The 70,302-nt window shown below is 53.6% G+C and overlaps 2 protein-coding genes across 5 annotated transcripts in view; one reads left to right on the top strand and one right to left on the bottom strand.

Annotated features, from left to right (window-relative positions):
- LOC141248948 (uncharacterized) overlaps positions 1-4,034 on the bottom strand; it is a 15,033-nt gene extending 10,999 nt beyond the window's left edge. The window contains exons 1-3 of the mRNA XM_073669504.1: positions 3,909-4,034; positions 2,561-2,660; positions 2,254-2,486 (exon numbers count right to left, since the gene is read on the bottom strand). Of these exons, the coding sequence (XP_073525605.1) occupies positions 2,254-2,486; positions 2,561-2,630 (303 nt within the window). The 5' untranslated portion in view covers positions 2,631-2,660; positions 3,909-4,034. The remainder of the gene's footprint in view (positions 1-2,253; positions 2,487-2,560; positions 2,661-3,908) is intronic.
- A 13,020-nt stretch (positions 4,035-17,054) lies between these two features.
- On the top strand, positions 17,055-62,104 carry NUP98 (nucleoporin 98 and 96 precursor). Of its 4 annotated transcripts, none has more exons than XM_073661108.1 (33): positions 17,055-17,179; positions 19,172-19,267; positions 19,558-19,659; positions 19,748-19,930; positions 20,004-20,143; positions 20,909-21,016; positions 21,085-21,265; positions 21,661-21,824; positions 21,973-22,116; positions 23,103-23,187; positions 36,834-36,926; positions 37,256-37,393; positions 37,485-37,618; positions 37,727-37,914; positions 38,120-38,233; positions 38,332-38,576; positions 38,658-38,771; positions 39,977-40,115; positions 42,043-42,220; positions 42,617-42,784; positions 50,391-50,564; positions 50,686-50,833; positions 52,279-52,690; positions 53,690-53,904; positions 54,398-54,667; positions 54,821-54,978; positions 57,014-57,157; positions 57,233-57,378; positions 57,515-57,736; positions 58,057-58,298; positions 58,524-58,678; positions 59,716-59,827; positions 61,481-62,104. In XM_073661108.1, exons 2-33 carry the CDS (start codon positions 19,192-19,194, stop codon positions 61,687-61,689), a joined length of 5,301 nt encoding a protein of 1,766 aa, XP_073517209.1. In that variant the 5' UTR covers positions 17,055-17,179; positions 19,172-19,191; the 3' UTR covers positions 61,690-62,104. The 4 variants fall into 4 exon arrangements, with proteins under 4 accessions (XP_073517209.1, XP_073517212.1, XP_073517210.1 ...); XM_073661109.1 differs by lacking the exon at positions 17,055-17,179 and adding an exon at positions 17,199-17,233; XM_073661110.1 differs by lacking the exon at positions 17,055-17,179 and adding an exon at positions 17,511-17,660.
- Positions 62,105-70,302: the final 8,198 nt, after the last annotated feature.

Here is a 70,302-nt window from a genome sequence, read left to right as displayed (position 1 = left end):
TCTGCTAGATTTTGTGAGAGCAGGAGTTATACTTTATCTATCCTGACTCCATTTTGATTTTTGTACATGCATCTTCTGCTTACTAGAATAGACTTTGAGTCAGTATGTGGGTGTGACATAAGGGGTCCGAGATATGGGGTCCCTCAGGAATGTCTTTGTCAAAAGACTCAGAGAAAATATAAGGAAGAAACAATCTTCCTTCACTGGCTCCCCACTGCTCAGAGACTCCAGTTCAAAACTCTAACCATGGCATACTAAGCCATCCACAACCTGTCTCCTCCATACATCTGTGACCTAGTCTCCCGGTACATACCTGCACGCAGCCTCTGATCCTCACAAGATCTCCTTCTCTACTCCCCTCTTATCTCCTCCTCCCACAACCGTATACAAGATTTCTCCCGTGCTTCCCCCCTACTCTGGAACTCTCTACCCCAACACATCAGACTCTCGCCGACCGTGGAAACCTTCAAAAGGAGCCTGAAGACCCACCTCTTCCGACAAGCCTACAACCTGCAGTAACCACCGCTCCACCACACCGCTGCACGACCAGCTCTACCCTCACCTACTGTATCCTCACCCATCCCTTGTAGACTGTGAGCCCTCGCGGGCAGGGTCCTCGCTCCACCATACCGCAGCACGACCAGCTCTACCCTCACCTACTGTAGCCTCACCCTTCCCTTGTAGACTGTGAGCCCTCGCGGGCAGGGTCCTCGCTCCACCATACCGCTGCATGACCAGCTCTACCCTCACCTACTGTATCCTCACCCATCCCTTGTAGACTGTGAGCCCTCGCGGGCAGGGACCTCGCTCCACCATACCGCTGCACGACCAGCCCTACCCTCACCTACTGTATCCTCACCCATCCCCTGTAGACTGTGAGCCCTCGCGGGCAGGGTCCTCGCTCCACCATACCACTGCACGACCAGCTCTACCCTCACCTACTGTATCCTCACCCATCCCTTGTAGACTGTGAGCCCTCGCGGGCAGGGTCCTCTCTCCACCATACCACTGCACGACCAGCTCTACCCTCACCTACTGTATCCTCACACATCCTCTGTAGACTGTGAGCCCTCGCGGGCAGGGTCATCACTCCACCATACCGCTGCACGATCAGCTCTACCCTCACCTACTGTATCCTCACCCATCCCTTGTAGACTGTGAGCCCTCGCGGGCAGGGTCCTCGCTCCACCATACCGCTGCACGACCAGCTCTACCCTCACCTACTGTATCCTCACCCATCCCTTGTAGATTGTGAGCCCTCGCGGGCAGGGTCCTCGCTCCACCATACCACTGCACGACCAGCTCTACCCTCACCTACTGTACCCTCACCCATCCCCTGTAGACTGTGAGCCCTCGCGGGCAGGGTCCTCGCTCCACCATACCGCTGCACGACCAGCTCTACCCTCACCTACTGTATGCTCACCCATCCCCTGTAGACTGTGAGCCCTCGCGGGCAGGGTCATCGCTCCACCATACCGCTGCACGATCAGCTCTACCCTCACCTACTGTATCCTCCCCCATCCCTTGTAGACTGTGAGCCCTCGCGGGCAGGGTCATCGCTCCACCATACCGCTGCACGATCAGCTCTACCCTCACCTACTGTATCCTCACCCATCCCTTGTAGACTGTGAGCCCTCGCGGGCAGGGTCCTCGCTCCACCATACCACTGCACGACCAGCTCTACCCTCACCTACTGTATCCTCACCCATCCCTTGTAGACTGTGAGCCCTCGCGGGCAGGGTCCTCGCTCCACCATACCGCTCCATGACCAGCTCTACCCTCACCTACTGTATCCTCACCCATCCCTTGTAGACTGTGAGCCCTCGCGGGCAGGGTCCTCGCTCCACCATACCGCTGCACGACCAGCTCTACCCTCACCTACTGTATCCTCATCCATCCCTTGTAGACTGTGAGCCCTCGCGGGCAGGGTCCTCGCTCCACCATACCACTGCACGACCAGCTCTGCCCTCACCTACTGTATCCTCATCCATCCCCTGTAGATTGTGAGCCCTCGCGGGCAGGGTCCTCGCTCCACCATACCGCTGCACGACCAGCTCTACCCTCACCTACTGTATCCTCACCCATCCCTTGTAGATTGTGAGCCCTCGCGGGCAGGGTCCTCGCTCCTCCTGGACCAGTCGCTGTCACATTGTGTTCAAGATTATTGTAATTGTTTCTGCTATGTATACCCCTTTTTCACATGTAAAGCGTCATGGAATAAATGGCGCTATAATAATATTCGTGCTCTCTCACCTCATTCCTCCATTCCTGGAGACAGTGGAGGCCGTCCCGTCCTCGCAGATCCTCCATCACCTCCTGCACCGCCCTCGTCCGCTCCTGGGGGCAGCGCAGTCGGTCGCTCAGCTCCAGTCGGGCTCTAGAGTCTTTATACAGTGTGAACACGTCAGAACTCTGTGCCAGGATCTGAGCCACCGGCGGCGTCACCCACCCGACCCGCTGCCCGAGGACACAGAACGGGAGACAAGCTGCGGAATCAGAACAGGACGTCCGTGATCAGAGCCGCTCACAAAAGAGTTGTACACACAACATGCCACCCTACCTGCACGCTGCAAATTGTTCAGCTTCAGCACCAGCTCCAGAACCCGCTCAGACCACGCGACGGCCGCCATAACTGTGCAGGAGAAGACAGTCCACTCCACCTGCAGAAGGAGACCCCTGAATGACACACAGTCCACTCCACCTGCAGAAGGAGACCCCTGAATGACACACAGTCCACTCCACCTGCAGGAGGAGACCCCTGAATGACACACAGTCCACTCCACCTGCAGGAGGAGACCCCTGAATGACACACAGTCCACTCCACCTGCAGGAGGAGACCCCTGAATGACACACAGTCCACTCCACCTGCAGGAGGAGACCCCTGAATGACACACAGTCCACTCCACCTGCAGAAGGAGACCCCTGAATGACACACAGTCCACTCCACCTGCAGAAGGAGACCCCTGAATGACACACAGTCCACTCCACCTGCAGAAGGAGACCCCTGAATGACACACAGTCCACTCCACCTGCAGGAGGAGACCCCTGAATGACACACAGTCCACTCCACCTACAGGAGGAGACCCCTGAATGACACACAGTCCACTCCACCTGCAGGAGGAGACCCCTGAATGACACACAGTCCACTCCACCTGCAGGAGGAGACCCCTGAATGACACACAGTCCACTCCACCTGCAGGAGGAGACCCCTGAATGACACACAGTCCACTCCACCTGCAGGAGGAGACCCCTGAATGACACACAGTCCACTCCACCTGCAGGAGGAGACCCCTGAATGACACACAGTCCACTCCACCTGCAGGAGGAGACCCCTGAATGACACACAGTCCACTCCACCTGCAGGAGGAGACCCCTGAATGACACACAGTCCACTCCACCTGCAGAAGGAGACCCCTGAATGACACACAGTCCACTCCACCTGCAGAAGGAGACCCCTGAATGACACACAGTCCACTCCACCTACAGGAGGAGACCCCTGAATGACACACAGTCCACTCCACCTGCAGGAGGAGACCCCTGAATGACACACAGTCCACTCCACCTACAGGAGGAGACCCCTGAATGACACACAGTCCACTCCACCTGCAGGAGGAGACCCCTGAATAACACACAGTCCACTCCACCTGCAGGAGGAGACCCCTGAATGACACACAGTCCACTCCACCTGCAGGAGGAGACCCCTGAATGACACACAGTCCACTCCACCTGCAGGAGGAGACCCCTGAATGACACACAGTCCACTCCACCTGCAGGAGGAGACCCCTGAATAACACACAGTCCACTCCACCTGCAGGAGGAGACCCCTGAATAACACACAGTCCACTCCACCTGTACAAGTCACTGATAACTACAGTCTGTTGCAACTGATAATAAAGAAACAGCAGAACCTGGAGGAAGATGCAATACAGTCCGCTCCAACAGAAGGAAGAGGAGACACCGCAGCTCACTCCTCCTGTGGCTGCCCCAGAGTGACAGCTCAGAAGTCTCAGCAGCACATGGTCGTATGGGGCGAGTGTTATTATAAGTAGGAGGGAGGAGCTAATCACAGGGTGAAGGATGATTGGTGCAAATATCATAACCAGGAAACGTCTCCAGGACCCGGCAGCGGCCATCATTGTGGAGACCAAGATTAGCAATGGCAGAACACAGCCATCTCCAGCCTGTGTGATACTGACTGCTGAGCCGTGTATCTAATCCTATCCTGTGTGATACTGTCTGCTGAGCCGTGTATCTAATCTTATCCTGTGTGATACTGTCTGCTGAGCCGTGTATCTAATCCTATCCTGTGTGATACTGACTGCTGAGCCGTGTATCTAATCCTCTCCTGTGTGATACTGTCTGCTGAGCTGTGTATCTAATCCTATCCTGTGTGATACTGTCTGCAGAGATGTGTATCTAATCCTCTCCTGTGTGATACTGTCTGCTGAGCTGTGTATCTAATCCTCTCCTGTGTGATACTGTCTGCTGAGCTGTGTATCTAATCCTCTCCTGTGTGATACTGTCTGCTGAGCTGTGTATCTAATCCTCTCCTGTGTGATACTGACTGCTGAGCCGTGTATCTAATCCTCTCCTGTGTGATACTGTCTGCTGAGCTGTGTATCTAATCCTCTCCTGTGTGATACTGTCTGCTGAGCTGTGTATCTAATCCTCTCCTGTGTGATACTGTCTGCTGAGCCGTGTATCTAATCCTATCCTGTGTGATACTGTCTGCTGAGCCGTGTATCTAATCCTATCCTGTGTGATACTGTCTGCTGAGCCGTGTATCTAATCCTATCCTGTGTGATACTGTCTGCTGAACCGTGTATCTAATCCTCTCCTGTGTGATACTGACTGCTGAGCCGTGTATCTAATCCCATCCTGTGTGATACTGACTGCTGAGCCGTGTATCTAATCCCATCCTGTGTGATACTGTCTGCTGAGCTGTGTATCTAATCCTCTCCTGTGTGATACTGTCTGCTGAGCCGTGTATCTAATCCCATCCTGTGTGATACTGTTCGCTGAGCCATGTATCCAATCCTATCCTGTGTGATACTGACTGCTGAGCCGTGTGTCTAATCCTATCCTGTGTGATACTGTCTGCTGAGCTGTGTATCTAATCCTCTCCTGTGTGATACTGTCTGCTGAGCTGTGTATCTAATCCTCTCCTGTGTGATACTGTCTGCTGAGCTGTGTATCTAATCCTCTCCTGTGTGATACTGTCTGCTGAGCTGTGTATCTAATCCTCTCCTGTGTGATACTGTCTGCTGAGCTGTGTATCTAATCCTCTCCTGTGTGATACTGTCTGCTGAGCCGTGTATCTAATCCTATCCTGTGTGATACTGTCTGCTGAGCAGTGTATCTAATCCTATCCTGTGTGATACTCTCTGCTGAGCCGTGTATCTAATCCTATCCTGTGTGATACTATCTGCTGAGCCGTGTATCTAATCCTATCCTGTGTGATACTGACTGCTGAGCCGTGTATCTAATCCTATCCTGTGTGATACTGTCTGCTGAGCCGTGTATCTAATCCTATCCTGTGTGATACTGTCTGCTGAGCCGTGTATCTAATCCTCTCCTGTGTGATACTGTCTGCTGAACCATGTATCTAATCCTATCCTGTGTGATACTGTCTGCTGAGCCATGTATCTAATCCTCTCCTGTGATACTGTCTGCTGAGCCATGTATCTAATCCTATCCTGTGTGATACTGTCTGCTGTGCCATGTATCTAATCCTATCCTGTGTGATACTGACTGCTGAGCTACAGTATCTAATCCTATCCTGTGTGATACTGTCTGCTGAGCTATTGTATCTAATCCTATCATGTGATACTGTCTGCTGAGCCGTGTATCTAATCCTCTCCTGTGTGATACTGTCTGCTGAGCCGTGTATCTAATCCTCTCCTGTGTGATACTGTCTGCTGAGCCGTGTATCTAATCCTATCCTGTGTGATACTGTATGCTGAGCTACTGTATCTAATCCTATCCTGTGTGATACTGACTGCTGAGCTACTGTATCTAATCCTATCCTGTTATACTGTCTGCTGAGCCGTGTATCTAATCCTATCCAGTGTGATAGTCTGCTGAGCAGTGTATCTAATCCTATCCTGTGTGATACTGACTGCTGAGCTACTGTATCTAATCCTATCCTGTGTGATACTGTCTGCTGAGCTACTGTATCTAATCCTATCCCGTGTGATACTGTCTGCTGAGCGGTGTATCTAATCCTCTCCTGTGTGATACTGTCTGCTGAGCCGTGTATCTAATCCTATGATGTGTGATACTGTCAGCTGATCTGTGTATCTAATCCTCTCCTGTGTGATACTGTCTGCTGAGCAGTGTATCTAATCCTATCCTGTGTGATACTGTCTGCTGAGCCGTGTATCTAATACTCTCCTGTGTGATACTGTCTGCTGAGCCGTGTATCTAATCCTATCCAGTGTGATAGTCAGTCTGCTGAGCAGTGTATCTAATCCTATCCTGTGTGATACTGTCTGCTGAGCTACTGTATCTAATCCTATCCTGTGTGATACTGTCTGCTGAGCTACTGTATCTAATCCTATCCTGTGTGATACTGACTGCTGAGCTACAGTATCTAATCCTATCCTGTGTGATACTGTCTGCTGAGCTACTGTATCTAATCCTATCCTGTGTGATACTGTATGCTGAGCTACTGTATCTAATCCTATCCTGTGTGATACTGACTGCTGAGCTACTGTATCTAATCCTATCCTGTTATACTGTCTGCTGAGCCGTGTATCTAATCCTATCCAGTGTGATAGTCTGCTGAGCAGTGTATCTAATCCTATCCTGTGTGATACTGACTGCTGAGCCGTGTATCTAATCCTCTCCTGTGTGATACTGTCTGCTGAGCTGTGTATCTAATCCTATCCTGTGTGATACTGACTGCTGAGCTACTGTATCTAATCCTATCCTGTGTGATACTGTCTGCTGAGCTACTGTATCTAATCCTATCCTGTGTGATACTGTCTGCTGAGCAGTGTATCTAATCCTATCCTGTGTGATACTGACTGCTGAGCTGTGTATCTAATACTCTCCTGTGTGATACTGTCTGCTGAGCCGTGTATCTAATCCTATCCAGTGTGATACACTGCTCAGCAGACTATCTAATCCTATCCTGTGTGATACTGTCTGCTGAGCTACTGTATCTAATCCTATCCTGTGTGATACTGTCTGCTGAGCCATGTATCTAATCCTATCCTGTGTGATACTGTCTGCTGATCTGTGTATCTAATCCTATCCTGTGTGATACTGACTGCTGAGCCGTGAATCTAATCCTATCCTGTGTGATACTGTCTGCTGAGCCGTGTATCTAATCCTATCCTGTGTGATACTGTCTGCTGAGCCATGCATCTAATCCTATCCTGTGTGATACTGACTGCTGAGCCGTGAATCTAATCCTATCCTGTGTGATACTGTCTGCTGAGCTGTATCTAATCCTATCCTGTGTGATACTGTCTGCTGAGCCGTGTATCTAATCCTGTCCTGTGTGATACTGTCTGCTGAGCTACTGTATCTAATCCTCTCCTGTGTGATACTGTCTGCTGAGCTACTGTATCTAATCCTATCCTGTGTGATACTGTCTGCTGAGCCGTGTATCTAATCCTATCCTGTGTGATACTGTCTGCTGAGCCGTGTATCTAATCCTCTCCTGTGTGATACTGTCTGCTGAGCCATGTATCTAATCTTCTCCTGTGTGATACTGTCTGCTGAGCCGTGTATCTAATCCTCTCCTGTGTGATACTGTCTGCTGAGCCGTGTATCTAATCCTCTCCTGTGTGATACTGTCTGCTGAGCCGTGTATCTAATCCTATCCTGTGTGATACTGTCTGCTGAGCCGTGTATCTAATCCTCTCCTGTGTGATACTGTCTGCTGAGCTGTGTATCTAATCCTCTCTTGTGTGATATTGTCTGCTGAGCCGTGTATCTAATCCTATCCTGTGTGATACTGTCTGCTGAGCTACAGTATCTAATCCTCTCCTGTGTGATACTGTCTGCTGAGCCGTGTATCTAATCCTCTCCTGGGTGATACTGTCTGCTGAGCTACAGTATCTAATCCTCTCCTGTGTGATACAGTCTGCTGAGCTGTGTATCTAATCCTATCCTGTGTGATACTGTCTGCTGAGCCGTGTATCTAATCCTATCCTGTGTGATACTGTCTGCTGAGCCGTGTATCTAATCCTATCCTGTGTGATACTGTCTGCTGAGCCGTGTATCTAATCCTCTCCTGGGTGATACTGTCTGCTGAGCCGTGTATCTAATCCTATCCTGTGTGATACTGTCTGCTGAGCCGTGTATCTAATCCTATCCTGTGTGATACTGTCTGCTGAGCTACAGTATCTAATCCTCTCCTGTGTGATACTGTCTGCTGAGCCGTGTATCTAATCCTATCCTGTGTGATACTGTCTGCTGAGCCATGTATCTAATCCTATCCTGTGTGATACTGTCTGCTGAGCCATGTATCTAATCCTCTCCTGTGTGATACTGACTGCTGAGCTACAGTATCTAATCCTCTCCTGTGTGATACTGTCTGCTGAGCCGTGTATCTAATCCTCTCTTGTGTGATATTGTCTGTTGAGCCGTGTATCTAATCCTCTCCTGTGTGATACTGACTGCTGAGCTGTGTATCTAATCCTATCCTGTGTGATACTGACTGCTGAGCCGTGTATCTAATCCTCTCCTGTGTGATACTGTCTGCTGAGCCGTGTATCTAATCCTATCCTGTGTGATACTGTCTGCTGAGCCATGTATCTAATCCTCTCCTGTGTGATACTGTCTGCTGAGCCGTGTATCTAATCCTCTCCTGTGTGATACTGACTGCTGAGCCGTGTATCTAATCCTATCCTGTGTGATACTGACTGCTGAGCTACTGTATCTAATCCTATCCTGTGTGATACTGTCTGCTGAGCTACTGTATCTAATCCTATCCTGTGTGATAGTCTGCTGAGCAGTGTATCTAATCCTATCCTGTGTGATACTGACTGCTGAGCTACAGTATCTAATCCTATCCTGTGTGATACTGTCTGCTGAGCTACTGTATCTAATCCTATCCTGTGTGATACTGTATGCTGAGCAGTGTATCTTATCCTATCCTGTGTGATACTGACTGCTGAGCTATTGTATCTAATCCTATCCTGTGTGATACTGTCTGCTGAGCTACTGTATCTAATCCTATCCTGTGTGATACTGTCTGCTGAGCAGTGTATCTAATCCTATCCTGTGTGATACTGACTGCTGAGCTACTGTATCTAATCCTATCCTGTATGATACTGTCTGCTGAGCTACTGTATCTAATCCTATCCTGTGTGATACTGTCTGCTGAGCTACTGTATCTAATCCTATCATGTGATACTGTCTGCTGAGCTACTGTATCTAATCCTATCCTGTGTTACTGTCCGCTGAGCTACTGTATCTAATTCTATCCTGTGTGATACTGTCTCCTGAGCCGTGTATCTAATCCTCTCCTGTGTGATACTGTCTGCTGAGCCGTGTATCTAATCCTCTCCTGTGTGATACTGTCTGCTGAGCCGTGTATCTAATCGCATCCTGTGTGATACTGTCTGCTGAGCTGTGTATCTAATCCTCTCCTGTGTGATACTGTCTGCTGAGCCGTGTATCTAATCGCATCCTGTGTGATACTGTCTGCTGAGCCGTGTATCTAATCCTATCCTGTGTGATACTGACTGCTGAGCCGTGTATCTAATCCTCTCCTGTGTGATACTGTCTGCTGAGCCGTGTTTCTAATCTTCTCCTGTGTGATACTGTCTGCTGAGCCGTGTTTCTAATCCTCTCCTGTGTGATACTGTCTGCTGAGCCGTGTATCTAATCCTCTCCTGTGTGATACTGTCTGCTGAGCCGTGTTTCTAATCCTCTCCTGTGTGATACTGTCTGCTGAGCCGTGTATCTAATCCTATCCTGTGTGATACTGTCTGCTGAGCTGTGTATCTAATCCTCTCCTGTGTGATACTGTCTGCTGAGCTGTGTATCTAATCCTATCCTGTGTGATACTGCCTGGTGAGCTGTGTATCTAATCCTATCTTGTGTGATACTGTCTGCTGAGCTGTGTATCTAATCCTATCCTGTGTGATACTGTCTGCTGAGCCGTGTATCTAATCCTCTCCTGTGTGATACTGTCTGCTGAGCCGTGTATCTAATCCTATCCTGTGTGATACTGTTCGCTGAGCCATGTATCCAATCCTCTCCTGTGTGATACTGTCTGCTGAGCCGTGCGTGTATCTAATCCTCTCCTGTGTGATACTGTCTGCTGAGCTGTGTATCTAATCCTCTCCTGTGTGATACTGTCTGCTGAGCCGTGTATCTAATCCTATCCTGTGTGATACTGACTGCTGAGCTACAGTATCTAATCCTATCCTGTGTGATACTGTCTGCTGAGCTACTGTATCTAATCCTATCCTGTGTGATACTGTATGCTGAGCAGTGTATCTTATCCTATCCTGTGTGATACTGACTGCTGAGCTATTGTATCTAATCCTATCCTGTGTGATACTGTCTGCTGAGCTATTGTATCTAATCCTATCCTGTGTGATACTGTCTGCTGAGCAGTGTATCTAATCCTATCCTGTGTGATACTGACTGCTGAGCTACTGTATCTAATCCTATCCTGTATGATACTGTCTGCTGAGCTACTGTATCTAATCCTATCCTGTGTGATACTGTCTGCTGAGCTACTGTATCTAATCCTATCATGTGATACTGTCTGCTGAGCTACTGTATCTAATCCTATCCTGTGTTACTGTCCGCTGAGCTACTGTATCTAATCCTCTCCTGTGTGATACTGTCTCCTGAGCCGTGTATCTAATCCTCTCCTGTGTGATACTGTCTGCTGAGCCGTGTATCTAATCCTCTCCTGTGTGATACTGTCTGCTGAGCCGTGTATCTAATCGCATCCTGTGTGATACTGTCTGCTGAGCTGTGTATCTAATCCTCTCCTGTGTGATACTGTCTGCTGAGCCGTGTATCTAATCGCATCCTGTGTGATACTGTCTGCTGAGCCGTGTATCTAATCCTATCCTGTGTGATACTGACTGCTGAGCCGTGTATCTAATCCTCTCCTGTGTGATACTGTCTGCTGAGCCGTGTTTCTAATCTTCTCCTGTGTGATACTGTCTGCTGAGCCGTGTTTCTAATCCTCTCCTGTGTGATACTGTCTGCTGAGCCGTGTATCTAATCCTCTCCTGTGTGATACTGTCTGCTGAGCCGTGTTTCTAATCCTCTCCTGTGTGATACTGTCTGCTGAGCCGTGTATCTAATCCTATCCTGTGTGATACTGTCTGCTGAGCTGTGTATCTAATCCTCTCCTGTGTGATACTGTCTGCTGAGCTGTGTATCTAATCCTATCCTGTGTGATACTGCCTGGTGAGCTGTGTATCTAATCCTATCTTGTGTGATACTGTCTGCTGAGCTGTGTATCTAATCCTATCCTGTGTGATACTGTCTGCTGAGCCGTGTATCTAATCCTCTCCTGTGTGATACTGTCTGCTGAGCCGTGTATCTAATCCTATCCTGTGTGATACTGTTCGCTGAGCCATGTATCCAATCCTCTCCTGTGTGATACTGTCTGCTGAGCCGTGCGTGTATCTAATCCTCTCCTGTGTGATACTGTCTGCTGAGCTGTGTATCTAATCCTCTCCTGTGTGATACTGTCTGCTGAGCCGTGTATCTAATCCTCTCCTGTGTGATACTGTCTGCTGAGCCGTGTATCTAATCCTATCCTGTGTGATACTGTCTGCTGAGCCGTGTATATAATCCTATCCTGTGTGATACTGTCTGCTGAGCCGTGTATCTAATCCTCTCCTGTGTGATACTGTCTGCTGAGCCGTGTATCTAATCCTATCCTGTGTGATACTGTTCGCTGAGCCATGTATCCAATCCTCTCCTGTGTGATACTGTCTGCTGAGCTGTGTATCTAATCCTCTCCTGTGTGATACTGTCTGCTGAGCTGTGTATCTAATCCTATCCTGTGTGATACTGTTCGCTGAGCCATGTATCCAATCCTCTCCTGTGTGATACTGTCTGCCGGGACATCGGCCCCTCTGTGGACAGCGGGTGTCGCCTCTCCACTTTTTTAGTGACTTTCAGAAAACTTTTTTTTACTAATCACTCTAAGCAGATAGATTCCTGAAGGAGTATGCTGCTCACCCACATGGGGTATGCTATACACGTGTCCGATAATCAGGACCCCCACTCTGGGACCTGCTCCTATGATGAGGTTGGAGCCATCTACAGCTGTGGAGAGGTGAAGAGGGTCCCGCTTGTTTGGAATTTCCATAGAAGTGAATGGAGCGGAGGGTGCAACCTGGGGAGGAGTGGAGGGTGCAACCCAGGGTGAAAAGTGGAGTGGAGGGTGCAACTCGGGGAGGAGTGGAGTGGAGGGTGCAACCCGGGGAGGAGTGGAGTGGAGGGTACAACCTGGGGGGGGGGGGGGGAGTGAAGTGGAGGGTGCAACCCAGGGAGGAGTGGAGTGTACAACCCAGGGAGGAGTGGAGGGTGCAACCCGGGGGGAAAAGTAGAGTAGAGGGTGCAACCCAGGGAGGAGTAGAGGGTGCAACTCGGGGAAGAGTGGAGTGGAGGGTGCAACCCCTGTGCCGCAGCGAGGTCTGGAAGAGGCTTTACTCCGCAGTCTTCTCCTGTGCTCCAGCGAGGTCAGGATGAGGCTTTATCTGCAGTCTTCTCCTGTGCTGCAGCGAGGTCTGGATGAGGCTTTATCTGCAGTCTTCTCCTGTGCTGCAGCGAGGTCGGGATGAGGCTTTACTCCGCAGTCTTCTCCTGTGCTGCAGCGAGGTCTGGATGAGGCTTTATCTGCCGTCTTCTCCTGTGCTGCAGCGAGGTCTGGATGAGGCTTTACTCCGCAGTCTTCTCCTCTGATGCAGCGAGGTCTGGATGAGGCTTTACTCCGCAGTCTTCTCCTGTGCTGCAGCGAGGTCTGGATGAGGCTTTACTCCACAGTCTTCTCCTGTGCTGCAGCGAGGTCTGGATGAGGCTTTACCTGCAGTCTTCTCCTCTGATGCAGTGAGGTCTGGATGAGGCTTTATCTGCCGTCTTCTCCTGTGCTGCAGCGAGATCTGGATGAGGCTTTATCTGCCGTCTTCTCCTGTGCTGCAGTGAGGTCTGGATGAGGCTTTATCTGCAGTCTTCTCCTGTGCTGCAGCGAGGTCTGGATGAGGCTTTATCTGCAGTCTTCTCCTGTGCTGCAGCGAGGTCTGGATGAGGCTTTATCTGCAGTCTTCTCCTGTGCTGCAGCGAGGTCTGGATGAGGCTTTACCTGCAGTCTTCTCCTCTGATGCAGTGAGGTCTGGATGAGGCTTTATCTGCAGTCTTCTCCTGTGCTGCAGCGAGGTCTGGATGAGGCTTTACTCCGCAGTCTTCTCCTCTGATGCAGTGAGGTCAGGATGAGGCTTTACTCCGCAGTCTTCTGTGCTGCAGCGAGGTCTGGATGAGGCTTTACTCCGCAGTCTTCTCCTGTGCTGCAGCGAGGTTTGGATGAGGCTTTACCTGCAGTCTTCTCCTCTGATGCAGTGAGGTCTGGATGAGGCTTTATCTGCAGTCTTCTCCTGTGCTGCAGCGAGGTCTGGATGAGGCTTTATCTGCAGTCTTCTGTGATGCAGCGAGGTCTGGATGAGGCTTTACTCCGCAGTCTTCTCCTGTGCTGCAGCGAGGTCTGGATGAGGCTTTATCTGCAGCGAGGTCTGGATGAGGCTTTATCTGCAGTCTTCTCCTGTGCTTCAGAGAGGTCTGGACGAGGCTTTATCTGCAGCGAGGTCTGGATGAGGCTTTATCTGCAGCGAGGTCTGGATGAGGCTTTATCTGCAGCGAGGTCTGGATGAGGCTTTACTCCGCAGTCTTCTCCTCTGACGCAGCGAGGTCGGGATGAGGCTTTACTCCGCAGTCTTCTCCTGTGCTGCACCGAGGTCTGGATGAGGCTTTATCTGCCGTCTTCTCCTGTGCTGCAGCGAGGTCTGGATGAGGCTTTACTCCGCAGTCTTCTCCTCTGATGCAGCGAGGTCTGGATGAGGCTTTACTCCGCAGTCTTCTCCTGTGCTGCAGCGAGGTCTGGATGAGGCTTTACTTCACAGTCTTCTCCTGTGCTGCAGTGAGGTCTGGATGAGGCTTTATCTGCAGTCTTCTCCTGTGCTGCAGCGAGGTCTGGATGAGGCTTTACCTGCAGTCTTCTCCTCTGATGCAGTGAGGTCTGGATGAGGCTTAATCTGCCGTCTTCTCCTGTGCTGCAGCGAGGTCTGGATGAGGCTTTATCTGCCGTCTTCTCCTGTGCTGCAGTGAGGTCTGGATGAGGCTTTATCTGCAGTCTTCTCCTGTGCTGCAGCGAGGTCTGGATGAGGCTTTACTCCACAGTCTTCTCCTGTGCTGCAGTGAGGTCTGGATGAGGCTTTATCTGCAGTCTTCTCCTGTGCTGCAGCGAGGTCTGGATGAGGCTTTACTCCGCAGTCTTCTCCTCTGATGCAGCGAGGTCTGGATGAGGCTTTACTCCGCAGTCTTCTCCTGTGCTGCAGCGAGGTCTGGATGAGGCTTTACTCCACAGTCTTCTCCTGTGCTGCAGTGAGGTCTGGATGAGGCTTTATCTGCAGTCTTCTCCTGTGCTGCAGCGAGGTCTGGATGAGGCTTTACCTGCAGTCTTCTCCTCTGATGCAGTGAGGTCTGGATGAGGCTTTATCTGCCGTCTTCTCCTGTGCTGCAGCGAGGTCTGGATGAGGCTTTATCTGCCGTCTTCTCCTGTGCTGCAGTGTCTGGATGAGGCTTTATCTGCAGTCTTCTCCTGTGCTGCAGCGAGGTCTGGATGAGGCTTTATCTGCCGTCTTCTCCTGTGCTGCAGTGAGGTCTGGATGAGGCTTTACTCCGCAGTCTTCTCCTCTGATGCAGCGAGGTCTGGATGAGGCTTTACTCCGCAGTCTTCTCCTGTGCTGCAGCGAGGTCTGGATGAGGCTTTACTCCACAGTCTTCTCCTGTGCTGCAGTGAGGTCTGGATGAGGCTTTATCTGCAGTCTTCTCCTGTGCTGCAGCGAGGTCTGGATGAGGCTTTACCTGCAGTCTTCTCCTCTGATGCAGTGAGGTCTGGATGAGGCTTAATCTGCCGTCTTCTCCTGTGCTGCAGCGAGGTCTGGATGAGGCTTTATCTGCCGTCTTCTCCTGTGCTGCAGTGAGGTCTGGATGAGGCTTTATCTGCAGTCTTCTCCTGTGCTGCAGCGAGGTCTGGATGAGGCTTTACTCCACAGTCTTCTCCTGTGCTGCAGTGAGGTCTGGATGAGGCTTTATCTGCAGTCTTCTCCTGTGCTGCAGCGAGGTCTGGATGAGGCTTTACTCCGCAGTCTTCTCCTCTGATGCAGCGAGGTCTGGATGAGGCTTTACTCCGCAGTCTTCTCCTGTGCTGCAGCGAGGTCTGGATGAGGTTTTACTCCACAGTCTTCTCCTGTGCTGCAGTGAGGTCTGGATGAGGCTTTATCTGCAGTCTTCTCCTGTGCTGCAGCGAGGTCTGGATGAGGCTTTACCTGCAGTCTTCTCCTCTGATGCAGTGAGGTCTGGATGAGGCTTTATCTGCCGTCTTCTCCTGTGCTGCAGCGAGGTCTGGATGAGGCTTTATCTGCCATCTTCTCCTGTGCTGCAGTGTCTGGATGAGGCTTTATCTGCAGTCTTCTCCTGTGCTGCAGCGAGGTCTGGATGAGGCTTTATCTGCAGTCTTCTCCTGTGCTGCAGCGAGGTCTGGATGAGGCTTTATCTGCAGTCTTCTCCTGTGCTGCAGCGAGGTCTGGATGAGGCTTTACTCCGCAGTCTTCTCCTCTGATGCAGTGAGGTCAGGATGAGGCTTTACTCCGCAGTCTTCTCCTGTGCTGCAGCGAGGTCTGGATGAGGCTTTACTCCGCAGTCTTCTCCTGTGCTGCAGCGAGGTCTGGATGAGGCTTTACCTGCAGTCTTCTCCTCTGATGCAGTGAGGTCTGGATGAGGCTTTATCTGCAGTCTTCTCCTGTGCTGCAGCGAGGTCTGGATGAGGCTTTATCTGCAGTCTTCTGTGATGCAGCGAGGTCTGGATGAGGCTTTACTCCGCAGTCTTCTCCTGTGCTGCAGCGAGGTCTGGATGAGGCTTTATCTGCAGCGAGGTCTGGATGAGGCTTTATCTGCAGTCTTCTCCTGTGCTTCAGAGAGGTCTGGACGAGGCTTTATCTGCAGCGAGGTCTGGATGAGGCTTTATCTGCAGCGAGGTCTGGATGAGGCTTTATCTGCAGCGAGGTCTGGATGAGGCTTTATCTGCAGCGAGGTCTGGATGAGGCTTTATCTGCAGCGAGGTCTGGATGAGGCTTTATCTGCAGAGAGGTCTGGATGAGGCTTTATCTGCAGAGAGGTCTGGATGAGGCTTTACTCCGCAGTCTTCTCCTCTGACGCAGTGAGCTGCGCTCAGCGCCCGGACGCCTGCTCACAGGCCGGGTCTCTGGGATTAGTGGTACAATGTCCGGCCGCCGCTGCTCCTCTCGTGGACCGCCGGTCACCTCCTGTTGTAGTCTCAGCACCGCCCCCTCCCCCAGCTGTGGCCTGTATGGCCCGGGGCCCAGCGCACACCCAGGGGACCGCAGCCCTCATCTCCAGGAGCTGCTGTGTGTGCGACGTGTCCTGCTCTGATATTAAAACCAAAAAATCAAAATCCCCCCCAGTAGCAGCAGAAAAGTTTTCTATCAAACCAGTGACTGTTATTCTGCCTCTCACTAATGGTGTAACCAATCATTATTAATACAAACATAAATAATCGCCGCGCCTTCCCTCTAAGATGGAATTCCCCTTGAAGGGCTCGTCACCTGACAGGCGCCGGTGACGTCATCAACCGCCGCCGGACTCCGGCTGTCACGTGACCCGCGTAGCTAGATGACCACGCCCTTAACAGGATGATCATCAGCAGCTCTGAACATTCATAGACCAGCCAAGTGACGGCAACCAATCAGAAAAGAAGCTGCTGCGCAGGGCACGCCCACAGGAAACAGCGGCCTCTGACGCCACGCCCTCCTGCTGAGTGAGCCAATCACGACCTGATAACCGCTGTGACGCACGGAGCGTGATGACGTCAGCGCGCTCTCATCAGCGCCATATTGATAGATGACGCACTTGGTTCTCCCGCCTGCGACCGCAAGTTCTGAGAGGACCGGTAAGAGGCGGAGGCGGCGGCGGGGCGTCACTGCGGCGTCTGGAGCCGGTGCTGGTATGGAGGAGGGCGGCGGCGGGGCAGTAATGGGGGCGGCGGGGCAGGAGGCGCCCGCGGGTGTGTGAGGAGCCGGCGTGTCTGTATCTCCACCATTCTGCGCTCTCTCCACTCACAGCTTCACCCTCGTGACCTGCGCCAGGGTCACCCGCCTCCGCCAATCACATTCCAGCTTATATGTGTGAGGCAGGAGACCAGATGAAAGCTGCGCGCTGATTGGCTGCACTGAGACCCGTGTTTAATGGATGTGACGTCACTAAGGGAGGTAGTCACGTGACCATAATCCTCAGCTGCTGCACAACCTCTTCATGTGACCTGCGCTTATACTGTCTGGTGTAATAGTCACTGGTCAGTCACAGACGCACGCTGGAGATGGTGATCAGGTCTGTACAGTGGCCAGAAACAGAGCGGGCTCATGCTGGACTGGGTGAGGGGGTGTAGTCTGTCACCATGGAGACACACCGGCCTGTACTGGAGCTGAAGACTGTGAATGGGAGAAAGATTAGCCGGAGGCCGAGGAGTCTCTGTCCGTCAGCTGCACGGTGACCGTGTGGCTGCAGGCGATCACAGGGCGACTGTTCGTCCCCACTACCCGGAGGCCGATCGCTGGGCCGGGTGATGGCGGCCCCGTTATCTTGGGATTTGAGGCCACTATAAAAGGCTCCTACATCTTTCTTGTCTGTCAGCGGCAGGGCTGTGGAGTTGGTATAAAATGGACCGACTCCTAAAATATATAATACATTGGGTACAGTAGTTCAATGCAGTTGGTGGGGAATATTTTTTCATAAGAATTTGGGAAAGTTCTGAAATGTCCTATTCCTGATCTCAGGGTCTGGACTTTTAGCGGAGATGAATCTGTGCTGCAGTAAATTCATCACTTACATATGAGCCGCGTATGAGGGAGTCGTGGAGTCGAGGTCGGAGTTTGAGTCTGTGTCATGGAGATTGAGGAGTCAGAGGCTTGGCTTACTGACTCCACAGCCCTGGTCAGCAGGGTCCCCCACATCACGTGTTTGGGGTGATATCTAGTCCCGTGTCATCCCCTCGTGTCGTGCAGGTGACGGTTCTAGGCCTGTAGGTCTCTGCTGTGTCCTCGTGCGGCTCTGATGTATAATAAAAATATATATATATATATATATATATATATATATATATATATATATATATATATATATATATATATATATATATATATATATATATATATATAATATGCGTTGTGCTTCCGCCTCGTACATAGAGACCCCCGCTGCATGGAGAGGAGACGGGATCGGACTGGAGACAGTAGCGTCCTCTCTGGTCGGCTCAGTGTTTGCAGTTCTAGTATATCAGACCCTGATCCCTAACCACATCAGTGATTCATTGGTGATGACCAGAACTGCATCTTATGGACTGGCGGTGCCAGGGCCGCCCATTATAGGGAAGGATCTGACCGCCTGCCGGTACCAGACGTCTGTGGTAGGGGGGGACCCGACTGCCCGCCTGTGCCGGGACTTGTAGGAGCATATCTCTGCAGACAGAGCTTTCTTTCTGGGAAGGTATTTTGTGTTGCACATGAGATGCCGGCTGTGACCCCTGACTCCCACTTTACTGCATCTTCTGGCGGAGTCCAGGGAGGTCCTATATCTGCCTCCACCCATCAGATGGCAGCTCCTGCTGTACTCTCACTCTCTCTGATACTTTACACTGCAGCTCTGCTTGTTCATAGTTGCTTGTGTGTATAAATGGTGGGTGATCTGTGCCACTCTGCACACTGACTGATGGCAGCGAGTCCATGCTGTGGGGGGGGGGGGGCACAGGTCATTATCACGAGGGTGAGTGGTGGGAGGATCTGACGTCAGTCCGCTGCTCATCCTGCGGTCGCTCCGTCCTTAGAGTGTCAGCTCCTCTGCACGGCTCAGCGTCCTCATGTGAAGTAATGCCTCTTCTGTTTTCCAGGTCTATGAAGCTTTAGAAACATGTTCAATAAATCTTTCGGCACTCCTTTCGGAGGAGGCACTGGGGCTTTCGGAGCAACATCAACCTTTGGGCAAAGTAAGTATAATGGGACCACTGCCTCCACTCCTGTCGGCACGGTGGAGGGGTCTGTCCGCAGTTTACCCCCCTCCACATGTCTTGTAGATCACCGTGCACCGTGTAAGGCCAGTTACTGTTGGGTTTTGGGCTTTCTGATCCCTTCTGGGCTCCAGGGCCGGTATAGGGACGTAGTCAGTATAACGCGGACGACGTGGAGCTGCCACACTGGGGTCAGGAGAGCCGCCGGCCAGTCTGAGCATGGTGGGGGTTATGCTCTTGGTGACCATTAATGTTTCTTGGGTTCTCAGCTCCTGGTTTTGGAACCTCGACTGCCACCGGTTTTGGAAGTTCAACTTTCGGCACCAACACGAACACTGGCGGCCTTTTTGGGAACACGCAAAACAAACCAGGTAGGATCGCAGTGCTGAGGCCACGGGGCCCTTGTGTGGCTCTTGTGGTCGCGCTCCATGATGCTATGGCGGTCTTACCCCCTCTCAGGCGGACTCTTTGGCACAGGAACCTTCAATCAGACAGCGACCTCCTCCACTAGCACAGGTTTTGGCTTCGGGACGTCCACTGGCACCACAAACTCATTATTTGGGGCCACGAACACCGGAGGCGGCCTCTTCTCGTCTCAGAATAATGCCTTCGGCCAGACAAAGCCTTCCACCTTCAGCAGCAGTAAGTGGCCCCAGTCTGAGCGTTTTTTGGGGTCTCCGGGTATCCTCTTATCTCTGTGTCCTCTCACTTGTAGGTTTTGGGACAGGCACAAACAGCACCAGCCTCTTCGGAAACACAAACACCACCGCAAATCCATTTGGAGGAACGTCCAGCACCCTGTTTGGGGCCTCGACGTTCTCTGCAGCTCCCAGCGGGACCACCATCAAGTTCAATGTGAGTACAGGGCCCCCAACCGGGCGGCTTCTCTCTGAGAGGATTCTGCGCTCGCTGGTGCAAGTCTTTAGTCGCTGACTAATGTCACGGCTTACATGGCCGGACTGGTAGCTATGCACAAAATGGCTGCACCCCACCAAGCCGGGCAGTGACCGGGTGATCACCTGGAATCTGCTAATCAGGTGATCGCACCTAACACAATGGTCTCAGCACGTTTATGTAATGTGAGCAGAATGCTGGCTACTTAACCCTTTAGTGACCTATGACGTTCTTTTTCATGACAGGTCACTAAGGGCTGTATAGGAGCTGGGCGCGCTTTATACGCGGCAGATGTCGGCTGTGTTACAGCTCTGCTCGCTGCTGTTAACCATTTAGCTGCTGCTCTCAGTATCTGCTATTGGCCTTTAAATGGCGTGACTGCCCAGGTGCTTGGCATTCTCTGAGGGGCAATGAGTGTAATGGTGCCGTGTGCTGCTGAAGGTGCCCATGGCTTCCTGCTTGGTCCTGTAAGTCATGCTAGAGCTTATTTTCAGCTAACCCCGGCACGTGACTTTTCCTGTGAGGTGAGCGGCACTGATGACGCGGCGTCTTACCTGCCCGTCGTTCAGGCTTCCTGGCCGGGTGCTTAGACTTGCAGGGCTGACTGGCACCTGAGGACCCTCTGATTATGAGACCTTGGTTTCGGGGTCACCAGTCGGTGGTTTGTAGTCGGATCTTTCCCCTTTGGAGCAGGAATCCTCTGCTACGTCTCTTTTGGGTTTTCAGGCCCCTTCTGGTACAGACACGATGGCCAAGGGCGGCGTGACCACCAACATCAGTACGAAGCACCAGTGTATTACAGCCATGAAGGAGTATGAGAGCAAGTCTCTAGAGGTGAGTGCCGGCCGCGGATGCCTGTCGCGTGCCTCATGCTGGTCACTGACGGCCATGTCTTCCTGTAGGAGCTGCGACTGGAAGATTATCAGGCCAACAGGAAGGGGCCGCAGAATCCAGTGGGGGCAGCCACGGGTACAAGCCTATTTGGGGCATCCACAGCCACTTCAAGCGCCACCACTGGTCTGTTCGGGGCCACGCCATCCAGCAGCAGCTTTTCCTTTGGCAATAAAAATGCATTCGGGCAAGGTAAGTGATGGGTCCTATAGAGGTCTGTACCGGTGATGCAGTGCTCGATTATAGGGGGCTGGGCTGGGCTGGTGGTTTTACTGCGGGGGGGATGGGCTGGACAGGCGGTGTGACTGCAGTGTGCGGGGGGGGGGGGCGGGCTGGACTGGCGGTTTTACTGCAGGGGGTGGGCTGGATTGGGGTGTTTCTGCGGGTGGATGGGCTGGACTGGCGGTGTGACTGCAGTGTGGGGGGGGGGGCGGGCTGGACTGGCGGTGTGACTGCTGTGTGGGGGGGCGGGCTGGACTGGCGGTGTGACTGCAGTGGTGTGAGGGGGGGGGGGTTGGACTGGCGGTGCAACTGCAGTGTTGGGGGGTCGGGCTGGACTGGCCATCTCATTTTGACTGTATTTGCAGGTACCAACACATTTGGAGCAAACACTGGCAGTCTATTCGGCCAAGCAACCGCCCAGCCAGCCACGAGCCTGTTTAATAAGCCCTTCCCAGCCACCACCACACAGAACGCCGGCTTCTCATTTGGAAACACCAACACCCTGGGGCAGCCGCAAACTAGCACAATGGTGAGTTCTCGGCAGGCCGGGACGGCGGCGAGCTGTCGGCGGCCTCAGGCCGGCACGGTGGCGAGCTCTTCGGGGCAGCCGTGTCTTCCCGCAGTGATGTACTTTGCTGCAGCTGCTGTGTGTGCTTCATGTGATGTTTCCTCCGCAGGGCCTTTTTGGCAGCACTCAGGCCACGCAGTCCACCGGCCTCTTTGGCACAGCAACCAACACAAATGCCGGCTCAGCCTTCGGGACGGGGACCAATCTGTTTGGACAGACCAGCAATACTCCGTTCGGAGGAGTTGGAAATTCGGTAGGTGTCCTCCGGGAGCAGCGCACCCAGCTGATTGCCGCTGGCACTGAATCGGCCCCTTTTAGTATGTGGGTGCACGTGGGTTGCAGATCTTTTTTTTTTTTTCTTTTGTTGGTCTTTATTTTCCTTATTTTATTTCTACACCGTAAAATAAGGAAACAAAATGAGCAATAAGCCGCATTAGAATCCTACAATGGTGCAACAAGTATCAGTCCAGGGAAACCGCTGCAATATCCGACTCCTGATCACTACTATGTAGTTGTATAGGAAATATTAAGGGGTTTAGGCAAATCCGAGGTCCCTAAGAGCCTTTTCAATGGTGACCGGACACTGGTACGACTCCAACCTGTGCCCAGGTAGTGTAAAGGATCATAGCGCCATTAGGAGTCCATATTGTGATGTCCTCAAAGTATCAGAGGATACGTCCCTCCCCCCCAGAGTATAAACATGGAAGGTGAGGAGTGAACCAGACCGGCCCCCAAGGCGACGCTAGTGGGGTATCCGAGCCCCTCCATACACTGGCTGCCATCTTCGGAGGGATTGGAGCTGGGGGGGGGCCACATTATATCTATAGGGCAGATGTTAACCCTTCATAAGACCCCACCAACGCTGATGCCGTGTCTGCATCGCTCACGGAGAAATACTGGCACCGATGGAAGACACGAAGCGGCCGGCAAACGAGTAATTTAGGAGCAGTTGGCCTCCATGATGTTTAGGCAAATGTGCACTAAATATTCTGATTCTAGGGGTCTCGTCTGCGTGAGTAGAGGGTCCGCATCCAACTTTCCTGGAGGAGAAATGTTCCTGTAGTAGTAATAACTGCGGAGGAGTGACATAAATATAAGAACTCGGGCAAATATATTATTTTAGAGATTTACTCGTCCGATAGGTGTTGGAGGGAGGTGGGCTTTGGCTTGCTTTGCCCACCGGTCTCTATCAGAGGTTTATATTGCGGATTTTTAACCCCTTCTAATGTTTTGTTACAGACTCTGTTCAATAACAAACCAGCCGCATTCGGGACGACCACGACGAGCGCCCCTGCATTTGGCACAGGCACCGGGACTCTGTTCGGTAAGAAAACTTTACTTCAAGTGATTTGGTCTTCACATTTATTAGAGGAAAGTCGGAGTCCAGTCACGATTACATGAGGGAAGCCTTTCCTTTAGGGCTCACACCCAGCGTAAATGAAATCAGTCCGATGTTCCTGAAAAGTAGGACGCATGTCATGAGATTTTTCTCGCCTACCGTCCGTATGACATCCGTTTGCAATGCGTTTTTAACATCAGCTTTTGCGTACAGTAATTCTGTCATTTCAAGCTAGTTTACAAACTAATAAAAGAATCTTGTATACGGATATAGAAAGTAATATGTCAGTGAGATATGATTAGTGCATTTACATGCGTTTAGCTAATTTAAAGAAAAAAAAAATGGCGCGAGGTCCCCCTTAAACTTCTTAACCAGCTGAGGGAAAGCTGACAGCTGGGGGCTGTTGTTTATAGTCTGGGGAAGGGGTAATGAACATAAAGCTTCCCAGCCCATCAATATCAGTTCACAGCTGTCTACTTAGCCTTTGCTGGTTATTAACAAGGGGTGACTCCCAAAAAAAATGACGACGGGGGGTATGCATAATTAATAACCAGCAAAGGCGAAGCAGACAGCTGCGGGCTGATATTAACAGTCTGGGAAGGGGCCAAGGATATTGCGCCCCCCCCCCCCCCCCCCCCCCCACCCAGACTAATAACCTCAACCCTCAGCAGATAATCCATACTAATGTCCCACAACTAACCCCAGCTCTGCTACATCCAGATGGTGTGTTGAGCGTTGGCATGATGTGACCGCTCGGCACACCGCTGGAATAAGCTGATCAGCGCTCGCTGAGAACTTGTTAACGCATCTTCCATAAGGTGAGCGTACTTCATTGACTATAAAATCTGTTCAGAAATGTTCGATCTAACAAAATATAAAGTTAATTAATCCGATCGGTAACCGACGTAATGAGAAAAAAAAATCAAAACCCCAGAATTTAGTTTTGGGTTTTTTTTTTTGCCGCCGCAACATTGTAATAAAATGCAATAAGAGACTATCAAAATATCGGATCTACACCAAAATAGTATCGATAAAAACGTCGGCTCAGAGCGCGAAAAACAGGCTCTCACCGAGCCCCAGATCCGGTAAACGTAAACGCTACGAGTCTGGGGGGGTTTAACTCTTAAAAAAAACAACTATACATTTTTGGTATCTGCGTAATCGTAATGACCTGGAAAATCAGAATGGAGGGTCAGCTTTCCCATATAATGAACAGGATGAAGGGAAAAAAAAAAAAAAACTATTGCGGAGTTGCACTTTTTTTTTTTTGCAATTTCACTGCACTTAAAGTTTTTCCTCATTTTCCAGTATGCGATATGGTAAAATGCATAGTGTCATTCAAAAGCACAACTCGTACCGCAAAAAACAAGCCCTCATACGGGTGTATTGACAGAAAGATAAAAAAAAGTTATGGCTCTGGAAGGAGAGGGAAAAAAAACAAACGGCCACAATGCGAACCCATGCCCCATCGTACAGTCCGCTTACTCTGTACCATACTCTGACCCTAGCTACATCCTTCTTATGGTAAATAGTTATACTATGCTTTATTATTTAGACAATTCATATCTTTGATCATTTTGTATTTTAATATTAGTCTTTATGTCCAAAGTTTCCTTTTGTTTCTGAAGGTAACTAGTGTAGTAAACTAGATATAGGCAGTCTCTTAAGGAAATCAGCAGAATCCATAATTTATGACTTTATTCCCAACTTAGAATCTTCCTTTTTAGGTAATGTAATGTATTAAGCCATTTCCTCCTGTGTTTTGTAATAAAAACTTGTGACTGGGTATCTGAGAGCAGACAGGGCTGGGAGACCGACAGGACTGGATGTCTGCTCTCGCCTGCCATCCATCCACCGATATGGTCAAAACTAGCAAACGTATCAAACCTTTTGAGTTTCCCCCAAAATCTTCCCAACCGTTTTCCACATGAAATAAATGGCGCTTTACATGTGAAAAAGGGGTATAATACAAGAACAATTGCAATAATCTTGAACACAATGTGACAGCGACTGGTCCAGGAGGAGCGAGGACCCTGCCCGCGAGGGCTCACAATCTACAGGGGATGGGTGAGGATACAGTAGGTGAGGGTAGAGCTGGTCGTGCAGTGGTATGGTGGAGCGAGGACCCTGCCCCCGAGGACTCACAGTCTACAAGGGATGGGTGAGGATACAGTAGGTGAGGGTAGAGCTGGTCGTGCAGTGGTATGGTGGAGCGAGGACCCTGCCCGCGAGGGCTCAGTCTACAAGGGATGGGTGAGGATACAGTAGGTGAGGGTAGAGCTGGTCATGCAGCGGTATGGTGGAGCGAGGACCCTGCCCGCGAGGGCTCACAATCTACAAGGGATGGGTGAGGATACAGTAGGTGAGAGTAGAGCTGGTCGTGCAGCGGTATGGTGAAGCGAGAACCCTGCCCGTGAGGGCTCACAGTCTACAAGGGATGGGTGAGGATACAGTAGGTGGGGGTAGAGCTGGTCGTGCAGCGGTATGGTGGAACGAGGACCCTGCCCGTGAGGACTCAGTCTACAGGGGATGGGTGAGGATACAGTAGGTGAGGGTTGAGCTGGCCGTGCAGCGGTATGGTGGAGCGAGGACCCTGCCCGCGAGGGCTCAGTGTCTACAAGGGATGGGTGAGGATACAGTAGGTGAGGGTAGAGCTGGTCGTGCAGTGGTGTGGTGGAGCGAGGACCCTGCCCGCGAGGGCTCAGTGTCTACAAGGGATGGGTGAGGATACAGTAGGTGAGGGTTGAGCTGGTCGTGCAGCGGTATGGTGGAGCGAGGACCCTGCCCGCGAGGGCTCAGTGTCTACAAGGGATGGGTGAGGATACAGTAGGTGAGGGTTGAGCTGGTCGTGCAGCGGTATGGTGGAGCGAGGACCCTGCCCGCGAGGGCTCAGTGTCTACAAGGGATGGGTGAGGATACAGTAGGTGAGGGTAGAGCTGGTCGTGCAGTGGTATGGTGGAGCGAGGACCCTGCCCACGAGGACTCAGTCTACAGGGGATGGGTGAGGATACAGTAGGTGAGGGTAGAGCTGGTCATGCAGCGGTATGGTGGAGCGAGGACCCTGCCCGCGAGGACTCAGTCTACAGGGGATGGGTGAGGATACAGTAGGTGAGGGTAGAGCTGGTCGTGCAGCGGTATGGTGGAGCGAGGACCCTGCCCGCGAGGGCTCAGTCTACAGGGGATGGGTGAGGATACAGTAGGTGAGGGTAGAGCTGGTCATGCAGCGGTGTGGTGGAGCGAGGACCCTGCCCGCGAGGGCTCACAGTCTACAAGGGATGGGTGAGGATACAGTAGGTGAGGGTAGAGCTGGTCGTGCAGCGGTATGGTGGAGCGAGGACCCTGCCCGCGAGGGCTCAGTCTACAGGGGATGGATGAGGATACAGTAGGTGAGGGTAGAGCTGGTCGTGCAGCGGCATGGTGGAGCGAGGACCCTGCCCGCGAGGGCTCACAATCTACAGGGGATGGGTGAGGATACAGTAGGTGAGGGTAGAGCTGGTCGTGCAGCGGTATGGTGGAGCGAGGACCCTGCCCGCGAGGGCTCACAGTCTACAGGGGATGGGTGAGGGTAGAGCTGGGTGCAGCGGTATGGTGGAGCGAGGACCCTGCCCGCGAGGGCTCACAGTCTACAAGGGATGGGTGAGGATACAGTAGGTGAGGGTAGAGCTGGTCGTACAGCGGTATGGTGGAGCGAGGACCCTGCCCGCGAGGGCTCACAGTCTACAGGGGATGGGTGAGGATACAGTAGCTGAGGGTAGAGCTGGTCGTGCAGCGGTATGGTGGAGCGAGGACCCTGCCCGCGAGGGCTCAGTCTACAAGGGATGGGTGAGGGTAGAGCTGGTCGTGCAGTGGTATGGTGGAGCGAGGACGCTGCCCGCAAGGGCTCAGTCTACAGGGGATGGGTGAGGGTAGAGCTGGTCGTACAGCGGTATGGTGGAGCGAGGACCCTGCCCGCGAGGGCTCACAGTCTACAGGGGATGGGTGAGGATACAGTAGCTGAGGGTAGAGCTGGTCGTGCAGCGGTATGGTGGAGCGAGGACCCTGCCCGCGAGGGCTCAGTCTACAGGGGATGGGTGAGGATACAGTAGGTGAGGGTAGAGCTGGTCATGCAGCGGTGTGGTGGAGCGAGGACCCTGCCCGCGAGGGCTCACAGTCTACAGGGGATGGGTGAGGATACAGTAGGTGAGGGTAGAGCTGGTCGTGCAGCGGTATGGTGGAGCGAGGACCCTGCCCGCGAGGGCTCACAATCTACAGGGGATGGGTGAGGATACAGTAGGTGAGGGGAGAGCTGGTCGTGCAGCGGTATGGTGGAGCGAGGACCCTGCCCGCGAGGGCTCACAGTCTACAGGGGATGGGTGAGGATACAATAGGTGAGGGTAGAGCTGGTCGTGCAGCGGTATGGTGGAGCGAGGACCCTGCCCGCAAGGGCTCACAGTCTACGAGGGATGGGTGAGGATACAGTAGGTGAGGGTAGAGCTGGTCGTGCAGCGGTATGGTGGAGCGAGGACCCTGCCCGCGAGGGCTCAGTCTACAAGGGATGGGTGAGGATACAGTAGGTGAGGGTAGAGCTGGTCGTGCAGCGGTATGGTGGAGCGAGGACCCTGCCCGCGAGGGCTCAGTCTACAAGGGATGGGTGAGGGTAGAGCTGGTCGTGCAGTGGTATGGTGGAGCGAGGACCCTGCCCGCGAGGGCTCAGTCTACAGGGGATGGGTGAGGATACAGTAGGTGAGGGTAGAGCTGGTCGTGCAGCGGTATGGTGGAGCGAGGACCCTGCCCGCGAGGGCTCACAGTCTACAGGGGATGGGTGAGGATACAGTAGGTGAGGGTAGAGCTGGTCGTACAGCGGTATGGTGGAGCGAGGACCCTGCCCGCGAGGGCTCACAGTCTACAGGGGATGGGTGAGGATACAGTAGCTGAGGGTAGAGCTGGTCGTGCAGCGGTATGGTGGAGCGAGGACCCTGCCTGCAAGGGCTCAGTCTACAGGGGATGGGTGAGGATACAGTAGGTGAGGGTAGAGCTGGTCGTGCAGCGGTATGGTGGAGCGAGGACCCTGCCCGCGAGGGCTCAGTCTACAGGGGATGGGTGAGGATACAGTAGGTGAGGGTAGAGCTGGTCATGCAGCGGTGTGGTGGAGCGAGGACCCTGCCCGCGAGGGCTCACAGTCTACAGGGGATGGGTGAGGATACAGTAGGTGAGGGTAGAGCTGGTCGTGCAGCGGTATGGTGGAGCGAGGACCCTGCCCGCGAGGGCTCACAATCTACAGGGGATGGGTGAGGATACAGTAGGTGAGGGGAGAGCTGGTCGTGCAGCGGTATGGTGGAGCGAGGACCCTGCCCGCGAGGGCTCAGTCTACAGGGGATGGGTGAGGATACAGTAGGTGAGGGTAGAGCTGGTCGTGCAGCGGTATGGTGGAGCGGGGACCCTGCCCGCAAGGGCTCACAGTCTACGAGGGATGGGTGAGGATACAGTAGGTGAGGGTAGAGCTGGTCGTGCAGCGGTATGGTGGAGCGAGGACCCTGCCCGCGAGGGCTCAGTCTACAAGGGATGGGTGAGGATACAGTAGGTGAGGGTTGAGCTGGTCGTGCAGCGGTATGGTGGAGCGAGGACCCTGCCCGCGAGGGCTCAGTGTCTACAAGGGATGGGTGAGGATACAGTAGGTGAGGGTAGAGCTGGTCGTGCAGTGGTATGGTGGAGCGAGGACCCTGCCCACGAGGACTCAGTCTACAGGGGATGGGTGAGGATACAGTAGGTGAGGGTAGAGCTGGTCATGCAGCGGTATGGTGGAGCGAGGACCCTGCCCGCGAGGACTCAGTCTACAGGGGATGGGTGAGGATACAGTAGGTGAGGGTAGAGCTGGTCGTGCAGCTGTATGATGGAGCGAGGACCCTGCCCGCGAGGGCTCAGTCTACAGGGGATGGGTGAGGATACAGTAGGTGAGGGTAGAGCTGGTCATGCAGCGGTGTGGTGGAGCGAGGACCCTGCCCGCGAGGGCTCACAGTCTACAAGGGATGGGTGAGGATACAGTAGGTGAGGGTAGAGCTGGTCGTGCAGCGGTATGGTGGAGCGAGGACCCTGCCCGCGAGGGCTCACAGTCTACAGGGGATGGATGAGGATACAGTAGGTGAGGGTAGAGCTGGTCGTGCAGCGGCATGGTGGAGCGAGGACCCTGCCCGCGAGGGCTCACAATCTACAGGGGATGGGTGAGGATACAGTAGGTGAGGGTAGAGCTGGTCGTGCAGCGGTATGGTGGAGCGAGGACCCTGCCCGCGAGGGCTCACAGTCTACAGGGGATGGGTGAGGGTAGAGCTGGGTGCAGCGGTATGGTGGAGCGAGGACCCTGCCCGCGAGGGCTCACAGTCTACAGGGGATGGGTGAGGATACAGTAGCTGAGGGTAGAGCTGGTCGTGCAGCGGTATGGTGGAGCGAGGACCCTGCCCGCGAGGGCTCAGTCTACAAGGGATGGGTGAGGGTAGAGCTGGTCGTGCAGTGGTATGGTGGAGCGAGGACGCTGCCCGCAAGGGCTCAGTCTACAGGGGATGGGTGAGGGTAGAGCTGGTCGTACAGCGGTATGGTGGAGCGAGGACCCTGCCCGCGAGGGCTCACAGTCTACAGGGGATGGGTGAGGATACAGTAGCTGAGGGTAGAGCTGGTCGTGCAGCGGTATGGTGGAGCGAGGACCCTGCCCGCGAGGGCTCAGTCTACAGGGGATGGGTGAGGATACAGTAGGTGAGGGTAGAGCTGGTCATGCAGCGGTGTGGTGGAGCGAGGACCCTGCCCGCGAGGGCTCACAGTCTACAGGGGATGGGTGAGGATACAGTAGGTGAGGGTAGAGCTGGTCGTGCAGCGGTATGGTGGAGCGAGGACCCTGCCCGCGAGGGCTCACAATCTACAGGGGATGGGTGAGGATACAGTAGGTGAGGGTAGAGCTGGTCGTGCAGCGGTATGGTGGAGCGAGGACCCTGCCCGCGAGGGCTCACAGTCTACAGGGGATGGGTGAGGATACAGTAGGTGAGGGTAGAGCTGGTCGTGCAGCGGTATGGTGGAGCGAGGACCCTGCCCGCAAGGGCTCACAGTCTACGAGGGATGGGTGAGGATACAGTAGGTGAGGGTAGAGCTGGTCGTGCAGCGGTATGGTGGAGCGAGGACCCTGCCCGCGAGGGCTCAGTCTACAAGGGATGGGTGAGGATACAGTAGGTGAGGGTAGAGCTGGTCGTGCAGCGGTATGGTGGAGCGAGGACCCTGCCCGCGAGGGCTCAGTCTACAAGGGATGGGTGAGGGTAGAGCTGGTCGTGCAGTGGTATGGTGGAGAGAGGACCCTGCCCGCGAGGGCTCACAGTCTACAAGGGATGGGTGAGGATACAGTGGGTGAGGGTAGAGCTGGTCGTGCAGTGGTATGGTGGAGCGAGGACCCTGCCCGCGAGGGCTCAGTCTACAGGGGATGGGTGAGGATACAGTAGGTGAGGGTAGAGCTGGTCGTGCAGCGGTATGGTGGAGCGAGGACCCTGCCCGCGAGGGCTCACAGTCTACAGGGGATGGGTGAGGATACAGTAGGTGAGGGTAGAGCTGGTCGTACAGCGGTATGGTGGAGCGAGGACCCTGCCCGCGAGGGCTCACAGTCTACAGGGGATGGGTGAGGATACAGTAGCTGAGGGTAGAGCTGGTCGTGCAGCGGTATGGTGGAGCGAGGACCCTGCCTGCAAGGGCTCAGTCTACAGGGGATGGGTGAGGATACAGTAGGTGAGGGTAGAGCTGGTCGTGCAGCGGTATGGTGGAGCGAGGACCCTGCCCGCGAGGGCTCAGTCTACAGGGGATGGGTGAGGATACAGTAGGTGAGGGTAGAGCTGGTCATTCAGCGGTGTGGTGGAGCGAGGACCCTGCCCGCGAGGGCTCACAGTCTACAGGGGATGGGTGAGGATACAGTAGGTGAGGGTAGAGCTGGTCGTGCAGCGGTATGGTGGAGCGAGGACCCTGCCCGCGAGGGCTCACAATCTACAGGGGATGGGTGAGGATACAGTAGGTGAGGGTAGAGCTGGTCGTGCAGCGGTATGGTGGAGCGAGGACCCTGCCCGCGAGGGCTCAGTCTACAGGGGATGGGTGAGGATACAGTAGGTGAGGGTAGAGCTGGTCGTGCAGCGGTATGGTGGAGCGAGGACCCTGCCCGCAAGGGCTCACAGTCTACGAGGGATGGGTGAGGATACAGTAGGTGAGGGTAGAGCTGGTCGTGCAGCGGTATGGTGGAGCGAGGACCCTGCCCGCGAGGGCTCAGTCTACAAGGGATGGGTGAGGATACAGTAGGTGAGGGTAGAGCTGGTCGTGCAGCGGTATGGTGGAGCGAGGACCCTGCCCGCGAGGGCTCACAGTCTACAAGGGATGGGTGAGGGTAGAGCTGGTCGTGCAGTGGTATGGTGGAGAGAGGACCCTGCCCGCGAGGGCTCACAGTCTACAAGGGATGGGTGAGGATACAGTGGGTGAGGGCAGAGCTGGTCGTGCAGTGGTATGGTGGAGCGAGGACCCTGCCCGCGAGGGCTCAGTCTACAGGGGATGGGTGAGGATACAGTAGGTGAGGGTAGAGCTGGTTGTGCAGCGGTATGGTGGAGCGAGGACCCTGCCCGCGAGGGCTCACAGTCTACGAGGGATGGGTGAGGATACAGTGGGTGAGGGTAGAGCTGGTCGTGCAGCGGTATGGTGGAGCGAGGACCCTGCCCGCGAGGGCTCACAATCTACAAGGGATGGGTGAGGATACAGTAGGTGAGGGTAGAGCTGGTCGTGTAGCGGTATGGTGGAGAGAGGACCCTGCCCGCGAGGGCTCACAGTCTACAAGGGATGGGTGAGGATACAGTAGGTGAGGGTAGAGCTGGTCGTGCAGCGGTATGGTGGAGCGAGGACCCTGCCCGCGAGGGCTCACAATCTACAAGGGATGGGTGAGGATACAGTAGGTGAGGGTAGAGCTGGTCGTGTAGCGGTGTGGTGGAGAGAGGACCCTGCCTGCGAGGGCTGACAGTCTACGAGGGATGGGTGAGGATACAGTAGGTGAGGGTAGAGCTGGTCGTGCAGCGGTATGGTGGAGCGAGGACCCTGCCCGCGAGGGCTCACAGTCTACAAGGGATGGGTGAGGGTAGAGCTGGTCGTGCAGTGGTATGGTGGAGAGAGGACCCTGCCCGCGAGGGCTCACAGTCTACAAGGGATGGGTGAGGATACAGTGGGTGAGGGTAGAGCTGGTCGTGCAGTGGTATGGTGGAGCGAGGCCCCTGCCTGCGAGGGCTCACAATCTACAAGGGATGGGTGAGGATACAGTAGGTGAGGGTAGAGCTGGTCGTGCAGCGGTATGGTGGAGCGAGGATCCTGCCCGCGAGGGCTCACAATCTACAAGGGATGGGTGAGGATACAGTAGGTGAGGGTAGAGCTGGTCGTGTAGTGGTATGGTGGAGCGAGGACCCTGCCCACGAGGGCTCACAATCTACAGGGGATGGGTGAGGATACAGTAGGTAAGGGTAGAGCCGGTCGTGTAGTGGTATGGTGGAGCGAGGACCCTGCCCGTGAGGGCTCACAATCTACGAGGGATGGGTGAGGATACAGTAGGTGAGGGTAGAGCTGGTCTTGCAGCGGTATGCTGGAGCGAGGACCCTGCCCGCGAGGGCTCACAATCTACGAGGGATGGGTGAGGATTCAGTAGGTGAGGGTAGAGCTGGTCGTGCAGCGGTATGGTGGAGCGAGGACCCTGCCCGCGAGGGCTCACAGTCTACAAGGGATGGGTGAGGATTCAGTAGGTGAGGGTAGAGCTGGTCATGCAGCGGTATGGTGGAGAGAGGACCCTGCCCGTGAGGGCTCACAGTCTACAGGGGATGGGTGAGGGTACAGCTGGTCGTGCAGTGGTTGGTGGAGCGAGGACCCTGCCCGCTAGGGCTCACAATCTACAGGGGATGGGTGACGATGCAGTAGGTGACTGTAGAGCTGGTCGTGGAGCGAGGACCCTGCCCGCGAGGGCTCACAATCTACAAGGGATGGGTGAGGATACAGTAGGTGAGGGTAGAGTTGGTCGTGCAGCGGTGTGGTGGAGCGGTGGTTACTGCAGGTTGTAGGCTTGTCGGAAGAGGTGGGTCTTCAGGTTCCTTTTGAAGGTTTCCACGGTCGGCGAGAGTCTGATGTGTTGGGGTAGAGAGTTCCAGAGTAGGGGGGAAGCACGGGAGAAATCTTATATGCGATTGTGGGAGGAGGAGATAAGAGGGGAGTAGAGAAGGAGATCTTGTGAGGATCGGAGGTTGCGTGCATGTAAGTACAGGGAGACTAGGTCACAGATGTATGGAGGGACAGGTTGTGGATGGCTTTGTATGTCATGGTTAGGGTCTCTGAGTCTTGAGTCTCCGGGCAATGGGGAGCCAGTGAAGGGATTGACAGAGAGGAGAGGCCGGGGAATAGCGGGGGGACAGGTGGATTAGTCGGGCAGCAGAGTTTAGGATAGATTGGAGGGGTGCGAGAGTGTTGGAAGGGAGGTCACAGAGCAGGAGGTTGCAGTAGTCGAGGCGGGAGATGATGAGGGCGTGCACTGGTGTTTTTGCAGAGTCTTTGCTGAGGAATGTGCGGATCCGGGAGATATTTTTGAGTTGGAGTCGGCAGTAAGTGGAAAGGGCTTGGATATGAGGTGAAGGAGAGATCAGAGTCCAGGGTTACCCCAAGGCAGCGAGCTTGTGGGACTGGGGATAGTGGACAGCCATTGACTATGATTGATGGGTCAGTTGGGGGGCTGAGTGAGATGGTGGAAAGATGATGAATTCAGTTTTATCCATGTTAAGCTTTAGAAATCTGGCAGAGAAGAAGGATGAGATAGCGGACAGACATTGTGGGATTCTGGTTAGTAAGGAGGTGACATCGGGTCCAGAGAGGTAGATCTGTGTGTCATCAGCATAGAGGTGATACTGAAAGCCGTGAGACTATGAGCTGTCCCAGGCCGAAGGTGTAGATGGAGAAGAGCAGGGTATTATACTCCAGAGCTGCACTCACTATTCTGCTGGTGCAGTCACTGTGTACATACATTACATTACTGATCCTGAGTTACATCCTGTATTATACTCCAGAGCTGCACTCACTATTCTGCTGGTGCAGTCACTGTGTACATACATTACATTACTGATCCTGAGTTACATCCTGTATTATACTCCAGAGCTGCACTCACTATTCTGCTAGTGCAGTCACTGTGTACATACATTACATTACTGATCCTGAGTTACATCCTGTATTATACTCCAGAGCTGCACTCACTATTCTGCTGGTGCAGTCACTGTGTACATACATTACTGATCCTGAGTTACATCCTGTATTATACTCCAGAGCTGCTCTCACTATTGTGCTGGTGCAGTCACTGTGTACATACATTACATTACTGATCCGGAGTTACATCCTGTATTATACTCCAGAGCTGCGCTCACTATTCTGCTGGTGTAGTCACTATGTACATACATTACATCACTGATCCTGAGTTACCTCCTGTATTATACTCCAGAGCTGCACTCACTATTCTGCTGGTGCAGTCACTGTGTACATACATTACATTACTGATCCTGAGTTACCTCCTGTATTATACCCCAGAGCTGCACTCACTATTCTGCTGGTGCAGTCACTGTGTACATACATTACATTACTGATCCTGAGTTACCTCCTGTATTATACCCCAGAGCTGCACTCACTATTCTGCTGGTGCCGTCACTGTGTACATACATTACTGATCCTGAGTTACATCCTGTATTATACTCCAGAGCTGCGCTCACTATTCTGCTGGTGCCGTCACTGTGTACATACATTACTGATCCTGAGTTACATCCTGTATTATACTCCAGAGCTGCGCTCACTATTCTGCTGGTGCAGTCACTATGTACATACATTACATCACTGATCCTGAGTTACATCCTGTATTATACTCCAGAGCTGCACTCACTATTCTGCTAGTGCAGTCACTGTGTACATACATTACATTACTGATCCTGAGTTACATCCTGTATTATACTCCAGAGCTGCACTCACTATTCTGCTGGTGCAGTCACTGTGTACATACATTACTGATCCTGAGTTACATCCTGTATTATACTCCAGAGCTGCACTCACTATTCTGCTAGTGCAGTCACTGTGTACATACATTACATTACTGATCCTGAGTTACCTCCTGTATTATACTCCAGAGCTGCACTCACTATTCTGCTGGTGCAGTCACTGTGTACATACATTACATTACTGATCCTGAGTTACATCCTGTATTATACTCCAGAGCTGCACTCACTATTCTGCTAGTGCAGTCACTGTGTACATACATTACATTACTGATCCTGAGTTACATCCTGTATTATACTCCAGAGCTGCGCTCACTATTCTGCTGGTGCAGTCACTATGTACATACATTACATCACTGATCCTGAGTTACCTCCTGTATTATACTCCAGAGCTGCACTCACTATTCTGCTGGTACAGTCACTGTGTACATACATTACATTACTGATCCTGAGTTACCTCCTGTATTATACCCCAGAGCTGCACTCACTATTCTGCTGGTGCAGTCACTGTGTACATACATTACATTACTGATCCTGAGTTACCTCCTGTATTATACCCCAGAGCTGCACTCACTATTCTGCTGGTGCCGTCACTGTGTACATACATTACTGATCCTGAGTTACATCCTGTATTATACTCCAGAGCTGCGCTCACTATTCTGCTGGTGCCGTCACTGTGTACATACATTACTGATCCTGAGTTACATCCTGTATTATACCCCAGAGCTGCACTCACTATTCTGCTGGTGCAGTCACTATGTACATACATTACATTACTAATCCTGAGTTACATCCTGTATTATACTCCAGAGCTGCACTCACTATTCTGCTGGTGCAGTCACTGTGTACATACATTACATTACTGATCCTGAGTTACATCCTGCATTATACTCCAGAGCTGCACTCACTATTCTGCTGGTGCAGTCACTGTGTACATACATTACTGATCCTGAGTTACATCCTGCATTATACTCCAGAGCTGCACTCACTATTCTGCTGGTGCAGTCACTATGTAGATACATTACATTACTGATCCTGAGTTACCTCCTGTATTATACTCCAGAGCTGCACTCACTATTCTGCTGGTGCAGTCACTGTGTACATACATTACATTACTGATCCTGAGTTACCTCCTGTATTATACCCCAGAGCTGCACTCACTATTCTGCTGGTGCCGTCACTGTGTACATACATTACATTACTGATCCTGAGTTACATCCTGTATTATACTCCAGAGCTGCACTCACTATTCTGCTGGTGCAGTCACTGTGTACATACATTACTGATCCTGAGTTACATCCTGTATTATACTCCAGAGCTGCGCTCACTATTCTGCTGGTGCAGTCACTGTGTACGTACATTACATTACTGATCCTGAGTTACATCCTGTATTATACTCCAGAGCTGCGCTCACTATTCTGCTGGTGCAGTCACTGTGTACATACATTACATTACTGATCCTGAGTTACCTCCTGTATTATACTCCAGAGCTGCACTCGCTGTCCTGCAGTATACGCAGGGTGGTGTTGTACCCGGGGGAGCGCTCGGTGTTGCTCCCGTTACTTCCTGTCTGATGTTTCCTCTCCTGATCTGCAGGTTTCGGGGCTAATAATACGGGCAGCAGTCTCTTCGGTAATAAGGCTGCCCCGGGCACGCTGGGTCCCGGCCTCGGCACCGGCTTTGGACAAGGTAGGGCTGTTTGCTTTGTGCTGGTGACGTCTGAGTGGGAGACAATCACTCGCTTCCCGCCTCTGTTATTCCTCTGGGGGGATCAGGGGCGGCCGGACAGGACTGCGGTGATGTCTCCATTACACTGTGTATTCTCTATATAAGATGCATCAGCCCTGGCGAGTCCTGATGGTGTGATGTCACCATGTGACCTGACGGTCCAGCAGCGCAGGTTCTGCACGTGCTCAGTCACCGGCTGTGTTGTGCCGGCTCTGCAGTGCGATGGCGGCACGTGCGTCCTGTGTTGCTGCGCATCCTAACAACGTGTTCCCTCTGTTTCTCCATCCCAGGGCTGAATCCCGGCCAGACGTCGCTGTTCGGAACTAATCAGCCGAAGCTCGGCGCCCTCGGGACCGGCACCTTTGGTACCACTGGGTTTAATGCAGCCAACACCGGCCTGGGGTTTGCTGGTGCTCAGGCTCCTGTCGGTGAGTTTCTGTTACTTGTAGTGTTGCTGAGGAGGATGGCTCGGGGGCGGGCCGCGTGCTCGGGCTGATGTTTCTCACCCTCTGTCCTCAGCGCTCAGTGACTCGGGGGCCTCGGCCGCACAGCAGCTCGTCCTCCAGCAGCAGCTCACCGCTTTGGCCTATTCTCCGTACGGGGATTCTCCTCTTTTCCGGAATCCTATTTCAGACCCAAAGAAGAAGGAGGAGGTGAGTGATGTGGCGTGGCCGGACACCGTGCGGTTCCTGGAGGGGGGTCTCTGTCATCCTGGGGGTTGGTCTCTGTCATCACATTGCTTTTCCTCTGTGTCGTCTTAGCGCCTGAAGCCCACTAATCCCGCCGCACAGAAAGCGCTGACCACCCCGACCCACTACAAGCTCACCCCCCGCCCTGCCACCAAAGTGCGCCCCAAAGCACTGCAGACGGCCAGCACCGCAAAGGCGCAACTGTTCGATGGTCTGGACGATGACGAGCCTTCTCTCTCCAATGGAGCCTTCATGCCCAGGTAGGTGCTGAGCAGTCATCACCTTATGGCTGGAGAGGGGGCAGAGCGCTGGAATCCCACCCATCCGGAGCACTGAGCTCCCTACCTATCCTGCGCACGGACCCCCAATGTGCAGGGAGCTCATTAGCCCTCATATAGTAGATTGTAGATGGCGGCCTGTGACGGTGAATGTTACCCGTCATGGACTTTATTTTCTGTGTTTCAGGAAGAGCATCAAGAAGTTGGTGTTAAAAAACCTAAACATCAGCAACCTGGCGTCGCCGTCACGTGCCGAGCAGGACGAGGTGCCGTCTCCAGCCAGATACCCGGAGCATGAGGGGTGAGGCTGTGCCCGCTAAGCGCTGCCCGCTCGGCTGCGGTGTGTTGATCCGTCGGGTCACTGCCGGGATTGTGTATATAACAGACTTGTGATTACAGAATCAACGAGAAGAGCAGCTCCGAGGTGGACGGCGACCACGACGAGGAAGTGTTGGCGTCTTACCCCTCTCCTCAGTCTAAACCACTGCCACCGAGCCAAGAGAAGAAGCGCGTGAACAGCATGGACGACACCATCGTGGCGCTGAACATGCGCAGCGCTCTGAGGAGCAGTCTGGACGGCAGCGCGGAGGAGAGCTCGCTCACCGAAGAGGAGGTCCTCCATGACGTGCCGCCACACCCCGCGGGTGAGTGACCGCTCACTGGTAGTGGACGCTCTGCCATTAGCCGGGTGTGGACGCTTTATCTCCATTACTAATCTCCCCCAGGTATCGTGCTGACCAGGGAAGGCTACTACACCATCCCCCCCATGGATGAGCTGGCCAAGATGGTGGACGAAGATGGCAAGTGTATCGTGGACGGCTTCACTATCGGCCGTAGAGGTGAGTGGTGGTTCAGTCATACAGAGTGTGATGCTGAAGGCTCTTCGTCCTGTTACGGCTCAGGCATGCGGGTGTTTTATGGCTGCCCCCTCTACATACACCGTGTGCACCAGATACTTCAGAATCAACCCCAAATCGCTGCCCGGCTCAAATGTGTGTGCACGATCAGTGACATCCACACCGTCCTCCAGATTATAGACATATCTGCTCTGGTCGATGACTGCCGCGTGTTCCTCCAGATTATAGATGTCTGCGCTGGTCGGTGACGGCCGCATCGTCCTCCAGATTATAGAGATGTCTGCGCTGGTCGGTGACGGCCGCATCGTCCTCCAGATTATAGAGATGTCTGCGCTGGTCGGTGACGGCCGCATCGTCCTCCAGATTATAGAGATGTCTGCGCTGGTCGGTGACGGCCGCACCGTCCTCCAGATTATAGACATGTCTGCGCTGGTCGGTGACGGCCGCACCGTCCTCCAGATTATAGACATGTCTGCGCTGGTCGGTGACGGCCGCATCGTCCTCCAGATTATAGACATGTCTGCTCTGGTCGGTGACGGCCGCACCGTTCTCCAGATTCTAGAGAGGTCTGTGCTGATCGGTGACGGCCGCACCGTTCTCCAGATTATAGACATGTCTGCTCTGGTCGGTGACTGCCGCACCGTTCTCCAGATTCTAGAGAGGTCTGTGCTGATCGGTGACGGCCGCACCGTTCTCCAGATTATAGACATGTCTGCTCTGGTCGGTGACGGCCGCACCGTTCTCCAGATTCTAGAGAGGTCTGTGCTGATCGGTAACGGCCGCACCGTTCTCCAGATTATAGACATGTCTGCTCTGGTCGGTGACGGCCGCACCGTTCTCCAGATTCTAGAGAGGTCTGTGCTGATCGGTGACGGCCGCACCGTTCTCCAGATTATAGACATGTCTGCTCTGGTCGGTGACGGCCGCACCGTTCTCCAGATTCTAGAGATGTCTGTGCTGATCGGTGACGGCCGCACTCTTCTCCCCTGAGGTTTCGCTGTTTTCCGCCTCCTCTGATGCTCCCTTCTGGGAACTGGTTTCTCAGCTTAGAGGACCCAAACTAATCCCCTCACTTTCTACGGAGGCCCGTTGGGATCAGTGGCCTTCACCTTACTCCTTGCAGCCCTGATGTCCTTCCCCTGTAGCGTGCTGCTGGTGTCCATACGTCCGTCTTTCTTCTCCCACAGGCTACGGATCCATCTATTTTGAAGGAATGGTCGACCTCCTCAAACTCAACCTGGACGACATAGTCCATATCCGAAATAAGGAGGTGATCGTGTATACGGACGATGGAAACAAGCCGCCTGTGGGCGAGGGGCTGAACAGGTACGGCCTTCATGGCATCATTGTAAGGGGTTAATCAGGAAGTGGAGCCCCCCAAGAAGAGAGATTCACCTGCCATAGAAAATGTCGCGCCTTATACAGGAGCGCAGCCCGGCGTGTTGTACGGGAGCGCAGCAGCGGACAGAGCGGGCTTGTGATGGCTGATTAACCATCTAAATGGTCAATTAGAGGCAGTGGCATTTACATGTACAGTGGGGCGGCTGGTTACTGCGTGGCAAAGATCACAGCCTGGGGGTCACGCCGATTCACCCGCTGTGATCTTTTTGTCATGAACTGCTCTCTGCTGCGTCCTGTCGTCCAGACAATTATGTGACTGACCGATTAATGGAGGAGGCCTCAGGCTGTTTCCACTAATGGGCCGGTTATTTGGACACTAACAGTGAGCGTATGGTATATACACCTCCGATTCCAACACATGGAATATAACTGGTAACTCCACAATAACCCAAGACTACTAGCTGCCACCACCAGTTGTTTTCCAGGGCTGACTGTACGCCTGATTTCCAGTAGCATATGGCTTTGGGGTGCGGGTTACAGAATAAAAGTAACAGCACTATTCAATTTTATATTTAATCCAGAGCGATAGGCAGTGTTCAAGAAAAATATACAAAAGATTTTACAATGGGGACAAAACAATACATAATTTACAATAACATAAAAGTAGAAAGGATAAAACAAAAGAAACTTAATACGCCAATCGCAGAGATGATTCAGCCGAGCGAAGGAGAGCACTTTGATTGGAAACGTCCAGTGAACGGGATCGTGCATACACCGATGTGTATCTCTACAAGAACACGATCATAATTCGGCATGACCTTTTATCAGCACCTAAGTTACACCCACACACCTCCCCCTTTATGAACTCGTGTGTGAGTTGTGGGATATTCTCGACCCTACAGGATTTTATGAAATTCCGAGCTTATGAGATCTTCACTCCTGACGATCAGTTGTTTGATATCGCCACCATATTTTTTTATTGGGATTTTACCTTTCCATAGATGGTAAACATGGGATGGCAATTGTTCATCATCTGGGCACTATTGATTTGGGGCTTATAGGCAGATGTCACAGCTGTGAGAAAATAAGCATATTCTTCATTGATTAGTCCCGAAGTTGATAATGTATGTCCCATCAATATCTGATCTATACGAACCCCAATATTCATAACTTTCCTTCGGAGACACAAATACTGAGGGAAATTCTTTCATCCTAGCTTATCCTGGAGAGCTCACTAGGTATCCAAAGGTGGTAGATATTCGCTTCACTTCCTTTAAAACTTAAGATGTCTTTCCTGGGAACAAAGGAGATTTCTCCACTTCTCTATCTATGTGTAAACACGTCCCTTTTGTTTTCTGAAACTCAAAACCACATTCTTTCACAGTAGACACCCTCTGTCAGTCATCTGGGATGTAAATGGAATATTAGACTTGTCGCTTCCCTATGTTCACTGTGCAATTGTACATCAAGGAGAAGGATGTAGCTTTGCACAGTGGACATAGGGAAGTGACCAGTCTATTTAATAATCCATTTACATACCAAATGATTGACAGATATATATTATAAAGATACATTTCTACGTCTCCTTTAGCGCAAGACAAAATAAATCTAAAGGCCATCACTGTGACCGTAAAGCAAGATCTATCAAAATATGACATGGAACCTGTGCAGCAAATGTCATAAAGAATAATTACACCCTTTTTCTTTTTTTGTTTCTAGTCTTCGCTCCTCAAAAAATGCAATAAAAAGCAAATGAAACACTGTATGTACCTAATATGGTCACACTAAGGACTACTGCTCGCCACATAAAGGTCGAGGGGAGGAAATGACGAGCGCATAAAGCCATATTGTCTCACAGGAATGGTTATGGAAGTCTGCGCTTTTACATTGTGTCCTTTTTGTACTGCCCCAGGCCCGCAGAGGTGACCCTGAATGAAGTGTGGCCGATCGACAAGACCACCCGCGTATTGATAAAAAGCCCCGAACGGCTGGAGGAGATGAATTACAAGAACAAGCTGGAAGCCGCCTCCCGGAAACAAGGAGCTCAGTTCAAGGAGTATCGTCCAGAGACCGGGTCCTGGGTGTTCAAGGTGCGGATGTGCGATGGTAGATTAGAAACTGCTGCGGTGAGCCCAGGATATAAGGGGGTTTGGTGGCGAGGGAGCCCGGGACATCAGGGGGGGTCGGGGGCGAGGGGAGCCTGGGACATGTTGGGGTCTGCGGCTTAATGTGCTGTGCAGGCGGGTGCGCGGTGATCACATTTCGGTGCTCGTCGCTCCTGTCTGCGGACTCTTCGGCTCCTGTCTCGTCACTCCCTGTAGTGATTGCTCCGGTGAGGGCGTCAGACAGCGGTGGGTTCTGGTCATGAGCGGCTCTCAGTTGCCCCCGATCTCTTGTGCCCGTATGGGGTCGCTCTGTGACGATCGTCCCGGGTGATGATCTGGCTCTGTGAGATTGATGCTGATTTCGCTCCTTGTCTCCCGCAGGTGAAGCATTTCTCCAAGTACGGACTGCAGGACACTGACGATGAAGAGGAGAACTCCGCGTCCACCGCCGAATCTAAGAAGATGAAAGTCGCTGCCCTGCCCCCTCCCGGACAGCAGCCGCCCCCGCAGCAGGCGGTGCTCAATGGGACCCCCACCCCTCCACCTCAGGTAGAGAGGGGCTGACTCCAGCATCTTGCCCTCCCTAATTAAACACCGCGGTATGGGTAGAGACCGAGCCGCCTGATGTCTCATGTCTGCCGCTTGCCTCTTACTTATCAATGATTTATAGCAGCGACTCTTGATTGTCGGCGCCGGAGACAACTCTTCTAATCAACTCTTCTCATGTTAGTAATGTCTAATTACTCATAATGCAACAGGCTCACACTGCGTGGGGAATCTGGCTCGGGAACATATAGCCTGCAGGCTGGCCACGGGGAAAGGATGGCGGGCTATTGAAGGCGAGGAAGGGCAGGTGGGCTGGTGGTGGCAGAGGGGCCAGCAGGCTGGTGGTGGCAGAGTGGCTGGTGGTGGCAGAGGGGCCGGAGGGCCGGCTTGATGATGGTGACCCCCCTTGCCTCGTCCATTACTATATATTGGGGTAGTGCAGACACAATCATCTCTTACCATACAGGGGTCGGTTGTACTGATCAGTACTAGGTTTCACGGACCCCTCTACATTCATTGGGATGCAGTGTGTGGGATAGCTGTGTTTCCTGTGACCCTAATAACATTTTCAGTCCTTAAAGGGATTGATAATTGGAGGTAGAATCCGCCCAGATCATCCTTGTCCTGACGCGAGACCCCGTCGCTGCAGTCGCCGTCCTGACGCGAGACCCCGTCGCTGCAGTCGCCGTCCTGACGCGAGACCCCGTCGCTGCAGTCGCCGTCCTGGCGGTTGCGCCCCCTGTCGGAGGACGTCGCTCCTTTCTCTTATATTCTGTAATGTTTCAGCCATTGTTCGGGGTTATATCTGGTGTGGGGTAGATACTTTTTCCCAGCACTGTGATATCTGTAGGGTGGCATGTAATAATAATACTGTGATGTCATCCTAAACGGCTCCTGATATCATTCTGTCGCCAGACGTCATCAATTCGTCATCCCACAGATATTAGTCGGTGACTAGATGACATGGTGTTATGTCCTGAGCGTTCCTACGTCTGTGGCGGCCAAGCGCGGTCACGTCGGCCTGAATTACGTCTGCTCCTTCAGCTCCTTGTGGCTTCACTGTAGCAACTCGCCGCTGATGGTAAAACCTGCAGCACAATTCTGCGCCACGTGTGAACCGCTGCGGGCCTGCCCCGCAGGCCCCGATGGAGTCGCTCCGTGCCTCTCACGGCTGAAGCTTCTTCGGATCAGTGGCATTTTTTTCTCAGAACAAGTTAATTGGAGATTTGGGCCTTTCCAGAGATGCTGCCGAATTGTTGGGATCAAGATTAAAGAATCAAGACCTTCTGTCACCCGGAACATCGTTCTCATGGTACCTCAGGCCTAGAGAGGGTGAATTCATGTCGTTCTCATGGTACCTCAGGCCTAGAGAGTGAATTCACGTCGTTCTCATGGTACCTCAGGCCTAGAGAGGGTGAATTCATGTCGTTCTCATGGTACCTCAGGCCTAGAGAGGGTGAATTCATGTCGTTCTCGTGGTACCTCAGGCCTAGAGAGGGTGAATTCATGTCGTTCTCGTGGTACCTCAGGCCTAGAGAGGGTGAATTCACGTCGTTCTCGTGGTACCTCAGGCCTAGAGAGGGTGAATTCATGTCGTTCTCATGGTACCTCAGGCCTAGAGAGGGTGAATTCATGTCGTTCTCATGGTACCTCAGGCCTAGAGAGGGTGAATTCATGTCGTTCTCGTGGTACCTCAGGCCTAGAGAGGGTGAATTCATGTCGTTCTCGTGGTACCTCAGGCCTAGAGAGGGTGAATTCATGTCGTTCTCGTGGTACCTCAGGCCTAGAGAGGGTGAATTCACGTCGTTCTCGTGGTACCTCAGGCCTAGAGAGGGTGAATTCATGTCGTTCTCATGGTACCTCAGGCCTAGAGAGGGTGAATTCACGTCGTTCTCGTGGTACCTCAGGCCTAGAGAGTGAATTCGTGTCGTTCTCATGGTACCTCAGGCCTAGAGAGGGTGAATTCACGTCGTTCTCGTGGTTCCTCGGGCAGAGAGTGAATTCACGTCGTTCTTTTGGTACCTCAGGCCTAGAGAGGGTGAATTCACGTCGTTGTCGTGGTACCTCAGGCCTAGAGAGGGTGAATTCATGTCGTTCTCGTGGTTCCTCGGGCAGAGAGTGAATTCACGTCGTTCTTTTGGTACCTCAGGCCTAGAGAGGGTGAATTCATGTCGTTCTCGTGGTACCTCAGGCCTAGAGAGGGTGAATTCATGTCGTTCTCGTGGTACCTCAGGCCTAGAGAGGGTGAATTCACGTCGTTCTCGTGGTACCTCAGGCCTAGAGAGGGTGAATTCATGTCGTTCTCATGGTACCTCAGGCCTAGAGAGGGTGAATTCACGTCGTTCTCGTGGTACCTCAGGCCTAGAGAGTGAATTCGTGTCGTTCTCATGGTACCTCAGGCCTAGAGAGGGTGAATTCACGTCATTCTCATGGTACCTCAGGCCTAGAGAGGGTGAATTCACGTCGTTGTCGTGGTACCTCAGGCCTAGAGAGGGTGAATTCATGTCGTTCTCATGGTACCTCAGGCCTAGAGAGGGTGAATTCACGTCGTTCTCATGGTACCTCAGGCCTAGAGAGGGTGAATTCATGTCGTTCTCATGATACCTCAGGCCTAGAGAGTGTGAATTCATGTCGTTCTCATGGTACCTCAGGACTAGAGAGGGTGAATTCACGTCGTTCTCGTGGTTCCTCGGGCAGAGTGAATTCATGTCGTTCTCGTGGTTCCTCGGGCAGAGTGAATTTGCGTTGTTCTCGTGGTTCCTCGGGCAGAGTGAATTTGCGTTGTTCTCGTGGTTCCTCGGGCAGAGTGAATTTGCGTTGTTCTCGTGGTTCCTCGGGCAGAGTGACTTTGCGTGGTTCCTCGGGCAAAGGGTGATTTCACATTGTTTTATTGTAAGGAGGGGAATGTGTTTTTGCCGTCTTGTCTGGGCTCATGAGACTATGTGAAATCGAATATTAATCATCCCAATGGCGATAATTTATAGATTCTTCTAGAAGGATCTATAAATTCTCATCACTTCCCGGTGCTTTGTTTCTTGGAAATATCAAGTAAGAAGATCATCTCAGTAAGACTTGTGGCAACTTTAAAATACTAACAAAGCGATTAGTCCAACAGTCAGGATCTACAAAGCATCTCTGCTTCTGGGGTGGTCCGGCCCGACCTCCTCTTCAGCCACTTTGAGATGCACTACCTCCTGGGGAAAGGAAGCTCCTCCATACAAGCCTGGTTCCTGGTGAAAGAGGGTCCTCCATACAAGCCTGGTTCCTGGTGAAAGGAAGCTCCTCCATACAAGCCTGGTTCCTGGTGAAAGGAAGCTCCTCCCTACAAGCCTGGTTCCTGGTGAAAGGAAGCTCCTCCATACAAGCCTGGTTCCTGGTGAAAGGAAGCTCCTCCATACAAGCCTGGTTCCTGGTGAAAGGAAGCTCCTCCATACAAGCCTGGTTCCTGGTGAAAGGAAGCTCCTCCATACAAGCCTGGTTCCTGGTGAAAGGAAGCTCCTCCATACAAGCCTGGTTCCTGGTGAAAGGAAGCTCCTCCATACAAGCCTGGTTCCTGGTGAAAGGAAGCTCCTCCATACAAGCCTGGTTCCTGGTGAAAGGAAGCTCCTCCATACAAGCCTGGTTCCTGGTGAAAGGAAGCTCCTCCATACAAGCCTGGTTCCTGGTGAAAGGAAGCTCCTCCCTACAAGCCTGGTTCCTGGTGAAAGGAAGCTCCTCCCTACAAGCCTGGTTCCTGGTGAAAGGAAGCTCCTCCCTACAAGCCTGGTTCCTGGTGAAAGGAAGCTCCTCCCTACAAGCCTGGTTCCTGGTGAAAGGAAGCTCCTCCATACAAGCCTGGTTCCTGGTGAAAGGAAGCTCCTCCCTACAAGCCTGGTTCCTGGTGAAAAGAAGCTCCTCCCTACAAGCCTGGTTCCTGGTGAAAGGAAGCTCCTCCCTACAAGCCTGGTTCCTGGTGAAAGGAAGCTCCTCCCTACAAGCCTGGTTCCTGGTGAAAGGAAGCTCCTCCCTACAAGCCTGGTTCCTGGTGAAAGGAAGCTCCTCCCTACAAGCCTGGTTCCTGGTGAAAAGAAGCTCCTCCATACAAGCCTGGTTCCTGGTGAAAGGAAGCTCCTCCCTACAAGCCTGGTTCCTGGTGAAAGGAAGCTCCTCTATACAAGCCTGGCTCCTGGGGAAAGGAGGGTCCTCTATACAAGCCTGGCTCCTGGGGAAAGGAGGGTCCTCTATACAAGCCTGGCTCCTGGGGAAAGGAGGGTCCTCCATACAAGCCTGGCTCCTGGGGAAAGGAGGGTCCTCCATACAAGCCTGGCTCCTGGGGAAAGGAGGGTCCTCCATACAAGCCTGGCTCCTGGGGAAAGGAGGGTCCTCCATACAAGCCTGGCTCCTGGGGAAAGGAGGGTCCTCCATACAAGCCTGGTTCCTGGGGAAAGGAGGGTCCTCCATACAAGCCTGGCTCCTGGGGAAAGGAGGGTCCTCCATACAAGCCTGGTTCCTGGGGAAAGGAGGGTCCTCCATACAAGCCTGGCTCCTGGGGAAAGGAGGGTCCTCCATACAAGCCTGGCTCCTGGGGAAAGGAGGGTCCTCCATACAAGCCTGGTTCCTGGGGAAAGGAGGGTTCTCCATACAAGCCTGGTTCCTGGGGAAAGGAGGGTCCTCCATACAAGCCTGGTTCCTGGGGAAAGGAGGGTTCTCCATACAAGCCTGGTTCCTGGGGAAAGGAGGGTTCTCCATACAAGCCTGGTTCCTCGGGAATGAGCTCTCTGACCGCCTCTTCACTTCACTCTGGGTTTTATGAGATGGTTTGTTAAATCTCTACCAGAGGATGGGGAACACCTCAAACACCCGTGCTCCAAGTTCCTAAATCTGAGGCCGAGCTGAGAGGGGGGGTTTCTGTAGGACCGGACATGCCTAACTTTGTTCTGATTCCTTCTTTCCAACGTCCATGAATGAACCTGATAGAGAAGCGTGGGATTCATTTAAAGATGTGGTGCGTGAGGTTTTGGGAAATTACAGAGATCCAGGTTACAAAAAAAAAAAAAAACCCTTGCAGAACTCCTAACGGCATATAAAGCTCGAAGCTGCAGCGTGAGCCTCTGGGTCCGTTCCTCACATTCACACATGGAGTTTCCTGAAAACGTAGGAGCTTTACGGTGAGGAACAAGGGGAAGACTCCACCAAAGGGAGAGACGTCACCGGGGAAGATGTAAGCACGAGGGCTGACGGATGGAAATACCGCAAGACCCAAGCTCCAGGAGAACCTCGAAAGAGAAGAATGAATGGTAATGCAACGACGAGTATGTGACCCGTCAGTGTTAATTCAATATATTCTCCTCCTCTGCAAGAAAACTCCCGTCCTCCTTCAGATTCAGCCCAGCAAAATGCTTTAAATTCTCTGAAAGCCTCCACGCAGGTTTTTAAATATCTATATTATTTTGCAGACCTGTGTTATTGGCCTGGTAGACGGGTCAGTGCAGCGCTCCCTGTCCCCTGCAATACTATAGACGATGAATGGAGGAGAGGTGGCCGCGCTCCACTCGTGTTGTGGTCACACCGGCCGGTGGCCTTCTTCTGGGGCCCATCCCCTGCAAACCTATAGACGATGAATGGGGCAGAGGTAGTCACACATCGGTCTGTGGCTTTCCTCTGGGGCCCGTCCCCTGCAGACCTATAGACGATGAATGGGGCAGAGGTAGTCACACATCGGTCTGTGGCTTTCCTCTGGGGCCCGTCCCCTGCAGACCTATAGACGATGAATGGGGCAGAGGTAGTCACACATCGGTCTGTGGCTTTCCTCTGGGGCCCGTCCCCTGCAGACCTATAGACGATGAATGGGGCAGAGGTAGTCACACATCGGTCTGTGGCTTTCCTCTGGGGCCCGTCCCCTGCAGACCTATAGACGATGAATGGGGCAGAGGTAGTCACACATCGGTCTGTGGCTTTCCTCTGGGGCCCGTCCCCTGCAGACCTATAGACGATGAATGGGGCAGAGGTAGTCACACATCGGTCTGTGGCTTTCCTCTGGGGCCCGTCCCCTGCAGACCTATAGATGATGAATGGGGCAGAGGTAGTCACACATCGGTCTGTGGCTTTCCTCTGGGGCCCGTCCCCTGCAGACCTATAGACGATGAATGGGGCAGAGGTAGTCACACATCGGTCTGTGGCTTTCCTCTGGGGCCCGTCCCCTGCACAGACCTATAGACAATGAATGGAGCCGAGGTGGCCGCGCTCCACCCACGTTGTAGTCACACAGGCGTATGGCCGCCTTCTGGGGCGCGTCCCCTGTAGTCCTATAGATGATGAATGGGGCAGAGGTGGCCACACGACAGTCACACCGGCCGGTGGCCATCCTCTGAGAACGTTGGTGTCCCGGTCACTGAACACCATCGGATGCGGCACCTTCTAGCTCCATCCCATTGGCAGTGCGGCCATAGCTGGACTCTGGGGTTACTGTGTGCGCGGGGCTCACAGGTACTGACCCCCACCCTGCAGCTGCTCATCTATTGTGGACATGATGGGAGTTGTAGTCTTGCTATGCTGCAGACACAGGTTTGTTGCTTTCAGTATCCAGAAAGTTTTTGCAACAGAAATCTGAGATTGATCAACGTCCGAAGCCTGCAGAGCATCTCATCACCCCGTACCGCCCGGCCGCCAGAAGAGGAACCTCACTGTGATGAAAACTCCACCAAGAACTGGACGTGCCTCACATGGAGCGGCGCAGCTGCTGCACAACCTCTTATATGAATGGACCCTCTATGGTCCCCGTGTCCCAGGCGATGGGTCTGAGGGACAGCAGATGGGTCCGTCCTCGCTCGGCTGGCACCGGCCATGACTCCAGTCTGTGGGGTCAATCGTCCGCAGAGACGCAAAGCCGAAAGGTCCGATGGCTAATAAAGGGGCTCTCCGCTGCTAGACTTCATGTACGGCCGGGGTTAAACGAGCCTTTGGCCGCCCCAGCAACGAACCCAAACTGGATCAGTGGCAGCCGCAGTGTGAGGAGCCCACCAGCCCGAGCTCTGTGATCGCTCATCTGCATCGTTTCAGCAGCCAATGCCTGACACCTGGTGAGGACCCCCGAGCCGGCTGTCCTCACACAGGCCGCTCCTGATACACTGTGACGAGTCCTGCAGCTGTCAACGCGTCCTGAGCACGGCCAGGTTTCATTCTCTGACTGTGCAATGCAAAGTGTGAGAATCCTCTGTACGACGTCCTCTCCCCGGAGCAGTCGAGCCGTGCTCCCAGTAATGGCAGCAGGGGGTCTCCATGTGGGGGGCTGGGGGGGGATCCAGGTGCAGGCTGGCCAGGGTCTTTATCCACGGGTCGGCTTATGGGGGTGCTGCATACACCGGACTGTGGGGGGGCCTCTATGCGCGTGCCAGCGGCGGGGTCTCCATCTGCAGGCCGGCTTATGGAGGGGGTTATCTGCGGGCCGGCTTATAGAGGGGCTGCGTACACCGGACAGCGGGGGAAGGTCTCTCTGTGGGCCGGCGGGGGCTGCATACACCGGATAGCGGGGGGCGGTGGGACCTGGTGACCCGTGCTGCACTTCTTGGCCTTTCTTGCTTTCAGTGCCCTCTAGTGGTCGGGGAATAATTGTCGTCTTTGCTGTTGACAGAGCTCGGTTGATGAGATGTTGGGGCGGGTGCAGGAGCTGGACAGCGACATGGCGGACATCACCCAGGAGATGCCCCTGGATTTTGTGACTGAGGACCAGGACATCACGGAGGAGCCTGTGTCGGCGTCCTCTCACATCGCATCCTCCCTGGGCGTCAATCCTCACGCTCTACAGGTCAGACGTCTGCACCCGTTATGTGATGTGGCAGCGCTATGTGCAGCCGGAGCTGTAATCCGCGGGGGCTGCACAGATCAGTCGCCATTCTTGCAGTCTGTCATCTCTACCTTATTTGCAGGTGATGAAGGCCTCGCTGTTGCTGGAGGATGATGGGGGTGAGATCGTCACCCATTTTTCCCGCTTCCCGTCCTCCCTGGACGCCCCCCAGGAGCTGCGCTCACCCATGCGATTCGTCCCCCCGGCTCTCTCACCCAGGACGTCCGGGGGTAAGTTGTCAGCAGGGGAGGTTTCTGGATATTTAGGAGGGAGGGTCCTAGTAGTCCACTGAGGGCAGTGAATCCACTGGGGGGGTCGTTCTGTGGACCCCTCCACGTATCGGGCTGCCCGGTGTGAGATCTCTGCTTGCTGCCATTGACACTGTCACTGGGTCCGGCAGCGCTCGCTCCTGTACATATAGGGCCAGGTTCTGTACTGAGGTCTCCTCGGTTTTCTCTTCCCATAGTCGGGGGTCCGGTGCCCCTCTGTTCTGTACTGAGGTCTCCTCTGTTTCCTCTTCCCATAGTCAGGGCTCCGGCGGCCCTCTGTACTGAGGTCTCTGTTCCCATAGTCGGGGGTCTGGCGGCCCTCTGTTCTGTACTGAGATGTCTGTTCTCATAGTCGGGGGTCCGGCGGTCCCCTGTTCTGTAGTCTCTGTTCCCATAGTCGAGGGTCCGGCAGCCCTCTGTTCTGTACTGAGATGTCGGTTTCCTCTTCCCATAGTCGGGGGTCCGGCGGCGCTCGCTCCTGTACTGAGGTCTCCTCTGTTTCCTCTTCCCATAGTCAGCGGTCCGGTGCCCCTCTGTTCTGTACTGAGGTCTCTGTTCCCATAGTCGGGGGTCCGGCGGCCCTCTTTTCTGTACTGAGATGTCTGTTTCCTCTTCCCATAGTCGGGGGTCCGGCGGCGCTCGCTCCTGTACTGAGGTCTCCTCTGTTTCCTCTTCCCATAGTCAGGGGTCCGGTGCCCCTCTGTTCTGTACTGAGGTCTCTGTTCCCATAGTCGGGTGTCCGGTGCCCCTTTGTTCTATACTGAGGTCTCTGTTCTCTATTCGTATAGTCGAGGGTCTGGCGGCGCTCGCTCCTGTACTGAGGTCTCCTATGTTTCCTCTTCCCATAGTCGGGGGTCCGGCGGCCCTCTGTTCTATACTGAGATGTCTGTTTCCTCTTCCCATAGTCGGGGGTCCGGCGGTGCTCGCTCCTGTACTGAGGTCTCCTCTGTTTCCTCTTCCCATAGTCAGGGGTCCGGTGCCCCTCTGTTCTGTACTGAGGTCTCTGTTCCCATAGTCGGGGGTCCGGCGGCCCTCTGTTCTGTACTGAGGTCTCTGTTCCCATAGTCGGGGGTCCAGCGGCCCTCTGTTCTGTACTGAGATGTCTGTTTCCTCTTCCCATAGTCGGGGGTCCGGCGGCGCTCGCTCCTGCACTGAGGTCTCCTCTGTTTCCTCTTCCCATAGTCGGGGGTCCGGCGGCCCTCTGTTCTGTACTGAGGTCTCTGTTCCCATAGTCGGGTGTCCGGTGCCCCTTTGTTCTATACTGAGGTCTCTGTTCTCTATTCGTATAGTCGAGGGTCTGGCGGCGCTCGCTCCTGTACTGAGGTCTCCTATGTTTCCTCTTCCCATAGTCGGGGGTCCGGCGGCCATCTGTTCTATACTGAGATGTCTGTTTCCTCTTCCCATAGTCGGGGGTCTGCTGCAGTCTCGCGTCTCCGGATCCTCGGGGCTGAAGCACAAGGAGTCTCCCCTCGCCTCTCAGAGCCCCCTGCCGTCCTCCCCGGCCCCGTGGCCGGCTCTGGGCCCCCTGGCGTCTGTGTTTGTGATGCCGCCTCCTGTCCCGGAGACGCAGCTGAGGACTGTGGGGACCCATCGCCAGCAGGGGCCGGTGCCGCTGGAGAAGTCGGTGACCTCTGAGAAGGGCCGGCTGCTGCTCGACATGGCGCTGTTCATGGGCCGCTCGTTTTCTGTCGGCTGGGGCCTGAACTGGATGCTGGCCCACAGCGGAGACGTGCTGAGCGGCTGCAAGGAGAGGACGGAGGCCGGCGACATGGAGGACGTCGACTACGGATATCTGCCCAACCCCGTCTCTGCCAAATCGTAAGTGAGCAAGAAACTGCAGGGGAGGAACCGGCGGGTGACGCTCCAGAGCTGCGCTCCCTGCCCACATGACCTGCACGTTACATAACTGCTGGGACTTGTAGTGTACCTCGGCTGTCTGCGCTCCTGACACAGAGCGTAATAGTGCGACGTGCGTCAGATCTGTAGAGCTGGCAGCGACCAGAGCGAGCGCCCACCACCACCAACCATGGGGGGCCGGGGCTGCGTGCCCTGTGCCCACCGCCCGCGGGGCAGTCGCAGGGTGTCGGTGGGTTGTCAGCCCCTCATCGCTGCCGTGTCCATCCTCCCGGACATCGCACAGCCGCAATAACCAAACGATCGCCGGCGCCGAAGGAATAAATAAGAAACCATTAAAAAAATATATTAAATAAATTCTCCTCTCACCCCATGAAATAGAGAAGTGGTCCCGTCCCACCTTATCTTTACTAGGCCGCTCTCTGAAGATGTGACATCGGCCCGCACAGTAACGGGGGAGAACAGGAAGACCCCCGGAAAGGCAATAACACGGGTGTAGCCCCCAAAACGCGTCCAATAGACTTCATCGATGGGAAGATAAAGCCTTCCGGGCTAAAATAAAGACTTGTAGAAGCGCCATATCACCCCAATCATATATCGCGTGGTATCGCCCTGATCGTATATCTCCCTAATCATGTGATATCATACAACAAAATAGTACAACTCGTGCAGCAGATAATCCAGTCTCTCGCGCTCTGGCCGATAATCCAGTCCCTCGCGCTGCGGCCGATAATCCAGTCCCTCGCGCTGCGGCCGAGGGTGGGCATTACCAGGATGGGGGACTCCCCATTGCTGAGATGCTTATGGCGGGCTCCCACTGTCGGACCCCGGCCCTTTATGGCGGCTCGGCAGCAGGTATATGGGAGCACAGAACATTCTGAGAGGACCTTCCTGTGTTGGGGGGCTGCAGCCACGTATGATCCTCAGGTGAGGGCTGGTTATGTGACGTCGTTTCTCCCCCAGCCTCGCTGAAACCCCCTTTAAGGTGCACATGGAGGAGCTGAGCCTGGAGCAGAAGAGCAGAGATCTGCAGTCCTACCTGATCCCCCTAGAAATCGCCCTGAGGAACAGCTCGGTGCAGAAAGACAGCTGCCCGCGGCTCGTGCCCAACCCCGGGAACGCCGCCATCCATGACTATGCCGGCTGGGCCAGCAAGTTCTGCCAGGAGTCTGCGGAGCGTGAGTGACTCTACTACCCTCCTTCTCCTCCTGCTTTCCTCCTCCTTCTCCTCCTGCTTTCCTCCTCCTGCTTTCCTCCTCCTTCTCCTCCTGCTTTCCTCCTCCTCCTTCTCCTCCTGCTTTCCTCCTTGTTCTTCTCCTCCTGGTTTCCTCCTTGTTCTTCTCCTCCTGCTTCTCCTCCTTGTTCTTCTCCTCCTGCTTCTCCTCCTTGTTCTTCTCCTCCTGCTTCTCCTCCTTGTTCTTCTCCTCCTGCTTCTCCTCCTTGTTCTTCTCCTCCTGCTTCTCCTCCTTGTTCTTCTCCTCCTGCTTCTCCTCCTTGTTCTTCTCCTCCTGCTTCTCTTCCTGCTTTCTTCTTCTTCTCCTCCTCCTGCTCACGCTCCTCCGTCCTCTTCTTCTCCTCCTCCTACTCACGCTCCTCCGTCCTCTTCTTCTCCTCCTCCGTCCTCTTCTTCTCCTCCTCCTACTCACGCTCCTCCGTCCTCTTCCTCTGCAGCTGTGGTGACGCAGTGGAGCCTGACGTGGGCGCTCTGCCAGGCCCTGTGGGGTCAGCTGCAGGAGCTGGAGGCCTGTCTGGATGACGCCAATGAGTACGTGGAGCGGCTGCAGCGCAGGAAGGCCTTCTCTCATTGGCTGGCCAGCACTGCGGCTGGACGCATCGAGGAGGAGGTGACCCTTCACCTGCACGAGCGGCCGATCCAGGCCGTCTTCAGCTTCCTGACCGGCTGTCGGATCAGCGAGGCGTGCCGGCTGGCGCAGAGATCTGGTGAGTGGAATAGTGCTGAGCGCTGTCCTCAGACACTGTGCACATTAGCAACCGAAATCTGCGTGTGTTGAGCTTCTGGGGTCCGTGTGGGGGATGTTCTGTCCTGTGTGCGTGTACCCGACCATAGAAAACCAAGATGTTGTCTCTGCGCAGGCGATCACCGTCTCGCCATCTTACTGTCGCAGCTGGTCGGCAGCCGGCAGGTGGTGGAGCTCAACGTCATGCAGCTGGTGGACTGGAGGAACCTGCAGGTGGACGGCTTCATCCCCGAGGAGAGGCTGAAGGTCTACGCCTTGTTGTCGGCCACCCCGGTGAGTGCGGGGGGAGGAGGCGGCCCGTGTGGTGCGGGGGAGGAGGCGGCCCGTGTGGTGCGGGGGAGGAGGCGGCCCGTGTGGTGCGGGGGAGGAGGCGGCCCGTGTGGTGCGGGGGAGGAGGCGGCCCGTGTGGTGCGGGGGTAGGCGGCCCGTGTGGTGCGGGGGTAGGCGGCCCGTGTGGTGCGGGGGTAGGCGGCCCGTGTGGTGCGGTTTCATTCCTGCTGAGGAACTTTCTCAAGCCTTGATAAAGTTCCTCAATAGGAATGAAATGGTGCCACTAACTGTGTCAGTAAACTACAGCTTATTTGAAGATGGGAGCGCTGCCTTTCTCTCCATGGAGTGTGTGTATGTATGTATGTATATATGTATATATATGTGATATATCATGACTGGCCACCATGATATAGATTATCTTTTACATTTTACAAATTACATAAAGGAAAATGGACCGATGCAAAACTTTGACCAAGGTTTCAGCCCTTAATTAGCCTGTTAGGGTTATGACTTGTTCTTCATCATCATTAGGAAAGGCCGGAGATGCAGATTATAAAAACCAGCCTCCTCTAACCTGGTGCCATAAACCAGCAGGGATGGGGTCTTCTAAGCTGCTGCCGAGCTCTGAGAATGGTGGAGGCCACAAAGCAGGAGAAGCTATGAGAAGAGAGCAAAGAGTTTACAAGTTGCCCTTTCCACAGTTTGAAATGTAATTAAGAAATGGCAGTTACCAGGAGCAGTGGAGGTCAACATAAGGTCTGGAAGACCAAGCAAAATGTCAGTGAGAGCTGCTGGTAGGATTGCTAGAGAGGAAAGTCAGAATCGCTGCATGACTGCAGAAGACCTTCAGAAAGATTTAGCAGACTCTGGAGTTGTGGTACATTGTTCTACTGTTCAGAGACGCCTGCACAAATATGGCCTTAATGGAAGAGTCATCAGAAGAAAACCTCTCCTGCTTCCTCACCATAAAATTCACCTTCAGAAGTGCAAAAGAACATCTAGACAAGCCTGATGCATTTTGGAAACAAGTCCTGTGGACCGATGAGGTAAAATAGAAGTCTGTGGCCACAATGATCAAAGGTATGTGTGGAGAAAAAAGGGCACAGAATGTCAGGAAAAGAACATCCCGCTAACCAATAAGCATGAGGGAGGATCAATCGTGATTTGGGGTTGTGTTGGATCCAATGGCACGGGGAACATTTCACGGGTAGAGACAAGAATGGATTTAATGAAATTTCAACAAGTTCTTGATACAAACATAACACCATCTGTAAAAAAGCTGATGGTGAAAAGAGGAGGATTCTAGAAATGGATAAAGATCCTAAACACAAGTCACAATCCACAATAGACGACCTCAAAAGGCGCAAGCTGAAGGTTTTACAATGGCCCTCACAGTCCCCTGATCTGAACGTCATTGAATATCTGTGGCCAGTCCTCCAAATAGCAGAGGATGCAAGACGCCCCAGGAATCTCACAGAACTGGAGGAATTCTCCAAGGAAGAATGGAGGAAAATCCCTCAAACAAGAAGTGAAAGACTCCTGTCTGGATACGAAAAGCGTTTACAAGCTGTGATGCTTTCACAAGGGGGCGCTACTAGGTACTAACCATGCAGGGGGCACAAACTTTTGCAATTGACTATTTTCCTTTTTTGTAATTTTTAAAATGTAAAAGACGAAAATATACAAGGAAATGTGTCATCTGTAACTTTAGGTCTTTTAGATCATTTCATCTTCAACTTGCTGAACTGTTCACAATAACAGGAATTTTGATCAGGGGTGCACAAACTTTTATATATATATATATATATATATATATATATATATATATATATATATATATATATATATATATATATATATATATATATATATATATATATATATATATATATATATATATATATATATATATATATATATATATGTATCTATATCGAGAGAGAGAGAGAGATAATCTCTCTCTATATATATATATCTCCAGCAGCCATGATTGATGTATATAGTGACCGTCCGCCATGTTGCCGGTCCCCTCCCCCAGGTCTGGCAGTCATCTGATAAGAGGAGCATTAACGTCTGCTCGGAGCTGGACTGGCGGCGCGCCCTGGCCGTCCATCTCTGGTACATGCTGCCACCCACCGCCTCCATCCCGCAGGCGCTGCAGCAGTACGAGACCGCCTTTCAGGTAGGTGCCGCCTCTCGTGGTCCTCGCTGCGCCATCCGCTGCTCTCGTCATTGACCGCGGGTCTTTATTGATCAGGAGTCGGAGGATGGTTCCCGCTACGCCGCCTACCCCCTGCCGGCCTACCTGGAGGGCCACGGCCTCCGCCTAGAGGCCATCGATGCGGACACCTCCTCTGTCCGGAGAGACGTCTGCTTCCACCTTCTGAAGTTGTACAGTGACCGGTGAGCTGCGGGGGGGGGCACTTACTTATTGGCTTCGTATAACGCTGCTGCTTTGTGGTCGGTCCGGACGCTGCACTCGGACATCGCCGCTCACACACGGCATTAACCCTCTGTATCCCTCCCGGTTTCTCTGTAGGTGTTATGATCTTCGGCAGCTGTTGGACCCCAGAAGCGTGACCCCGGACCCCCTGGACTATCGCCTCAGCTGGCATCTGTGGATGGTGCTGCAGGCGCTGAACTACCGGCACCTCTCCGGGCAGAGCCAGGGCCTGCTGCATGCCAGCTACGCCGAGCAGCTGGAGAGCGTGGGGCTGTGGCACTGGGCCGTATTCGTGGTGCTGCACATCCCGGACGCCATGTAAGCACCGACCCGCTCCGCGCGCCCCTCCGGAGTTGTGCGCGCCCCTCGGGAGTTGTGCGCGCCCCTCGGGAGTTGTGCGCGCCCCTCGGGAGCTGTGCGCGCCCGTACCCAGCCCTATGTCGTCATCTGTCCTACACCACACAGGAGCTTGGGTGACCCCCGCTACAGCCCCTCAGGTGGCCCCCAGACTCCGGCACATCATCCATCATGGCTGCACAGTTGGAGCAGGATGTGTTGTGTATATTGTGATCTATGGGGGGATCTCCGGTATATACCCGGTGTAGACCCGTGGCGTATAACCCCTATTCTTTCTCCAGTGTACGAGAGCGGTCAGTGCGGGAGCTGCTGAACAGACACTGCGCCCTGCGGGAGACCCCCGAGACGCTGGCAAAGGAGAAGTTCCTGGTGGAGAAGCTCCTCATCCCGGCAGAGTGGATCTACGAGGCCAAAGCGATCCGCGCCCGGAGAGATGGGGACCACCATAGGGAGGCGCTGTATCTGCTGCGCGCCAGACACTGGAACCAGTGCCACAAGCTGGTGTGCCGGCACCTGGCGTCAGGTACGTCCTGGGTCCGTCTCCAGCAGTTACTGCGGCCTCCATGCTGACTGCACCAGAGGCTGGAAACTCTCGCAGATGGTTTGTTGCTGTGTGTCAGCGTGGAGCGATTCTGGACTGTTGCACAGTAGCAAACCCTCAGCGAGCGGTGTTGGCAGCAGCACAGTCTGCCTCGCCTGCCCTGAACCTACTGTAAGTGATGCGGGTGTCGCTGCTTTTGTCTTGTAGACGCCATCATTAATGAGAACTACACGTACCTGCGCAGCTTCCTGGACGAGCTGTCCCGGCCGGAGCACAGCGTTCACATCCAGGGCTGGGACACGGCCGGCCAGGTGTACATGGACTACATCAGCATCATCCAGATGCTGGAGCGCAACCGCCAGGTGAGGCCCGGAACTGCGGGTGGGGGGGTAGTGGCTGCACAGCGCAGGAGGGGGGATGCACGGCACTGTGATGGGGGAGCGGTGCAGGTGTGTGTATGTGTTGGGGGGGGGGGGGGGGGGAACCGGCTGCACGGTACTACGAGTTGGGGGGGAGGGGGGAACGGCTGCACGGTACTGCGTGGTGGGGGGGGGGCGGCTGCCGGCGCCCCTGTATCCATTGTGTGGCGCAGGAAGCTGCACGGTATGTGACTGGCAGCCATGCAATCTCTGCCAGCATCTGATCCGGCACCTATCAGCCCCCTGACATGACGGGGTAGCGATGGCTGGGGGTCACCATAGGGGGGCTGGCTGCCATCTTGCTGCTGGTATGCAGCCGGCTCTGGGATCTCAGTAGGGACACAGTCGCCCGTTTATTTTTTATTGTCATTAATGCAATCTGAAAACCAGCACTGGGCGAGAGATCCAGTCCTCGGGCTGCGGCAGATGGGAAAGAAAAGTTCTGGATTTTGGGCAAATAACGGCACAAACTGAGTTTTTATTTTTTTACCACTAATATTATTTTGAAGTATTTTGTGTTGGCCAGCAGGGGGCGCCCTCGCACTGACCTGGCCATTGTGTCCCCCAGGTCAGGACAATATCCAGTGGTAGAATTCTGGGATGTTTTCACCACAATTTTACTTTTTCTCATGAGACCCCGAGGACGGAGGAGCTCTGCAACCCGAAGGCCGGACTGCGCAGAACTCCGTCTGCTCCGGCTCTGCTTCATTCACCGCCTGGGAGGCTCCAGCGAAGCCGCGCACCGCTGGGGTGTTACTGACCAATCCTGGTGACGGGATGAGGCGGACCACACGACCCTCCACTCCATGCAGACCCCATATGTGGTGTCACAGGTTGTAGGGGGCCACTGTGTCTACTGTTGGACAACTACAACTCCCAGCAAACCCTAAGAGCTGAAGATGTGGGGGATGAAGCTGCAGCGACGCGCGTTGAGGGCGGAGGCGTCCGATCTCGGCTTCACCTTTTCTTTTCTTCTGCAGAACGAATCGTCCGGCTGTGAACTGGAGCAACTACACACGAAGGTGACGTCCATCTGTAACCGGGTGGATCAGATCCACTGCTGCTGCTCCAAGGACCGGCTGGCGCAGTCCGGTGAGTCCGGGCACCTGGGGTGGGCCCTGTGACTGGTGGCAGTGCTCGTGAGGTGTCCTTCCTCCTCAGTCTGGGCCCCTCGGTGGTGACTGGCGGCAGCGCTCGTGAGGTGTCCTTCCTCCTCGGTCTGGGCCCCTCGGTGGTGACTGGCGGCAGCGCTCGTGAGGTGTCCTTCCTCCTCTGTCTGGGCCCCTCGGTGGTGACTGGCGGCAGCCCTCGTGAGGTGTCCTTCCTCCTCGGTCTGGGCCCCTCTTTGGTGACTGGTGGCAGTGCTCGTGAGGTGTCGTTCCTCCTCAGTCTGGGCCCCTCGGTGGTGACTGGCAGCAGCGCTCGTGAGGTGTCCTTCTTCCTCGGTCTGTGCCCCTCGGTGGTGACTGGCGGCAGCGCTCGTGAGGTGTCCTTCCTCCTCTGTCTGGGCCCCTCGTTGGTGACTGGCGGCAGCCCTCGTGAGGTGTCCTTCCTCCTCGGTCTGGGCCCCTCTTTGGTGACTGGTGGCAGTGCTCGTGAGGTGTCCTTCCTCCTCAGTCTGGGCCCCTCGGTGGTGACTGGCGGCAGCGCTCGTGAGGTGTCCTTCCTCCTCGGTCTGGGCCCCTCGGTGGTGACTGGCGGCAGCGCTCGTGAGGTGTCCTTCCTCCTCGGTCTGGGCCCCTCGGTGGTGACTGGTGGCAGTGCTCGTGAGTGTCCTTCCTCCTCTGTCTGGGCCCCTCGGTGGTGACTGGTGGCAGTGCTCGTGAGTGTCCTTCCTCCTCGGTCTGGGCCCCTCGGTGGTGACTGGTGGCAGTGCTCGTGAGTGTCCTTCCTCCTCTGTCTGGGCCCCTCGGTGGTGACTGGTGGCAGTGCTCGTGAGTGTCCTTCCTCCTCGGTCTGGGCCCCTCGGTGGTGACTGGTGGCAGTGCTCGTGAGTGTCCTTCCTCCTCGGTCTGGGCCCCTCGGTGGTGACTGGCGGCAGTGCTCGTGAGTGTCCTTCCTCCTCCGTCTGGGCCCCTCGGTGGTGACTGGTGGCAGTGCTCGTGAGTGTCCTTCCTCCTCGGTCTGGGCCCCTCGGTGGTGACTGGTGGCAGTGCTCGTGAGTGTCCTTCCTCCTCTGTCTGGGCCCCTCGGTGGTGACTGGCGGCAGCCCTCGTGAGGTGTCCTTCCTCCTCGGTCTGGGCCCCTCTTTGGTGACTGGTGGCAGTGCTCGTGAGGTGTCGTTCCTCCTCAGTCTGGGCCCCTCGGTGGTGACTGGCAGCAGCGCTCGTGAGGTGTCCTTCTTCCTCGGTCTGTGCCCCTCGGTGGTGACTGGCGGCAGCGCTCGTGAGGTGTCCTTCCTCCTCTGTCTGGGCCCCTCGGTGGTGACTGGCGGCAGCCCTCGTGAGGTGTCCTTCCTCCTCGGTCTGGGCCCCTCTTTGGTGACTGGTGGCAGTGCTCGTGAGGTGTCCTTCCTCCTCAGTCTGGGCCCCTCGGTGGTGACTGGCGGCAGCCCTCGTGAGGTGTCCTTCCTCCTCAGTCTGGGCCCCTCGGTGGTGACTGGCGGCAGCCCTCGTGAGGTGTCCTTCCTCCTCAGTCTGGGCCCCTCGGTGGTGACTGGCGGCAGCGCTCGTGAGGTGCCCCTCCTCCTTGGTCTGCGCCGCTGCGGATCGCCGCTCTTAACTAACGCGCTTTCTGTCCTTCCAGAGATGGCGAAGCGCGTGGCGAACATCCTGCGCGTGGTCATGTGCTTGCAGGACTCCCCGGACTCTGAGGAATCGGACCTGCCGCGCGTCCCCCTCAGACTGCTCGCCCCCCACATTGGGCGGCTCCCGATGCCGGAGGACTACGCCCTGGAGGAGCTGCACAGCCTCACCCAGTCCTACCTGCGGCAGCTCACCGTAGCCGGCCAGTAGCCCGAGCCAACATGGCGGACACTTCTCCAGAGCGGAGCCGCCACGGCGGAGTACACCGGACCCCGCTTCCTCAGTCGTCCTCATGTACAGAATTAACCCCCCGGGGGTCGAGTGGGGGAGGGGGATCTCGGTGTTTTCTGGCGGCCATGTCTCCTGCAGGTGAGCGGCACAGTTCAGATGGCGGACTCTCATTTTATCATACTCTAGGGGGCGCTGCTGCCCTCGCACTGGAGCCTCATCCTTGCTGATGGTTTCCCTCCTGGACTGATCCGTAGTCGGTGCCCCAGCAGCAGAGACCGGTGCTGCCCCCTGCTGGCTGCTGTGTGAGTGCCGCGGTAGCCGCTTCTATCCGAGTGTTTGCTTTTTAGCCAGAGATTATACAGAGGACGGTAATAAATATTCTACATTTCTTGTTTTTTGGGGGTTTTTTTTGTTTCTGAGATTTTTAATAAAATGTTAATAATTTGGATTTCTTCTATTTTTCCTGAAATCCTCTGCGCTGCTGGAGGGGCGGCCTTGCGCCTGCATGATGTAGATTGTATGCAGTAAAGCTGCACGGCCGTATCACACAAGAGGATTAGATACAGCAGGCAGTATGACATACTATAGGCTTAGATACAGGACCTCTGGCAGTATCACAGTAGGCTTAGATACATGACTACAAGCAGCTCAGCCATTGATCTTTGTGTGATATGGACAGTAGTGACAAGATTGGATTAGATACTGCAGATGGTATCACATGAGGCTTAGATACACGCAGACAATGGATAAAGAGGCTCAGCAAATGGTATCACAATATGATTGGATTCAGTAGACAGCGTCGCCTACAGTAGGCTTAGATACAGCTCAGCAGATGCCATCACATGGTAGGATTAGATACAGAATAGACTTGGATACGACGCAGAAAGATGCGCACATGATGGGATTAGATACACACTTACAGAGTATCACACACAATGGGATTAGATACAGCAGCGCGACTTTGCAGGAACTTCTCGCTGCTGCCGACAGATTTGGCAGGAGAAGGACGGCAGGAGAGGAGGAGGAGGAGGATGATGAGCAGGTTGAGGAGGATGAGCAGGAGGAGGAGGAGGAGTGTCTGGAAGGAAGGGTGGAGCCGCCGCGCAGCCTCCAGCTCCTGTGTGACCACAAGTCCCAGCATGACAGCACCTCCCATCATCCTCCGCTGGCAGCAGTGGTGCAGAGCCTGCAGTCAACACCAGGGGGAGATGTGGGTTCAGCTCTCTATGGCTCCTGCTGATCTGTGTGCACAGCTCCCCCTTTTGTTGACTGCAGTGGGGGGGGGGGGGTCTCCCATCACAGCTGACCCCCCCCCCACAATCCTCTGGGGCCTTGTACAGACAGAGCCCCTCTTTACAGCACTTGTCTTCCTCCCCACTAAGTTCAGACTGAGAGGAGATGGTTTAGGTTCCTAGTAGTTTGAGCTGTAGTATAAAGCATGGAGGATAAACCACAGTGGCCTCAACCTCTAAGGAGACAAGATTACAAACTGTGTTAGGAAATACAGCTAAGATGGCGTGACTAATTGTAAAGGTGTCACAGTGGAGCAGAGCTGCAGTGTAAAGTACAGGGGGGGGGGGAGACAGGAAGTGGAGCTGCTGGTGGTCATTGAGCCCCTCGTAGTGGTCTCCGCTCGCCCTGTGAGCTCGCACTTAGTAGCTTCCTTGGGTGACGGCCGCTCTCGCATTTCATTTACTGATGGGTGAGAGCGAGTCGCCTACGCAGGAGCTTCCTGTAAATGGGGGGAGGGGAGTCGGCAGATACAGTAGTGCGTAGTGTTCATTATAATGGCCGCGTGATCACAAAACCTTTCTAGTAGTTATTATTTCCGGCATTGGGAACATTGCAGACTGATTTCTAATTCTCAACATGAAGAGAAATGTAGATAATTGTAATTACTTAACAGAAAATAACAAATGAACATTGTTCTGTTCTAAAATATATCAGTGTCTGCATTAGTTGTATAATTTAGTTTTTTTTAGAGCTGCTTCATGTCTATGTTGCATAGAGTCAACCAACTTCTGACAGCTGTTATTCCAGCCCAGGAGGCTTTCACTACATCCCACAATTTCCTCTAATCCCCTCTGTGACAGCACCAACAGGAGGATGCCTCCCTATCCTAATTAGGGACCAGAAACACCAGAGGTTAAATAGCCCTCCCCTTCCCTCCAGCCTCCGTGTTTTCCTGTCCCTGTTAGGGTAGTGCCCACTCATATGCATTGTTATTATCTGTACACTTCCTGCGGGATCCATTACTAGTGTCTCCTCCTTTACGTGATTGGCATAGTTAACTCCATTCATAACAATCAAAGGTTGAAGACAATTGAGCGCTGGCAGTGCCTCCTATGGGTGCAGGTGGCTTTAATCTAGTTTTCCCCATGTAGATCAAACATTGTGTATATAGAAGAATTAGCGACTAGCTGTAAATTCTAGATAACCAGAACGTGGAGCAGATTATCCTCAGTGGCTTCCTGGTGTCCAAACCAAAGGTGAGAGAAGGAAAATCCTGAACAGCCCCAGCCACGATGGCTCTGCAACAGCAGGACACCCTCCTGATATGAGGAAAAACAAGATTGTGAGGTTATCTGTACAGTAATCTGAGTCTCACACAATCCATGGATATTATCTCCAGGATTGGGGAACAGTTGCATTTGTAGGTAAAATTGCAAAAGTTTTGGTAGCTGACAACTGCCAGGAGTGCAATATCTCCATGAGTTATGGATCTGTCATAGTCATCTGTGGTGTGTACAGATCGCTCAGAGGACAATTCAGTAAGATGGTGGCCAGATTGTTTCTTGAACATATGACCCAGAGCAGAAATGTGGCTTTTGGGAATGAGATTCTGAAATTCTTCGATATCTTCACCTCTGGAGGTCCCAGGCGGGAGATATTACTGTCATGTTTCCTATCACAATTATACCTTTCTATAGATAGGAGACATAGCATGGAGAGCGTCATCCATTTTCTGATATTTAATTTGAAGGTGTTATGGTCACCGCCCAGTAACAATGCTGTTATGCTCGCCACATCATCAACACTCCTAAAATATGACTTTCATATCTATGCCGCTCATAAAAACCTCAATTAACAATCCCTAAAAGGAGGACAAGGGATTTTAAGTAATCTGCTTGCTTTTCTCTTCAGAGCTGATGCTAGAGGTGGTAGGTTATCTCGGCCGGCCATAAATTTGTCGCCTTCCGCATTCTTAGGTGGGCTGGGGATGGGAATGATCTGCTATCCATTAGAGGACCCTTTTAATTACCTGTTTTCACAGGAGGAGGGTAGAGACCTCAGCTGCAATTAAAGGGTCATATAAAATTTTAGAGTGCTAGCCTTGCTTCAGGGTTCACTATGATTGTCAGGCAAAAGGTATTTTTGCCCGAGTTTTAAAAAATGAGAGATGTTTTAAAAAAGAAAAAAAAACCCACCCCCTATCTGTTTGTAAGTGAAGACATAGAACTCACTTTTGCTTTTCCCCAAACCAGGAATTTTTATGACCCGCCATAAAACCTCAGTCCAGGGCAAGCACTGGAACAAACCGGAAAATCCCTCCAAAAAATCCCATTGTTTAATTGTACAAACGTTTTATGCCAATTTTAATCACGCACAGGTCTGACAGAAACATCGGAACCACGTTTTTTGAATGCTCACCTTTTTCCCATTACAATAGTATAACTTGCATAACTGAGGAATGACCGGGAACTGAGATAATGGATTCTGAGATTCTGAGCGTCATAGAGGTTTCATATTTAATATCTATCTTCATGAATATTGGTGACGGTCAAGATGATGTCTCCCTCTTGGATGTGGGACCCCCCCACACCAAGATATGGAATCTGAAGGATCTTTTAGGTCTTCTGCAGCTGGGTGGGCTCGCAAAGCCGAGCCCCCCCTTGTAAGGTAAATAAGGGGTGTTCCCCAGAGTTTTGGCTGCTTACTAAAAAGCAAATCGGCCATTTTCAGGTCATTCTTCTCAGGGACGTCGAACGCACGCACATCACGCGGCGTAAGAAGAATCACCTCTAATTTCCGGGGAGCCGTCCCTCCCACAGAATCTGAGACCATCACCTTGTGAAGCAGGTTTTGCTATTACTTATCCCTTTTATTTTAATAACTGTTGATGCATACATGTAAATTGTCTCCTTTATAATATCTTGTATATATTTTGTAAACACTGCCCCCCTTTTGGGAGTAAATCATTATTATTTACCAGTTTCGTTCTTCTTGTCCTATGTCGAGCAAACACGTTCCTCACCCGCTAATTCACGTTACCTACCAGGTACCCGATCCACCTGTTAAGCGATCGGTGGTGGCAGTATACCAGTATTTATGTGATATTGTGGTTTGAGGGTGGCTGGTCGGAGGTATATATACGTTCCTGGAAGGAACTGGTGGTATATATACGTCCTGTCACATCACGTGCCACAATAGTCGACATAAATGAGAGCAGCGGCACCCGTGCTTATCCTCTGTCAATACCGTGTTTGACCAGCAGGATAAGGGGGCGCCAGAGAGCTGCAAGGTCTGACCCAAGAGTGGGTGTTGCTTTCGTGACAAATTGGTGGCAGCGGTGGGATCATAGGACATTAGTGATCTGGTTTGAGCAATCATTCCTCTCACTAAAAACTTGCACAAAAGTTTTGAAGATCGAACTCAGTGTTTATTAGATCTGAGACAATACTGTATGTGTAGCAGTTACCCCTACCCTTCTTCGCTTTTTCTTTTCTATTTTTATTTTGGTGATCATGGTCGTAGTTGGGGAGTCCTGGTATCACCAGCAGAAAAAGGACACTCTTACTGGAATATGTATAACCAAAGGCATTGACCCCCACGGCAAAAGCAAAGAACAAATGATTTCTGAACTGTTACAAGATGCTGCAGAGCCCGTCCGACAGCAGAGCCCTGATGAGGGGGCGGCCAGCCAGGGCCCGGATGGCGCTGCTGCAGGGGTCCAACCTGTGATTGCCAGCCATACCCGCAACCAGGGTAGTGTGGACCCCCACCTGCAGATTGTCTGTGGCGAGCTCCTCCAAGGCCATCATGATGGACGACTGGAGCTGATCCTGAAATTCCAGGAGCGGGCTGAGCGACAAGCCCAAGCTGACCGAGAGGCTGCAGAGCAACAAGCCCAAGCTGACCGAGAGGCTGCTGAGCGACAAGCTGACCGAGAGGCTGCTGAGCGACAAGCTGACCGACAACACCAGCTGGAGCTAGCCCGGATTCAGAAGGAGTCGCCCTCTACGCAGACCCGTGAGTCCAACAGTGCCAGCTGCTTTAAACCTCGTCCTGAGCACTTCCCTGTGATGGAAAAGGATGGGGACTTGGACACATTTCTGCGAGGCTTTGAAAAGGCCTGCAGGCAGTATCAGCTGCCCATCGACCAATGGGCAAGATATTTGACTCCAGGGCTCAGAGGAAAAGCTTTGGAGGTGTTAGCTTCCCTCCCTCGAGAGCAGGATGGAGACTATGAGGCCGTCAAGCAGGCCCTGATAAAAAAGTACCAGCTGACTCCGGAGGTTTACCGGAAAAAATTCAGAACCCTCCAACGTGGACCACAGGACACCTACCGTGATGTGGTAGACGGGCTCAGAACCAACTTTGAGCAGTGGATCCAAGGACTGTCAGCGACCACCTTTGAGCAGCTAAAGGACCTGATGGTGAAAGACCAGTTCCTGCATCTGTGTCCGACTGAGGTACGGCAGTTCGTGATGGATCGGGAGCCACCTGATGCCAATAAAGCAGCGCAGATCGCAGACACCTACGAGGCCAACCGGAGACCAGAGGTGCGGAAGCCGGTCGTCGCCAGCTGGAAAGGGGGTAAGCCGTCAACCACCATCCCTGCCCCTGCCAGCCGACCTTCCGGAGGCCTTTTTCCCGTTGCCAAGGCCCTGCCTGCATCCGATGCCCGCAGGTGTTATTCCTGCAACCAGACTGGTCATCTCAGCGCCACTTGCCCAGAGAAGCAGAGGAAGAACCCCCCATCCAAGGCCCCAGGGCCTAATGCTTCAGTTCTTTTGGTGGGTGGGCCGGTTGGGAGGGCCTGTGAAAACTTTCAGTCTGTCAGGGTGGGGGACACTCTCACTGTAGGCCTCAAGGACACTGGGGCCGAACGAACCCTCATCCGACCCGAACTGGTGTCCCCTGAAGCGCTTATTCCAGGAAAGACCCTGACTGTCACTGGGATTGGGGGCGTCCGATGCCCCTTGCCCATGGCCCGGGTTTTTATTGATTGGGGTGCGGGGAGTGGGGTGAAGGAAGTGGGAGTATCCAAAAACCTACCTGCAAATGTTTTGTTGGGAACTGATTTGGGGAGGATGTTTGCTTATTATGTCCCTGACACCCCTCCCCGATCTGATACGGTTGGTAAGGTTAATGCTAATAATGTGAATGTCAATGCTTTACATGATGATGGTGATGATGATGATGATGATGTTGTTGTATTGGAAGGTGCAGGAGAACTCAGCCATGTCACTCTGCGGGGTGATGTTGCTGAGGATCCCCTAGCAGGAGCAAATGTCAGTGCCAAGGGTAATGGGGAGAGGCACGAGGACCATGAAGCAGGTGGTGCTGTGCCAGTGACCAGTGTCACAACAGAAGGTGACCTGGCTGATGGTAGCTGCCGCATACGTAGCACTGTGCCTGAGGTAATGGAGGATGATGGAGAAGTAGTTCTCATGGCCTCTCAGGCTAATGAGACGGTGTTATTCCCCGGGGAGACGGCCTATATAGCCGCTGTTACCCGCAGTCAGAGTGCCCAGAATGCAAGTAACGCCCTGCCTTCTGGACCCTCCTCGGACAGAGGAATAACAGGATCAGGTATGGACCCAGAGGGTCCCAGTGAGGACGTGGCCTTAACCTCACTTCTGGCTTCCTCCAGCCAGGAGTTTCAGGCAGCTCTGCACTCAGATGCTAGCCTGGAGACGTTAAGGAGCCTCGCGGAGAAACCCACCTCCGAGTCGGATAAGGAGAGGGTATTCTGGGACCAAGGGAGGTTGTACCGGGAGACAGTTCCCTGTACACCCCAACAGGAGTGGGTGAGGGAAAGACAGCTGGTCGTCCCCTACCCATTCAGGGATGAGTTGTTGCGGATCGCCCATGAAATTCCACTCGCTGGACACTTGGGGGTCAGCAAAACCAAGGCCCGGCTGTCTCATCACTTTTATTGGCCCAAAATGAGGACAGATGTGGTGAACTACTGTCGATCCTGTACCACGTGTCAAAGAGTGGGAAAGTCAGGGCCGGCCCCCAAAGCCCCCCTGATCTCTTTGCCAGTGATAGAGGAGCCTTTCCAGAGGATTGCTGTGGACATTGTGGGACCACTGGCCATACCCAGCAGCTCTGGAAAACGATTCATCCTTACCGTGGTAGACTATGCTACCCGGTATCCGGAGGCAGTAGCCCTGTCCTCAATTAGGGCGGATAAGGTGGCGGACGCCCTCTTGGCCATCTTTTCGCGAGTAGGATTTCCCAGGGAGATGCTTACCAACCAGGGGACTCAGTTCATGTCACGCTTAATGGAGGCCCTATGTAAGAAAATGCAGGTGCAGCATCTGGTATCGAGTGCGTATCACCCACAGACCAATGGTTTGTGTGAGCGATTCAACGGTACCCTCAAACAGATGTTAAAAATGCTGGTTGAGACCCAGGGTCGCGACTGGGAGCGTTACCTCCCACACCTGCTATTTGCTTACAGAGAGGTTCCACAGGCCTCGACGGGGTTCTCCCCCTTTGAGCTCCTGTATGGCAGGCGTGTCCGAGGACCCCTTGGGTTGATAAGGGAATTCTGGGAAGAAGAGCCGAGCTCCCCAGGAGTGTCCATCGTGGAGTATGTCATGCGCTTCCGTGACAAGATGCAGACCTTGACGCAGTTGGTGCATAACAACATGGCGCAAGCCCAGGCTGACCAGAAGCATTGGTACGACCAGAACGCCCGAGAACGGACCTACCAGGTGGGTCAGAAGGTGTGGGTGCTGGTCCCCGTACCAAAGGACAAGCTTCAGGCGGCCTGGGAAGGCCCGTACGTCATTCACCAACAGCTCAACCCGGTCACCTACGTGATCACACTGGACCACGAGCGGGGTAGGCGGAAGGCGTTTCACGTTAATATGATGAAGGCTCATCAAGAACGTGGAACCTGCGTCCTACCGGTCTGCAACCTGCCCGAGGATGGGGAGGATGACCCCCTCTTGGACATGCTCGCCCAAGCGAAGGCCAGCGGGTCCCTAGAGGATGTAGAGCTAAGCGACTTGCTATCCGCAGACCAGAGGTCTCAGATGCAAGCAGTGCTGAAACCCTTCCAAGCAGTGTTCACCAACCTGCCTGGCAGGACTGAAGTGGCGGTCCATGAAGTGGACACCGGGAATCATGCCCCACTCCGGCGGACAGCCTATCGAATCTCCGACGAGGTGCAGCATGTCATGCGCCAGGAGGTCGAGGAGATGCTGCAGTTGGGGGTGATTAAGCGGTCCAAGAGCGCGTGGGCCTCACCTGTAGTCCTGGTGCCTAAGAAGGACCGGACCACTCGGTTCTGTGTGGACTACAGGGGGCTCAACGCTATCACCGCCTCTGACGCACAACCAATGCCACGCATTG

The sequence above is a fragment of the Phyllobates terribilis genome, unplaced genomic scaffold, assembly GCF_046119375.1.
Source record: "Phyllobates terribilis strain yellow unplaced genomic scaffold, ASM4611937v1 Scaffold_2__4_contigs__length_985480577, whole genome shotgun sequence".
NCBI classification, from domain to species: domain Eukaryota; kingdom Metazoa; phylum Chordata; class Amphibia; order Anura; family Dendrobatidae; genus Phyllobates; species Phyllobates terribilis.
The sequence above is the reverse complement of the archived record's forward strand: the minus strand, read 5'-3'. Positions and strand labels throughout refer to the sequence as shown.

Bases quoted from the DNA above. Each gene is read 5' to 3' on its own strand.
- NUP98 (XM_073661108.1), top strand. From the start codon at position 19,192: ATGTTCAATAAATCTTTCGGCACTCCTTTCGGAGGAGGCACTGGGGCT. The intron at 21,017-21,084 runs GTGAGTGCCGGC...GTCTTCCTGTAG, and splicing joins ATGAGAGCAAGTCTCTAGAG to GAGCTGCGACTGGAAGATTA. The intron at 37,915-38,119 runs GTAGGTGCTGAG...TCTGTGTTTCAG, and splicing joins AATGGAGCCTTCATGCCCAG to GAAGAGCATCAAGAAGTTGG.